Here is a 72,089-nt window from a genome sequence, read left to right on the forward strand (position 1 = left end):
TCTGTTCATACCACATCACTCTTCTTCTTCTTCTGTTCATACCACATCACTCTTCTTCTTCTGTTCATACAACATCACTCTTCTTCTTCTTCTGTTCATACCACATCACTCTTCTTCTTCTTCTGTTCATACCACATCACTCTTCTTCTTCTTCTGTTCATACCACATCACTCTTCTTCTTCTTCTGTTCATACCACATCACTCTTCTTCTTCTTCTTCTGTTCATACCACATCACTCTTCTTCTTCTTCCTCTGTTCATACCACATCACTCTTCTTCTTCTTCTTCTGTTCATACCACATCACTCTTCTTCTTCTGTTCATACATCACTCTTCTTCTTCTTCTGTTCATACAACACACTTTTGCATCAACAGTTTATTTTCAGCTCAGAATAAAGGACATTGGACATACTCAATAGTGAGACACTACTTTCACATTTGCGTTTCAGCCTTATTGAGTATTTGATAGTCATATCTAGCAGTGGCGGCTGGCCAATAGAGGGCGCTAGGGCGCCGCCCCCACCTTCCAACGCGGCCCCACTTCCTAGTTGCTACTTGTAAAATATTTTTTTATGTTTATTCATAAAATGCGGCTGATATTCTGTCGGCGCCTATCAGCATTCATTAAAAATCCTCCAATACAATAAACATTTTATCTGTGTGTGTGTAAAATTCACTGTGAAAATACATAGGGGAGGAGTCGGGGCGCCGGCCGAATGGCAGTCTATGGCAGTCCAAATACTTTTGGCTTACACGTTCCGGTTCTCACTTTTGTTGCCAGCTGTTTAGACATTAACAGCTGTGTACTGAGTAATTTTCAAAGGACAATAAATCTATACTGTTATTCAAGCAGCACACTGACTATTTTAAGTTATATCAAAGTTTCAGTAGGATAATGTTATCCCCTGAAAGGATATAACAGAATATTTGCACAAATCTAAAGGGTGTACTCACTTTTGATATACACTGTAGTTCAGGATGATAACAAACAGTTCAGTATGACAGAGACAACTAATAGAAAGACACCTGTATGATTATAGAGTTTACATGTTCAAGGAAATATTGTATGATAATAGAAAGGTACACTTTAATTTAATTAAAGAAGTAACAAAGAACACATTTATTATCACAATTGCATTGTGTTCCATGTCTTTCTCCATTGAATAAATAATGCCTAGTTGAATGGCTAAACAAGACAACTGTCTGGACAGTACTGCTAGAATTATTCACCTTACCGCTGCACAGATAGACAAAGGGTATAAGTCCATTCTGTTAACATTAGGTCTACTCTGCTAACAAAGACTATTCCAGTTGATTTGTCAGTTGTTGTGCATTATATTTTTGTTGTGTTTGCAGTTTGCCCTTTAATAAGTTATATATAAAAATAATTAAGTTATATATATATTCTCATGCTAAAATCGACTGTAAATCCAGATTTTAAAGTTGATATTCTTCCCCGTGGAGCATGCCCCCATAACCTGTGCCCCACCCAACATTTTTATCACCAGCTGCCACTGATATCTAGTATTTAATTTCTCTCTCTCCCTGTCTCTCTCTCTCTCTCTCTCTCTCTCTCTCTCTCTCTCTCTCTCTCTCTCTCTCTCTCTCTCTCTCTCTCTCTCCCTGTCTCTCTCTCTCTGCCTGTCTGTCTGCAGCATCAAAGACTGTAAGTGGCAGGAGAAGAATATCCTGGTGATGGATGACGTGGTCATCGCCCCTCCCTACCAGGTGGACAACTGCAAAGGCAAAGAGGGTAGTGCTTTAAGTCACGTACGCAAAATAGTAAGTATGGGCCAAATATCATGAGAATTCTTTAGATAACTTGAGAAAATCTAAACGATTTTGTCATCTAATGTCTTAATCACCACTGGGCACTGACTGAAGCAATCGCACCACCATACGTGATTGATATAACCAAATGGAATGATGATGATTTGCGATTTAAGAATGAAATACTGTTAGAGCAAGTCAGATTGTTTCGAAAAGACCTTTTTAAACATGAAATGGGATGTATTTCCAAAAGAAAGATGTGGTTATTTGTTTTCTTTGTGTCCCTCTGCTCTCATCCTCCTCTTCTCATCCTCCTCTCCTCTCATCCTCTCATCCTCTCCTCTCCTCCTCTCATCCTCCTCTCCCCTCATCCTCCTCCTCTCATCCTCATCCTCCTCTCCTCCTCTCCTCTCATCCTCCCCCTCCTCTCCTCCTCATCTCCTCTCATCCTTCTCTTACAGGTGGAGAAACACTTTCGAGACGTGGAGAGCCAGAAGCCAGTGCCCCGGCCACAAGCACAGCAAACACAGAAAGACTCGTCTTTATCATCATGAGCCAACAGTTCAGTCTGGCTGGGGGGTGGGGTGGGCGTGGGGGGGGGCGGCCGGGTAGGGAAGGGCGGGGCAGGGGAGGGGGGTGGGCACGGCACAGCGGCAGAAGCAGTTTTGGTTTAGTTTCTCTTCCTAACCCCCTCCCTCTTTTCCCCCCCCCCACCACCACCACTCATCGTTACACCAAGGCCACCAACGTCCCCCTACCTGCCCCCCCCCATCCACCCACCTGTCCCGCTATTAAAAGTTGTCCATGGTTTTTACCTAGACTGAGGGTGGGGGTGGGGGGGTGATATCTAGCTCATTTTAAAGATAATCTAAAGTTAAAAGAAATTATCAATTTCCTTCCCCCACCATACAGTACTCCTTTTTTTTTTTCTTGACCTTCCACGTTTTCCTTTCTTTTTCCTTTCTCCATCCTCCTTCCTCCTCCCTTCTTTTTTTCCTGAAACCAAGGCTTGCTCCTCACTCTCCCAGTTCAAGAAAAGTCACTTCTTTCTTTTTCTTTCTTTTATTTTTTGGGGGGGATGGTAATCTATTTTCTACTATAGTCATTTGTCCTATATTTAAAAAACGAATAGGAATTTATGATATGAGATGAGAAACTATCTTTATTTTTAATTTTTTTCCTCAAAAAAAAAAAAGAAACTGATACTGTTTTGACAAGAACACTTAATTGTAACAGCTTTCTTGAAAGCGTATGGTTATCTTTTTATGAACCTCTGACTGGTAGGATCCTAGTTGATCCATGGGACTCCGCCTCACAGGAATGCTACCTCCTCATTACAAGGCTCTTTCAGTCATCCCTTTTTGGCCATAGTGTTTTTGGCATAGTATGTTCAAATCTTCCCTGTTTTGTTTTTTTTGCAGTCTGCTTTTTACCCATAAGCTCTTGCTGCTTGCTCCCACTTTTGAGAAAAAGGTGCTTTTTATTACTTTTTATTTTTTTTATTTTTTTTAGTCTGACTACGCCTAGCGACCTACAGCTAGGCTGCCGTACCAAATACATCATCATATGAGATATGGATGGGTAGAGTGTGGGCTGTTCTTTCTTCCTCTCTCTCCCTTCTCCTTTCATCCCTCTCTCCCTCCTCCTTCCATCCCTCTCTCCCTCCTCCTTCCTTCCATACCTCTCCCTCCTCCTCCTTCCATCCCTCTCCCTCCCTCCTTCCATCCCCATCTCCCCTCATGGTCCTTGATTGTATGATACTATGGCTGAGTTCCAACACATGCCCTAGCAGACCAGTCAGTGTGACGCTAGTGTGGCTGTTGCGGCAGAACCTGTACCTCTTCCACGATGGGACCACTTCTTATGAAATCCAGCTTTCTTTTCGCCTTCTTTTCCAACGTCTTTTTTCTTTTCATTTCATCCTTCACCCTCTCCTCCTGATGTTGCCTCTCTCTGGCATTTCTGATTGTCCCTCTCTCTCTCTCTCTCTCCCTGACTCAATGCATTCCTCCCCAACTCCCCCCCCCCCCCCCCCCTGTTTGAACAATACAATAAATTAACTAACGTTGGCCCAACCATTCTGACTATGGCGTGCCCCAGATGAACCGCCAGATGTGCGCGCGCGACACACCGTGAACGATCAACCTATCGAATCTCAGTTCTGTATGGGAGAGGCTTTGTATTCACTTTTTTGGAAGAAATAATAATAAAAAAAAAAGAATTGTACTACTCCAGATGATCTCGCCACGTTTGGAGCCTGGGATCGGAGGAGCAGGGAGGTTGCCCCCGGCAACGCCGCCATCCCAGACTTACCAACAAGTGCAGCCTGATAGGAGGCTCGGCCTGTCAGGCGCAGATTGGAACAGGCCGGGCGGCCATCTTGGTCAGTTGTTCACCACCCCCGTGGTCTCGGGGTGTTTCGACCAAGGCTGCCGCCGTAAACTAGGTTTCCTTCCCAGTATTTTATTTTTTATTTTTAAATAGTAACATGGAAATAAAAAAAGAGAAAAACCAAAACGTTGTCTTGTGTTTTTGTCTTGTCGCTTTTTTTCCCTGTCAAAGATTGACGTTTCTTGTGCAAGTCCACTACTCTTTCATTTGGGCTGCCCCTCTCTACTCAAGGATATGACTTCAGCCATATGAAATGGGAGTCATGTGATGTTTATAAATCAAATCAAACTTTTGTTTTTCATGAAGCACATTTCATACATGGATACAGTACAATGTGCTTCACTGTGAAGAGATGAGATGAAACGTATTAGGATAAAGTATAGCAGCCCTGGGAGTAAACAGATCAAGTGAGGCCTGGCAGGCTGCTTCAGTGCCGGGGGTAGAACTCTTCCTGTGCTGGTCTTAAAAAGCCTTAAAGTCTAAAATCCAGCAAACCAATTCATAAGGCCTAAAAAGGCCCCACATTTCAGTTATTCGGTCTAAAAATTAGATCCTGCAAGGAAATCAGTCCGACCACATATATTTACGCGGAAATTAATCAAGCTGGAACCAAAAAAAGCCAATTCGCTTCCTTTTTTGTCTGTATGACAGTGACATCCCTAATTTCATCACCTCTTTAAAAAAGTCTTAAATTTGACTTGTTGAAACTTGTAGGAACCCTGATAACTACTAAAAGCTGCCTCTCTGTGCCCCTTGGTGCTGGGCTTTGGAACAGTTGAAAGGCCGGTGCCAGAGAACCTGAGGAATGGCGTAAAAGCATGTCTGTCATGTATTGACCACGAAAAGACATGTATACCAATAAAATCTTTCAAATCTACTCTAAAACTAACAGATAACTAGGGCAGAGACTTCAAAGCTGGTGTGATGTGTTCTCTTGCTGTGTTTTGGTCAGAACTTTGTCAGTTGCTGTGTTCCGTATGGTTTGCAGTTGACCATTGGAGAGCAATGTAAGGTTTATTGATGCTACACTGCGAGTTACAGGCAATGTATTGGGGTAAACGTTTGATTGGCAGTTACGTCATAACAGTGCTTCCATGTGTTGAAGTGACCCCTGCCTATCACTGACTCACCTGTGTGAGATAATAGACTCGTCTTTTCACACCGTGTACTTTGCTGCTATAACTCTTGTCGTCAGCAGAGGGCGCTAGAAACACACCTTACCTTCCGATCTCCATAGGAATAAAATAAGTGTCATCTTTACCTCGGAAGGTAAAGGTCGTGAGTTTGTATTGCTGTCTAAATTTGATCTGTGATATTGTGGAAATGGAAACATAGCACACACGCAGTCATGAGTCATGACTGCTTTTGTTTTACTTTTTATGTATCTAACTATTCTTGTTCTCTCCCTTAAATGCAGTGTCGTTGAGTTAGTGATAAAAGCGCTATGCAAAAATAAATGCATTATTATTATTATAACCTCTCGGATATGCATGCCCAGTCACAATGACCCGAGGTAAGGCAGCTGAATCATTCATGTTTCATGAGACGTGAGCGAGAACCTCCATTGTCCAGTCAGAGAGGTTCTCCTAAACAGACATCTAACCCAAACCTCCTCAGCATGGCATTGTATGGTGCCTACTGCCTACTGCCTGCACTATGTATCTATTATTCACACAGTGGTTCCAATATCAGACAGACCCCCCAGGGAGCAGCTCGGTGGTCCGTGCATTCGCTGCCGAAGTTGCCAGAGCAGGGGAACCGTGGAATTGGTGGTTTCGGGAAAATGATCAAATTCGATGGAATTGAGGGGGGAATGCTTTCGGATGTCGTAATAATATGTCAGTCTCTGTAAAACAGTAAGTGTCATGCCAAGTTGGTTGTTTCTTAACTGTGGAGCGGGGGTCGTGTGCGTAAAATAAATGGCTATTTTCAAAGCCTTACATATTCACGTACATATTCATGGCAACGGTTCAGTGCTTATTATGTAACATAAAAAAGGCATTCTGGGATTGTTACATCCATTCTTTACTAAATTAATTATAAATATCTACATCTACGAGAAGAATTTAATTTCTAAAAGCCTCGTGATATCAGTTGAACTGTCTTACCCCCATCCGAATCCAAAAACATAAGATTGTTTCACTACATTGTTTGTAAACAATGTAATTGTAAACAAACACTGTATGATGAAGCTATATCTTTTAATCCCATGGAAATTCAGCGATTGCATCCAACCTGTCAATCAAATCCACGCGTGGATCAGCTCCCCCAATGGCTGGGGACATCAGTTTCGCGGATCAATTTGCTTCAGATTTTGCGGCTAATGAATTGCAACAGAACAAATCGTATTGTTGGATGAGAACAGCTGTGAGCTCGAGATTGATGGATTACAGTGGTGGTCAGAGAGTGGTACATGAGAATGTCTCACACAGCCGATGTCAGTCTGTCAGTCTGCTCTGCATAGGAGAGACACGAGGACGTGGTTTGTGTTTATTGTTGCTTACTACAGCGCCGGAAAGATGATCCACTTATGTTATTCCTATGGAGATCGGAAGGTAGGGTGATTATTAATATTAACTGAATGTAGCTGAGTGATAAATACACTTTTGTTTAGATAAAGTGCCGTGAAATCTAAGCATAAATCCTTCCTAATTACGCACGCACCATATTGTACAGAATCTGCGCGCGCGAAGGTTGTGGACTTTCTCTCACTTTCAAAATAGATTGATTTTCCAGATTTGTTTAATTGAACTAGAAATATATATCTATATTTTGTTGTTATCACAATGATACCTAAACATAAATAAAGGTTGCAGAAATGAGCTGTCGCCTGTTACTCAAGCTACAAGTGTTAAAGGGGTATTGCACTCAAAATACAATTTGACCCAATAGCTTACCCACTTTTGGATTTTGTTCTCGTGATTCATCAACACATATGACAGTTCTTGACTGTCCTATTTCTGCTATCCAACCTCATGCTCATACATCTTTTGTTATTATTTAACTCATTAATTATTTTCTTTAGATATCTGTGGACGCAGAAATCGGACGAAATCCTATAATGCATGGACTGGAATGAGGAATGGTGTCATTGCTACCTCCACTCTGCCCACATCTGGAAGCTGCTGAACCCAGGAGCTGGTGAGGCTGAGAGTGACCTCTAGTGACCTCTAGTGACCTCTCTAGTGACCTCGTCGCCTAACGTCCTCAAGCCCCGCACAGGGACGTCTCTCTGGTCTCGCCTCGTTGACAAGGAAAGGAAAGGTCGTTGGACATCAGCTCGAGGCTCTGCAGTCACGCTTATGTGAACTTCACAGAACGGACCAGTTGACACGGAACACAGAACGGACCAGTTGACACGGAACACAGAACGGTCCAGTTTATACGTGCAGTTATTTGATAAGACAACGCTAGTTCCCCCGCCAGGTTAAGTGTCACCTCTCCACCCCTCACCTCCACCCACCTCTCCACCCCACCCCTCAACCCACCTCTCCACCTCTCACCTCCCCTCAACCCACCTCTCCTGCCCTGCCCTCACCTCTCCCCATCTCCCCTCCCCCTCCCCTCCCCTCCATCCCCCCACCCCCCCCCCCCCCCACCCCTCCCCTCCGCCCCCCCCACCATGCTCCTCCTGGCTGGCCTCCTCCTCCTCCTGCAGCTCGTCCTCTCCGCCCCGGGCCACGGTCCCGCGCCATGCCCCCCCCGCTGCCTGTGCTACGACCACTCGGACCTGGTGGACTGCCGGGCCCGGGGGTTCCTGCAGGTGCCCCAGGGTCTCCCCCACGGTACCGGGCTGTTGGACCTGGGAGGGAACGTCCTGACGACGGTGCGACGCCACGCCTTCGCGGGCCTCTGGTCGCTGCGCGTTCTGGTGCTGTCCGACAGCGCCATACAACACCTGCGGCCACAGGTAACCAACTGGCGACACATACAGTACGATGATGTATGTTTGTTATTTATTAACTTCATACATCTCTGTCTTCTTCTTTTATTTTGTATACTACTTTGCTACTTGTGTTTTATTTCAATTCTGTTATCTTATATTTTATTTATTTTATTTTTTGAGTTTTAATAAGCGAATGCTGTTCACTAGTTATTCCTATGTTGATTGATTTTTGTTATGTTTGACTGTCTGTCTTTTTATGTGGACCCCAGGACCCACTATGGTGATGACTAATAATAATAATAATAACTTTTTATTTGTATAGCACTTTTCCTGCAAACGTTGCAGCTAATGGGGATCCGTTTAAATTAACAAATACGACAGGGACAATAGCCTACAACCAAAACAAACATCTCTGGAACTTGAGGTTACATTTACATTTAGCCATAAATCTAATGTAAATATGGGTTCAAATCCATATTATAATAAGTAAGTGAGTCATCTATCCATCAGTCACCGCAATAGAAGTAATCTCTGCTCAACCCATCAATCTAAGCTTTGTTAGCACCATGCTAGATTATCAGGGTTAGCACCATGCCAGGTTAGCAGGGTTAGCACCACGCCAGGTTAGCAGGGTTAGCACCATGCCAGGTTAGCAGGGTTAGCACCACGCTAGGTTAGCAGGGTTAGCACCATGCCAGGTTAGCAGGGTTAGCACCAGGCTCTACCAGCTGAGCCACAGAGGACCGTGTTTTACATATCCATTGATGAAATGGGTTCTTGTGATAATAACCACACAGTGCTGTCAATCTGACACTTACTGAATATGTGTCAGTTAAAAACATGTTCCTCTCCTCCCCCCTCCTCACCCCCCTACCTCCACCCCCCTCCTCACCCCCCCTACCTCCACCCCCCTCCTCACCCCCCCTACCTCCACCCCCCTCCTCACCCCCCTACCTCCTCACCTCCCTACCTCCACCCCCCTCCTCACCCCCCCTCCCTACACCTCACCCCTTCCTCCTTCCTCCCCCAGGCCTTGGTCTCTCTGACCTACCTGGAGAAGTTGGATCTGAGTGGTAACGTCCTGCGGCGGCTGCCCCCAGACTTCTCCTCCGGCCTGTCCTCGCTGAGGGAGCTCCGCCTGGACCACAACCGCCTGGAGCTGCTGGAGGTGAGGGGGGGGTCAGAGGTCAGAGGTTAGAGGTCACTCTGGGGGGTCACTGTATAGCTGCTGGAGGTGAGGGGGGGTCAGAGGTCACACTGGGGGGTCACTGTATAGCCGCTGGAGGTGAGGGGAGGACAGAGGTTAGAGGTCACTCTGGGGGGGGTCACTGTATAGCTGCTGGAGGTGAGGGGGGGTCAGAGGTCACACTGGGGGGTCACTGTATAGCTGCTGGAGGTGAGGGGAGGACAGAGGTTAGAGGTCACTCTGGGGGGGGTCACTGTATAGCTGCTGGAGGTGAGGGGGGGTCAGAGGTCACACTGGGGGGTCACTGTATAGCTGCTGGAGGTGAGGGGAGGACAGAGGTTAGAGGTCACTCTGGGGGGTCACTGTATGGCTACTGGAGGTGAGGGGGGGTCAGAGGTCACACTGGGGGTCACTGTAGCAGTGTTTCTAGGGCGTTCGCTTTCTATTTACTGATGTGTGTGTTTTGTAATCAGGGCTCCCTTGAAAAAGCGACCTTGGTCTTTTTTACTTGATTATTTCATCAGGGATTAATTAATTGAAATAATGGACCCAGTATTTACTTAGTAATTAATAATAAAAAAAACATTGAGCTAAAACGATTAATTACATTTAATTCATCTTTTGAGCTTTTACGGTTCATGCAGGGTGCATTCCAATAGTCTGCACTACTGTAGCGTACTGTTAAGAATGTGTGTGGCCAACGCATTGCTTCCATCAGGGTAGATGATTGGAAGTCAACACATACACACGTTTTAATTCTGATTTGATTTAAATTTTCATTGTCCTTTTTATTTTGTTTATGCTTTCTTTGCTATTTACTATTTGTGTTGCTCTGTTTAAATGCATTTGGAGCCAAAGTTAGCATTGTTTCTTTCGTATTGTAAACTCTCTTTGGAGCTCTCCTCCTGACAATCTAATGGCTGTTCAGACTCTTTATCATCTGGCCTACCCTTCCTCCTTGACTTTGATTGCTGCTTTTATTATATGGATATACACTCACAGGACACTTTATTAGGAACACTATACTAAGGGTGAATCCCAATTCACCACTCCGGCTCAGTTTTCACCCCTTCGGCTCCATTTTGCGCGTTCACGTGTAGCCGTAGTGGCATCCTAATTCATTACTCATTTAGGGTTAGGGGGAGGGTTAGGGTTTTCCATGGCTCCATTTGGAGAAAATATTGACCCCCGTTCCATTCGGAGCCATGAGACTCCCTTCCGGCATGCATTGCGAATCATCTACAGAAATGTTATTTTCGCTCTCGTAATACGGAAGCGAGCCTGAAATGTAATTTACTTTTTCTGTAATTACTTGTAATTAAAGACTTGAAAAATTATGATAACCATCGTATTATCTTAGTGTAATGTCATTTCAATGCATTATAGACCTTTTCTTTACAACAAGCATAACAAAAAAAGATCGCTATTATGCCGCTATTGTGCCTATAAAGGAGCGCCCCATGGAAGCGTCAAGCACAGCCTTCCCATAAGGAGCGCGATTCACATCGAGATGTACATTCCTGTTTAGAAATAAAAGATTACCTGTGGCGTTTGACAGCGGATGATGATAAACATATTTAATGTGAAGTTATCTATCTAATGTTAGGCTGATGTGTGCATGATAGACGCGCATGACCTATTTCCATGTTTTATTTACAGCTATGGCACGTATTAAACCAAAACAACCCGCAATCCTATCCGAGCAGTTGTTATTATGTAATATTGTTGATGGGTTATATAATTTAATGTTATTTCAATGCATTATAGACCTTTTCTTTATAACAAGCATAACAAAAGAAATCGCTGTTATGCCGAGGTGCTGTGCCTATGCTTAACATAGAAAGTTCCACAGGACAGCGGGCAGGACACCAGAGCCAGCAGGACACCAGAGCACTCATATCTGCGCGTTTGTCACAGGCTGACAGTCACCGTGTTCCTCTGCCCCGACGTCAGTTCCATGGAAGTGTCAAGCACAGCGCGATTTCCATTTCAGAGATGTACAATCATGTTTATTTAGAAATAAATTATTACCTGTGGTGTTTGACAGCATGATAGGCGCGAATTCCCCTCCCTTGGTGGTATATGACGCTATAGTTGTTATTATACCAAAACAACCGGCAATCTAATCCGAGCAATTGTTATTATGTACTATTATCGATGGATGTGCCATTTTTGATGGAGGGCAGTGAGCGGGAGACTCATCAAGGACATGTAGTTAACTAATGCAGTGGACAGCGGCTGTTTCTCCAGCGTTCCTGTCACATCGGATTTCGTGACGTCATAAAATTAAATCTGTAAGTCATGCATTTTTCCATGTTTCCCTTTGATGGCATATGACGCCGTAAATGTAACTAAAGTTCAGCCTCGAACACTGTTGTCCTATATCAGTGCAGACTGGCAGGGTAGGAGCACATGTTTCATACAGGTTAGAGCTTATTCTGTCATGGTCTGATAATGAAGCATTGTTCTTTTTTATTTGATGACTTGTTTGATCGATTGATAAGTTGTGAATGAATCGCGAGCCTCAATGCTTTTCTACGATACTACGTGTAATGACATAGAATAATAAGACACTTGAGTCTGGGACTGGGTTCAACAAAGGTATAACCAGTTTACTTCGGTTCTCTCGACACCTGTCAGTCACCTACTGGTATATCACGAACTCTCTCTAAGGCGCATGCGCCGTCCTGACTATGAATTAACCCATTCATTACACTACGGATGACGTATTAGTCGTGAAGGGTTGTCCCATTTCTTAGGGGAACCACTACGGCTTGTGGCTCTGTTCGGAGGCCTTGGCTCCAAAGCGAGTGACTCCAAAACGAGCCGAAGTGGTAGAAAAGAGAATCGGGATTGGGCCTAATACTGGGTAGGGCTTCCTTTTATTAGGAACACAATACTAATACTGGGTAGGGCTTCCTTTTATTAGGAACACGATACTAATACTGGGTAGGGTCTCCTTTTATTAGGAACACAATACTAATACTGGGTAGGGCCTCCCTTTATTAGGAACACAATACTAATACTGGGTAGGGCCTCCTTTTATTAGGAACACAATACTAATACTGGGTAGGGCTTCCTTTTATTAGGAACACTACTAATACTGGGTAGGGTCTCCTTTTATTAGGAACACAATAGTAATACTGGGTAGGGCCTCCCTTTATTAGGAACACGATACTAATACTGGGTAGGGCTTCCCTTTATTAGGAACACGATACTAATACTGCGTAGGGCCTCCCTTTGCTCTCAAAACATGACATAATTGCATCACACAATTCCTGCAGATTTTTCTGCAATTCCTGCTCTTTCAAGCTGTGAATCTCCCGTTGTACCACATTCCAAAGGTATTCTATTGGATTCAGAGCCGGTGACTGGGAAGGCCACCAAAGAACACTGAACTCATTGTCACGTTCAAACCAGTTTGAGACGACTTCTGCTTTGTGACACGGTGCATTCTTGTTGTGGTATCCTAAGGTTTGGACCCAGTTGCAGAGCAGAACAAAGGAGGCAGTCGGCGTTGTAGAATCAAAAATAAAGTCACTCTTTTGTCAGGCATACAAAACAACCCAACTGTAATGTGGGATGAAGGGAAGCACATGGTCAGCAACTCAAACAGGCTGTGGCATTCAAGCGATGATTGATTGGTATTAACGGGCCCAAAGTGTGCCAAGAAAACATTCCCCATTACACCACCGAATGAGTGAGAAGGTGTACAGGGGTTCCTAATAAAGTGTGTTTTTGCTTTATTTTTTAAATTATATATATATATATTTTTACACATTTCTATTTTATGCACTTAGTTCGAGATTATTCTTGTATAATTCAAAGTTATTTTTAAATGTATTAAATTGTCGTGGGCTGGGGTGGTCCAGTGGTCTAGCACCACGGTCTACAGCGCACACATATGCCCATGTCAGCATGGGTTCGAATCTGGCCCATGCCCTGCGGACATGCCCTCTCTTCCTTACTTTCCTGTCTGTCTTCACTGTATCTGTCCAATAAAATGTAAACATATGAGTGGGATTGCCCCACTGCCCCCAGAAAAAATAACAACAACAACAACAACAAAAAGAAACTAGAGAAACCTTTCTCTAGTTGTAGTTGGAGGCCTCAGAGAGGGGGGGCAGCACTAACGGGCAGGGCAGGTTCTGTGTCCTAGGGGTCCGTGCGTTTTAGCCCCCGTTGGGAGGACGGTGGGGGCATGACAACAAAAAAAGATGATTGTTATTATCGCAGGTGTCCAGCCTGGAGAGCCTGGAGACCCTGGAGAAGCTGGACCTCAGCCACAACCGCCTCACGTCCCTGCAGCCCGGAGGCTTCCGCGGCCTGTCCCGCCTGCGCCACCTCGACCTGCGGTCCAACCAGCTGCAGGCGCTCCGCCAGGGCTCCCTGGCCACGCTGGCCGGCCTGCAGGTCCTCCACCTGGGCCACAACAACATCAGCCGCCTGGACGCGGAGGCCCTGGCCCCCCTCCTCAGCCTCTCCCTGCTGGGCCTGGAGGCCAACCGGCTGCAGCGCCTCCGGTTCCAGACCTTCCTGAGCCTGCGCACGTCCTCCACGCACCTGCAGCTGTCCCACAACCCCTGGAGCTGCGACTGCGACCTCCACCGCGTCTTCGGCAAGGTGCTGAGCGTCAGGCACCTCCACGTGGACGACTACGCCAACGTGACGTGCGGCGGGCCGCCGCAGCTGGCCGGGGCCTCGCTGGCCTGGGTGGACGGCCAGCTGTGCGTGGCGGAGACGGTCACCGTGCTGGTCATCGCCCTGACGGTGCTGGTGGCCGTCATGGCCGCCGTGGCCATGGCCGAACACACCCGCAAGAAGAACCAGGAAGGCCACAGGAAGACCTGGGACACCGAGCCGCGGACGCAGACGTAGAGGCAGCTGCAGGGGCGGTGACTGTTTTTAACGGAGGGGACGGGGACGGGGACGGGGACGGGTTCAGAGTGTCTCAAACTGTCGTTCAGAGAGTCTTCAGAGTCTCAAACTGTCGCAGGGGCGGTGACTGTTTTTAGCGGAGGTGAGGGGGGGGGGGGGGTGGGGTGGGGTTCAGAGAGTCTCGAACTGTTGTTTGTTGTGTGTGTAACATTGACATTAATAATTAAAGGTAATTATCTAGATTTATATGTATTCATAGATATGTTTGTTTATAGAGTTCATATTTACACTGTACTGAACGTTCCGGCGTCATTGTTTCCTTTGTTTTCTTTGGTTTCACGCCTGCCTATGGTCAACATCAGCTTTAGCCAGCGGCAGATTAATCACACAGATTATGTAAAGCGCATTGCGTCGCATCTTGTGAGAAATGCGCTATACAAATAAAACTTGATTTGATTTGATTACCGCTGGCTTTCAATCTGACTAAAGTGTGGTGGTGTTAGGAGTGACAGCTGAGTGACAGTTCTCAGATTAGAGATTAGGGTTAGGGTCACTACACCACTATTGACTATGCCCCCAGTTGGATCGATGGGAGATCAATCAACCACTAGCAAACTCCACTTGTGATTTACTAGATGCCCTGCTTAAACAAAAAAATCTATTGGGGCTGTTCTGCTTGATCCAGGCCTATTGCTGTAGACTGAAGACCCATCTCTTCAGGTTACATCTTGACTGTCCCTCCTAAAGGTATAGATGATTCACTTACTTTAGACAAATGTATTTGTTATAAATCGTTTTGGATAAAGCCGTCTTCTAAATGTCAGAAATGTTAATGTGATGTAAATGTAGATGCCCTGAATGAAAAGAGCAATACAAATAAAAAGAGAGAGAGAGAGAGAGAGAGAGAGAGAGAGAGAGAGAGAGAGAGAGAGAGGGAGAGAGAGAGAGAGAGAGAGAGAGAGAGAGAGAGGGGGAGAGAGAGAGAGAGGGAGAGAGAGAGAGAGAGAGAGAGGGAGAGAGAGAGAGAGAGAGAGAGAGAGGGGGAGAGAGAGAGAGAGGGAGAGAGAGAGAGAGAGAGAGAGAGAGAGAGGGAGAGAGAGAGAGAGAGGGAGAGAGAGAGAGAGAGAGAGAGAGAGAGAGGGGGAGAGAGAGAGAGAGAGAGGGGGGCTGCTGTGTCAAACACTCAACACTCTTGACTGTATTGTGGATGTATGTTTGTATTTATGTGTGCGCTATTTTAACAATTACAGAATAAAGTAATCTAAACTGTCACCCTGTGGATTCTCTCAGATTGAAGGGTTAGGGTTAGATAGGCCTTTAAAGCAAATTATTTCACTGAATGTAATTCCCATGGTCTTTGGTTAACCTATGGTTTATATGATATCAAACACTGTAAACTTGCACCTGATGTTGTGAAATGGTGGAAGGGCACTCCTGCCCTCTGCTGGTGAGACAACAACCCTGCAGGTTGACCACCAGCGAAAAAGAGTTTCAGTCTGCTGTTGCTTGATCCCAACAGTTCCCCCTCCGTTGCTTCAGAGTATCTGGGCAAAGGAGAAGTGCTCACTAACACAGATTTAAACAAATTTGTGAACACAATTTGAGAGTGTTCATAGAAAAAGTCTTTGGTGTTTGATTTCAACTCGTGAAGAAATGGAGCAAAAACAAAAGTGTTTATATTTTAATATTTTTTTCAGTGTATTTTCAGTGATTTTTTTTTTTTTTTAACCAGGCAGGGCCAATAAGAACACATTCTTATTCACAATGGCGGCCTGGCATGTGCCGGCCGGTTACAGACTAGGGTGAAAGTCCTATGAGAGGGGTGAGGTCGAGTTCTCATTTGTTTATTATTGTTTATTTTTTGTCAGCTTGGTCTCAAACCAAGATAAGGCTACCGTGGAAACTCACCACGGTTGGACCTCACCAGACCTGTTCTCCCTGTCGTACTACACACTGTGCAAACTCAAACCACAACCATTTCATAATCCAGTTCCTACAGTGGCTTTTTCTAACACCCGATCCACTATAACATTCCAAAATAACATGTAGGGGCTTATAGATGAGGATGAGGACTTTGTTTGACGGGATGATAATGTTGTAGTCTGTTCACTGAGTGGGAGGGGAAGACGTGAAGAAATTCATTGTGGTAGTTTCAAGCTTCTAGCTTCAAGTTTTACATTTATTGTTACATCCCATTATACAAATATAAGAGAGTCAAATTAGGCTTCAGTTCCTCGACATTGCAGCAACAAGAAAAATAAAGAAGGTAGTTCTAAAGACAAGTAAAGCAATATGGCAAGATAAATAACGTGGCAATAGTTATAAGACAAGTGAGACAATTGGACAAGAGACAAATGAGGAACACAAGTAGTAAAACATTTTACAAATAATAGAATGAGCATGAGTAATGCACTCGTGTAGGAGGTAGTATTGCACTTGTGTAAGAGGCAGTATTGAGTAAAGTGACTGTGTGCTTATGGACAGGTGGTCTGTGTACATAGGGTGTGCTTGGGGATAAATAGTGATAGTCCTCAGTAGGCTTGTTTATGAGCCTGATCGCCTGGGGGGAAGTAGCTGGTAGTAGTTGGTCAGCCTCTGAGCCCCTGAGGCTATGAATGAGGCTTCGTCTTTTGGACGTCGTCAGTTCGAACAGACTGCGGTTGTGGTGGGGTGGCTGGGGGTCTTTGATGATCCTCTGGGCTTTGCTGACACATCGCGTGTTGTATATATCCTGGATGGAGGGAAGCTCACATCCACTGATGCCCTCGTCTGTTCCGCACCACCCTCTGCAGCGCTTTGGCGGTTGAGGGCAGTGCAGTTGCCGTGCCAGGCAGTGATACGCCCAGTCGAGATGCTCTCAGTTGTGCCTCTGTAGAAGGGCCCGCAGGGTCTTGGACCCCATGCCAGACATTTTCAGCTGCCTGAGGTGAAAGAGGCACTGCTCTTCCCAGGTGAGGTCGTCTGTCATGTGGACGCCGAGGAACTTAAAACTGCTGACCCTCTCTACGGCGGGACCCGTTGATGGTGAAGGGGTCCTTGTTCCCGCTGTTTCTTCCTGAAGTCCACCACCAGCTCCTTGGTCTTGTCAGTGTTGAGAGAGAGGCTATACTGAGCCAGGCGGTCGACCTCTCTCCTGTAAAGCCGTCTCATCGCCGGTCGGTGATCAGGCTAATCGCAAAGGGTCCAGAGTCCAGGGTCCTGGGTGGGTGCGTGGTAGCATTCTGCAGATCAGGGCCTTGACATGCTTTTCAAAGCATTTGCTCACCATGGGAGTGAGAGCGACAGGGCACCAGTCATCTAGGCATGATACCTTAAGCTTATTTTTTTCGGGCACAAGAACAATGATGGATGACTTGAAGCAGGAGGGGACTATTCCTGTGCAGTAGCATATGCGGGATGAGATCCATGTGTGGGTGGTGAGTGTCTCTGCTTATCTTACTTCCCTGTTTACTACGTAATACGTACTAACACTACTTCCTTGTTCTTATCAGGACAGAGTGACTATATTATATAAACACATGGGGGCATCTGGCATTGATGCGTTAATGATGAAACAATACAGCCGTTGTTTCCTGAAGAAGATAACTTATAAATACCTCGCAAAGTTATCTCTACTGGTAAAACGTGTTTTACTCCATGTAGTTGTCAACAAACACTGTATAGCTTAAAAAGATACGCTTAAAACTATTATTTGATCTTTTTGGCAGTCAGTCCGTTGTCGCTCTGTCTATGAATTTGAGAGTGGTTACTATCCAGGCCCATCCCTCAGCTATTTAACAAAACAAGTGATGGGGAGAGTGGCTCTTGGTTGTTGTTTGAATCCCTGATTGTTCAGGTCTGGCTATGCAAAGCCACTCGTAATAGGATACACGCAATGCACAATTTGGTTATTCAAATAATGGCTTTGAGAGCACTATGCCTGTTTGAGAAGCTACTGTGTTGGCCTACACTGCTCAAATGGTTTTTGGAAGCAATTTAATTCATTAATTTGTTTTCTAGACACTCAATCATGTCAATATATTCAGAGGCCACGTTAGTGCATGGTAAGAGTATGTTGGTTATTACCTATTGTTCAGGCTGTTTCCCAAAACCTTCGTTAATAACGGTGCACCTGAGTAGCACCTCAGACCACTATGGGTTACTTAGCAATGTCCATCGTAAGGACTTTAGATAAAAGCGTTTGCTAAATGACTTAAATGTAAATGTAAAAGGTGTAACGTTGCCCTCCTTTAAGTCAGGACACGCACAACACGCACAACAGGTCCGCACAACAGGCACAACAGGCACAACACGCACAACAGGTCCGTCAAATATAGACTTCATAAGTTTATTCACCTCCCTGGAATCTTTGATACCAATTTGCAGATGTCTTTGCAACAATTTACTAATCAATAAGCTAACAAATATATTAGAAGGCTAAATATTGACACTATAGCTTTTACAAGAATGTGTAAATCAATGGTAACCGTTATTGTGTTGAGATGCAGCGCCATAGGCAAATAATATATCAAAGAGCTGGGGGGTATTCCATCAACGTCACTAAAGGAAAATCCAGGTTTAAGTAACTCTCGCGAGACCTGTCAAAATAAGGCTGGATTTTTAATTTAAAAATATCTCGCGGGTTATATCAAAATAAACCCAGATTGTCCTTTAGCAATGTTGATGGAATACCCCCCTGCTCTAGTGTCAACATTGTCTAGGCCTATAACTCCCCATGTAAACATTAGAACAAAGCTGACCTAAGTGCAGTGGCGGACCCAGGCTGTTTGAAGGACAGGGGCGAAAAGAAAAAAAGGGCACCTACAGCACAACATGGGACCCCATCAGTGCACATGGTCAAGTTTAGACCGTTGGAAGGGCAGCCAATAGGGCACATCCTCTAATTTCGCCACTCAAAAGGGCACTTTCGTGCAACGTTTTTCAACTGTGGGGGGCACATGGTCAAATTTAGACCATTTGAGGGGCACCAATAGGGCACGCCCTCTAATTGTTGCCACTCAAAAGGGCATTTTTGCAACTCAAAAGGGCACTTAAGCGAGACGTTTTTCAACCGTGGAGGCACCAGGAGGGGCGGTCGCCCCCCCTGCCCCCCCTCTGAGTCCGCCAGTGCCTAAGTGCACTGTTTCAAACCGATCGATGATGATGTAATGTAGTCTACCTCTCTGCTCTTCCTATTCCAAAATCTGTCCAGGGAAACGAGGCCCTTATGAATAGTGAAGCCGTTAACACGTGCTCACACCAATAATTCTGCTGTTGTTGAGGAGGCGGTTTGGAACCACGCTCTGGTGGATGAGGTAGCCCTGGCCCGCGACTTCTAAGACCAGATCTCGCACCATGAGGATGACCTCTGTATAACGATTTACGTCCTCCATTGGTACGGTTCCCATAGTTAATACTCAGTTACAACGGCGGCCAACGTGGTGGAGCGAATCAATTTAAATTAAAATGTAAGGGTATTTATTGGCATGGGAAACAACATAGCCTACGTTAACATTGCCAAAGCAAGTGTGAAGATAAAAAACAAAACAAAAAAGAGAATGTAATATACGACTAGAATAAAGAAATTGTTAAACAGAGCTGTATATATAGTATACGGGTAAATAAAGATAAATAAAGATAACTTAAAATAAAAAGAAATAGAAAAGCGTGGACATTGCCGTTTCCAAAATATAAATATAAATATAAAAGAGAACTGTGTAAATATTATATAGCCGACAGAGATCAGCATGGTGCAAAGAGTGCAGATACTTTGGTCGTGTTCTATTGGACGTCCTTTTACTGTCACAACATCTCACAAATCCTGCTGCTGTGTTTGCACATTGCCGTACGTCACCCAGCAGATTGGAACAGTTTTTTTTGTTATTATAGTCATATTTTCAAAATATTGTTGGGTGTTTGTAATCTGTGGGACGTATGATGTCTTTGTAGAGTTGGCAGTTGGCATATCTAGCATCTAGCTGGCATATACAGACAGTGCATGTGTTGGCATATCTCTCATTGTTGGCATATCACTCCTAAGGGGAGTTCAAAGTACAGTCCAACAGGGACCGACAGACCAGGTCGCGGGTAGAGAAATATGAACGCTTTCCTAAAACAATCAAATTGTAACAATGTTGTCAAAGCTTAATATAGAGCTTAATATAATATATTATAGGCACGCACTGAGTGTTGTCGTCGGTTGCACACATGTTATACACACAATTAAAGATATTGTCATGTCATTTGACCAATATCATACCACCATAGCCTACTCAATAGATTAGAGAGACTATATGGCTTTCCCCGCCTCCTTCCCCGGCTAATAAACCTACTGGAAGAGCAACTTACTCAACGAGCTGGTGAACGGAGAGTACAAGCTGTGCCGACGCAGGTAAGATTCACCTTGATCTCAGGCTTATTTTGTTAATCAATAAATGTACTTATTTTGGGGGCTTTCGGCAATTTGTTTCAAAGTGCTTAACAACATGTTAACAAACTGGAGTGATTTAAAAAACAAACAAAACAAAACAACTACTGAAAAAGGTCACAATTACAGCAAAATCGAAAGATTATTTTTTATTATAACACCGGCTAGGCTATATAAATCACTAGCAGCAAATATGATTGAATCTGATGGCTTTAACTCAATGTTGTTAGGGTGTAAAGACCATATAGATCCATTACCCGCAGATTCGCGCACCTATCCTGTCCAAGTGAACCCACGGACGCGCGCTCTTGAAGTTGCCGGATTCGATCATAAAAGAGCTCATGCTTGTAGTAGACTATAATATATGAGTGATTCTTTGATTTATGTTAACGTAGGAATTTACCTTGCTTTATATAGAATTATTTAACATAATTACATTACATTTACATGTAGGCCTATAGCATTTAGTAGACGCTTTTATCTAAAGCGACTTACAACAAACATGTGTCAAGTAAGTGAATCATAGCCTATACATTAGTCATATCAAGAAATAATTAATTTATACTAGGGCCAGAGGAAATGTTTGAATTTACAGTAGAGAAAGTGTAGCCTACATGGGGGGTAGAGGGGATGAAGAGGTCTTAGGGTTAGGGTAAGGTGGTGTAGCCTGGAGATAGGTGACTCGCAGTGGGAAGCCCGTTCCACCTGCCAGCCAGGACAGTGACAAGCTGTGACCGAGTAGCGTTTTATCATTTACATTGTTGGGTATTTAGCAGACGCCTTTATCCAAAGCGATTTACAACAAATTAATTGTGTCTAACTGTCATCCATTAGACATTAGTCATCATAAGAAAAGTAATCTCTGCTCTGGCCCGGCGGCGATGCCCGTCTGTCAGCAGAGGTGGAAGAGCTTAGTGATCAGACAAGTCAACCCACATATTTGGGCGTGTTGGGAGTCATGGTGAGAGAGCAGGTTGTGTGCGGCAGGTGACTATTGTTAGACAAAATGGCATATCCTGTTTAGTTTATTACAACCCAAAAAAGGGAAATAAACAATAGGCTATAGCAAAGGAGGAAATTGTAAAGGACACATTACGTCCACGAGCAGACAGTTCCATTAAAGCCTAAACCGCGCTGATCGGCCCAGAATGGGAGGTTAGCCCACACTCTCTTAAAGCATTAGGTTACACAATAGACATAGACAATAATTAATGCATATAGCCTACTGACACGTCATCGGATTCAAGTAGCTACTGTAAAGTCACCCTGTATTGAAAAGGGCAATGCTTTGTTTGCCAAATGCACAGCAATGCCTACACATATATGGACTGTCTGGACTGTATTTGAATGTCAAATTAAATATTTCAGAAACACCCTATTTAAAACAACCTATTATAAAATGTTTGTAGATTTGTATTTAAGTAAAATATGTTTATATATATATATATATATTATTTCCTTCACAGTTGCTGAAATCCAACCAGTGCCCAGCCCACCCTACAGCCAAGAAGAAAATGTTTTTCTTCAAACACAGCAAAAGCAGGGCTGTAATGCTTCTGCTTTGCACCAGCACTATCATTGCGTTTGTTTATTTGAATGGTCAGACATCGTCCAACCCATTTTGGGGTCTTTATACATTTGTTCACGGCATGCTGGACGACGACAACAACAGCAACAACAACAACTGGAACAAGTCCTCCCACTCTACAGATACAATGACTGTCATACCAGGCTCCTCTGAAGTAATGACGTCCTCCCACTCCAATCGTCCTTGTAGCTGCCACAAATGTATGACTGAGCCAGAGAATGATCCCTGGTTTGTGAAGCGTCTCCAACAATCCCTTAGTCCATTTGTGACAAGAGCAAACAAGCAACTTCCTGGGAATACTGTAAAGTGGTGGAAGGTAAATGCTTTGTGTAACTTCCAACTTCACTGGAATTGTTTTAGTCATCGGTCATCAATCCACGTCATCAATCCATGCCCCAACCTTTTATGGGGCTCTGTAAGCAATAAAAGGCAGACCGCTCCACCTGTCACCCACAAAAAAGAAAGGAAAAATAATAATAATTCAAAAAAAATATTATGGGCTGGCTTATGAAAAGAAAACCTTTTAAAAGAGCCTAACATTTTCTTAAATATGGAATATTGGGAATTGCTCAAATGAGTAAGTTTCTGAGTAAAAACCAACATATTTGCTATGGGCCTACCTCCCAAGCAAAACAAAACAAAAACAAGTATACACTAACAAGTGTATACTAAACAGGGTGTCCCCCAAGAATGATGGTGAAGCACCCCTCTATAAAAGGAGGGTGATGGAATGAAGCCTGTGAAGGTTAGGTGTATTCATACATTGTTTTACTATAACACTCTGGTTGTCTCTGATTTACAGTGCTGTGTCCCTGCTGTGGCTGTGAGTGTCACATTTGTACGCCTAGATCCATCATTCACCCATGTTTCATCAGAATTGTCCCAGTGGTGTCAGCAGAAAAAGTGTGTGACATACGACCGGCCAGAGACCGAATCATAGTACCCTCTCCGATTTCATTGTTGGGGGACAACAAAATGTTGTGCTTGGGGCCCCTGCGCCTAGTCTGCTTATAGGAACAGTGGCTGTGCAGACGGTATTGGAGTATAAAGTTCAGTTTTAGGGTTTCTGCTCATGTATGGTTTGTCTGTCATCATCAGACGTTGCAGCATGATAGAGGAAACTTCACCAAAGCTGTGGAGGACCTGTTTCGGATCACCCCTGACAAGGAGCTGTACATGGATGCAGGACCTGACCGCTGTAGGACCTGTGCTGTGGTGGGGAACTCTGGGAATCTCAAGGGGTCCCACTACGGAGCCCACATTGACCTTAATGACGTCATCATAAGGTACTGATGTTGTGTTGTGCATTAGGAGCAGGGAAGACACCAGAACATACAGTAGTACCAGTCAAAAGTTTGGACACACTTCCCCAGAAGTACTCAGCAGGGGAGCATTGGGGGGTTGGGGGTTGTTGGGGGGTTGGGGGGCTGGGGGGCATTGCTATAAAATGTAAAATGTTACAAAATGTTTAAACGCAACTGACATTGATGTTTTATACAATGGGGGAAATAACTTCAGTATTATTAGTTAGTGGCATAAGCTGGTTTAGTGCTTTTTCTTACTGTGTTCAATACTTATTTTCTGTGTCATTCCCCTTTATTGCACATAACTGTTTTTATGGATCGGAGTGTTACAATTTCTTTAGCTGTGTAGTTTTATTGAGTTAATACCAATGTCTGGTGTAGATTTCATGTGAATAGCTTCAACGGAAATATGTTGAATTAAATGTGTTGAATACTTATTACCCCCACTGTATATTGTACTGTAACAGCAAAGTAATTTTCTGTGATTTGCTTAATGACGACTGTTGTTAAGAATCTGTAATAATGTTGAAAGACATTTCAAGTTTTACCACAACATCTTTTGCTTTCATGTTTTGACCTTCAGTCAAAATAGAGGGTAAAGTTCTCCCTATTCAATGTATCAACCAGAATTAACAAGGCACATACCAAAGGCTTTGAAGAGGATGTGGGGACCAGAACCACTCACCACATCATGTACCCAGAGAGTGCTGTGGACCTGGACAACACCACTCATCTGGTTTTGTTCCCTTTCAAGACTCTGGACCTCCAGTGGCTCCTCGGTGCCTTAACCACAGGCTCTCCTGTCAAGCGGTGAGTGACCATGGACTTCAAACTTTCTCTCACTAGTTCAGAAGTTCATTTACTGATAGCCTGAACCTGTTGACATGTTTTTATGATCTTTGAGTGCTCTTTTTAAACATTAGGGTTTTTGACACTAAAAGTCACAATTACACATTAAAAAAAACGACAACATCAAAATGATCAACCGAGGTATTTTTGTCTTATTCAACAGCACTTATGCAGCAATTAAATACAAAATCAAAGCCAACAAGGACTTGGTGAGTAAATTAGAAACAAGTGCATGGGTGTTATGGTTGTATCAATATGTTATGGTGTATTAATATGATATGTACAGTTATGAAATACCATATGTACAGTATGATATGTACAGAACAATATGAGTATCAATATGATATGTACAGATATGAAATACCATATGTACAGTATGATATGTACAGAACAATATGAGTATCAATATGATATGTACAGTTATGATATACCATATTTACAGTATGATATGTACAGAACAATATGAGTATCAATATGATATGTACAGTTATGATATACCATATTTACAGTATGATATGTACAGAACAAGGGCAATAGGTGAAACAAACAGTAATGTGCAAACAAGCACTGTGTAAAAGCTCCTTTGAAGTCGTGAGTGTGCGGCCAGTAGAGTAATGTAGGGAGGGTACACTGATACTGGGAGTCAATGTTCCTCTTGTTTTTAACGTTCATCTTTATTTAACTCCCAATAATAGCAATATCACGCTACCTACTCCCTGACAAAATACTAACTGGACAAAATATGTTCTCTAATGTAGGTCCATGACTCTCATGTTGTGCACATGACCACAGCCCTTTAGGATGTATAGGTTCTGTGACATAACAACACTGATTTAAGATAATTATGTAATTCATAATACATTCAGGTATTGGTCCTGCATCCTACTTTCATGAAATATGTTCATGAGATTTGGCTTGAAAAACATGGCCGATATCCATCCACTGGATTCATGGCTCTGATATCTGCCTTACACATATGTGATGAGGTAAGCCTTCCTTTCTATAACAATAATGTTCTGCCAGTAATATGTATGTATATGTACAGCTCAGCTCACTAAGGTAACTTGTATACAACCTGCACTGGGAATAGAACAATGACTAATTGTGACTGTCTAATGATGAGCATCATCCATAGAGATATATGACTAGAGAAGGCACCGGCCATCTTTCCCATTTATTACATTTGTGACAGCATGAGGGGTGCCATGTGGTCAACTAGGGTGGGACTTCCTATATGTTGGGAAGGCATCAGCCAATTGGATCAACACATGAACACATGGTCTTCTTCTTCAGTAGGTTTTATTATAGATTATAAATGGGTTTCAGGTGTAGGATGCCATCTAATGGTGACAATAAATCACTGACACCTGAGACACTGGAGCTGAGCTGAACAAACACACCAGAGCGGCAGTTGGCAGTGAATCACCAACCTTTGATTCATTCCCACTCAAATCACAGAACATTAATAATGTTCATTCATAATCACAGTTCATTCAGGGGAGTGCGCCCTCTAGTGTTTATATCTCTATGAAGTCATGACACAGTGCTAGCATGTTGGTGTTGCCCAGGTGAATTGAAATAGTGATCTATATGAAGCCCTTCTTTTTCCTTTTCAGGTGAATGTTTATGGATTTGGGGCAGACAGATTTGGAAACTGGAACCACTACTGGGATCCACTACCAAAAAAGGCCTTACCTATGGCTTCATCGCATAGTAGAAATCACGAACATTTTGTCATTTCGCAGCTCTTTGAAAAACAAAAAATCCAACTATTCAAAGGACTGACTAAGTAGTGACTAATCTGCTGTGCATAAATGGCTTGTTGCCCATCTTGATATGTCAAATAATGTAATCGATTTATACTATTTATAAGATACTACTCTTTTTTTTTAACGCTTCTGGGAAGTTAATGTATTTGGACAATCTCAAGGCTTGTATATGATAAACTGTATGTATATGAAGTGTAAATAAGTATTTGTTGCACTGAGCTGGCTTTTACCAAATGGCAAAATAAAACCACAATTACAGTAATTGAGAGCCAGTTGATATAAGGGTTACATTCAAGGAGGGTGTTGAACGTTGCAGATATAGACGTATCACGAGTAGAGACGTGTCGTGAGTAGAGCTGACATCATTCATGGAGGTCTTCTGTTCTACTTCTGTACTTCTGTTCTACATCATGTATTTCTTGTATCTGAACGTGGCTTTCCTCAGGTTTCCTTTAGCCAGTTCAATGAAAGGATCACCCATCCATCCCAAATTGATCCCTAGCCGCTAGGCACTTGTGGAGATCTGAGAGGGTTGGATTAGATGGTAAGGTCATAGTAAAGCCTGTTCATCCAACTTGGCCTAAGTGGAAGTTTTTCAATACAGACACCAGTGAGTAGCCTATGTACTGTATAACTAATTCCCATGTCCAAAAGTTCATAAGAGGAAGGGCTTGGTTTGGGATTGAGTGAGACATAACAACATCACTGGGCCTACTACAATTATTAATCTGTGGCCTTGTCTTGTCTGATGTACGCTAAACTTAAACTGTATTGCTGCACTATTAAACATTGCTATACATTCCTTGAATATGATACTACTTCTGTTGTTTTTCTTGTTTAGAATTATGTTGAAATTATTTGGGGATTTACAGAAGCATCTGCTAAATCTTTTGGGTATAGCGTAACGGTGTGTGTGAAACCTGACCTGCTTCTCTTTTCATAAAGAACGCATTCTAATAAACAAAGCTGAATATGTATCTGCAACAATCAACAACACAAGGCTGACAACTAGAAGCTATATGTGGATATATGATCATGTGTGCTGTCCTGGAACTGAATCAATAACAAAGTCAAAATATCCTTTGATCGGTAAATGTCATGAAAAAATATCCACAGTTTTACAACAGGGGCAATTCAAAGTGTGTTACATACATTATTTAAAAAAATACAGAAAGAGGAGTATAGTAAGAAAATTGAAATGGACAATGAATAAAAGCAAATATAAGAAGTACATAGATAAAACATTTAATAAGACAATAGTTAATGGATAAAATACATTAATAGAAGTGTTTGTGTCATCATAACTGCTGCAAAACGTGAAGTTTTTATTTTATTTTTTTGCTTAGATTTAAATACCACTACTACGTGGTACTGCTACAGTATCCATGGCAACCAGAGGTAAGAGAGGCCACGCCTTTGGTAGCGGAGGCCACGCCTCCCTCCATCTACGCTCGGCTCAGTCCGTTGAAACCTGAGTCCTGAACCGACCGCCGATGTCTCTGATTGGGTCATTGTGGCTTCGCCGGTAAAACCTCCCTACGACAACACGAGGTGGTACAGTTGTGTCTCTTCGCTGTCTCTCAGCTCCAAACTTAACCCACAAGTCATGGCCAAAGTAAACACGGGCTCTTCCAGTTGCAGAGCCATGGTAATGGCCGGTAAATACCTGTCAAATCCCTCACCACCGGTGCTGGCGCCCAGCATAGCTCAGCGGAGAATGCTCAAACTACAGCACCGCTTAGCGAGCTCGAATGCGGCCGGCCATGGAAGCAAAACCCCGGCTTTGGCCCAGCCGGAGTTCCCTCGGTCTTTCTCGTCCTCCGACCGTCACGTTTTGTCCAACCGCACACTGATCTATCGAGACGTGAAGGCCTTCCTCAATGAGATAGGCGGGGACCCCCGAGAGGCTCGGTACTGGTTGACCCAATTCCAGCGGGCCAATGTATCCCAATCGCCTGCGTTTGCGGTTCTGGAGGTGAGTGAGTGTCTGGTGATACAACAAGCACATGCTAACTTGATTAGCCCCAAAATGAACAAGTTCAAGTTGACGTTTCTATTTGTAAAAAAAAAAAGTGATGAAAGAAATGTACGTACATTAGTACATTTATGGTCATATCGCTTCCATCCATCATTTTGTCCAAAATTCGCCTAGAAAGTTTAGAACTTGAACTCTAAATGGAAGATAGTGTAGCTAGATAGATTGATCTACCGAGTCCCCAGCTGTTTCCCTGTTGCCCACTAGTTGGCATTTTGACATCGGTTATTTTTAGTCTTGACAGCTGATTTGGACATGTTCGTAGTTAAAAGGAAAGTGAATGGGTCATCATCATCATAATTATGTGAGTTTAGCCGAAAACGAATAAACATTTTATAACTAGCAGACTGACCTATTTTGAGATTGTGGCAATCTGGGATTGCTATATTCATTTTGGACATTTAGATGAAGAATGATGATTCATGAAGAATAGGCCTGTATCTTAAATGGCTCATGGGCTTAGTTTAAACAATGTCAAATGTCATTGTAAATAATTTAAGTATAGCTTCAAAACATTAAAGGCCCAATAAAATCAGTTTGATTTACATATTAAATTATTTCTGGGTAAATATTAAGCACCATATTGTTGACATGATTAATTACATTACTTTTACGGACTACAGGATTGACTGGACATTATGCTCGCATAAAAAAAAAAAAAAAAACTTAGCAACTCTACTAAAATAAGTTAGCAGACATGTCTTTTTTCTAGCTTACAAAATACAACGCTGTGCTACCTCAAACAAGATAACATAACTGATATAATTTTCTTACCTAATTTTCTTGTCTCTTACCTTCTGAACAGTTGTCGTGGATATAATTGATCGACACAGTCTTCTGCATTTTACCACAACATACTGAATGGCCCGTTTCATTTGCTCTTGGCTGTTGTCTGTACCTGCCTGGCGAAATGCAGTGTGTACATAACTTCACACCCATCGAAAACGGAGCATTTGAGCAGTGCCCTATATTTTTTTTTATAGAGAACTGGAAAACAACAAGTGTATCTGGTGAAGCCAAAATTCAAACCAAAACACTGGAAATGACAATTTTCACTTTAACACAACTCATGGATGGTTAGTCCTTGCATCCAAATCTCTGTCCATGAATTTAGCTACCAAAATAAGGCTTTGTTGTTATTTGAGTCCCTGATTGCCTATTTTTTGTCTGATTTGTCCTTGTGTTAGGTTGACAAGTCAGTGTTTGAGAGCCGTGAGATGGTGCAGAGTCTGGCTTTCGGGCTCTCTTTTCTGCAGCGGATGGACATGAAGCCAGTGGTGGTGATGGGGCTGTCGCGGTGTGAGGAGACCGGGTCTCCTTCCAACACCAGGGCCCATCTGGTGGAGCAGTGCCAGGCTCTGACAGAGGTTCTACAGCACCATTCTGCCAGTGTCATACCTTTCTTCAGCGCCGAGGCCTTACTGCTACAGCAGGACCCGCCCCAGGGGAGCAGGTACACACACACACACACACACACACACACACACACACACACACAGTACAATAATGGATCTCCCATACATATACTCTTTCTCTACTTACGTAGGCCTATATTCAATTATTCCTCCCTCCCTCCCACCCACCTTCCCTCCCTCCCACCCTCCCTTCCTTTCTTCCTCCCCTCCCTCCCCTCCCTCTCTCCCTCCCTCCCAGTGGTGGCTCGTCCATCTCTGTGGACTCAGGTCTGCTCCAGTGGAGCCTGGACAATGGCACCATCCCTCTGGTGTGTCCGGTAGGACGGGACGCCTCCGGCTGCTCGGTGGTCCTGGACTCTGTGGACGTGACGGCCGCCCTCTCAGGGGTCCTGCAGCCTCTCAAAGTCATGTTCCTCAACAGCAGAGGGGGGCTACGCAACCAGAACCACAAGGTGTGTGTGTGTGCGCAAGAGAGACGTGTGTGCGTGCGCCTGTGTGTGTGGGAGACGTGTGTGCGTGTGTGCGAGAGACACGTGTGTGTGTGTGTGTGGGGGGGGGGGGGGGGGTGTCTGTGTCGCTGCCTAGCGATTCTGTAATCACTGTTGTTACCTTGTTGAGTCTGGCTGTTTTATACCTCTGTCCCTCTCCTCCCCTCCTCTCCTCCTCCCCTCCTCTCCTCCTCCTCCTCCTCCTCCTCTCCTCCTCCTCCTACTCCTCCTCCTCCCAGGTCCTAGGGTCTGTATCCCTGCCTGGTGACCTGCCCGGCCTGTCTGAGGCTGAGTGGTTGAGCGTGGCAGAGCGTCGTCGTGTTTGCACCATCGCCCAGCTCCTCAACAAGCTGCCCAGCGAGTCCTCTGCTGTTATCACCTCCGCCAGCACACTCCTCACTGAGCTCTTCAGCCACAAGGGTGAGTAACGGACAGGCAGACAAAGGGCAGACAGACAGACAGGCAGGCAGGCAGGCAGGCAGGCAGGCAAGCAGACAGGGAGATCGGCGGGCAGGCAGGCAGGCAGGCAGGCAGGCGTGGGGTCCACCTCTCCTATTGGTATGCAGAGTTTGACTTCAGGGGTGGTTAACTAATGACAGATCATGTCTGCTAGTTGTTGCATCTTCCTCTCTCTTCTTGAACTACTCAGACAGTTTACACACCTGGTTTCACAGGTGTAAGCTACTGACAGTTTACACACCTGGTTTCAAGTTTAAACAAAAATCAATGATATGAAGTAGGGATGTCCCGATCCGATATTGATATCGCATATCGCCGCGATATTGGTCCTGAATGCTGGATCGCAGATCGCACCAGAAAAAAAATAGGCAGCGATCTGGGGCACGCGATCCAGCGTGTCACTCACGTGATGACAACAGTAGTCAGTGGTCACGGGCATGAGAGTTGGCTATTAGCTACCTGTGTGTAATGAGTCTGACAATGTCATGATGCTAGCTGGTGAAATCATAAACCATTTTTCGGTTGTTTACATAGTCTGAAACTACAGATGGTAAGCTTTCAAATGATGCGTCATACATTGAAATCGGAAAAAGATTCAAGACGACACGAGTATTTGAATGTTTGTTTGTATCAATGTTTTGCTCAAGAATGGTGACTGCTAAAAACGCTGCTAACAGCTAGCGGCTAATGTTTCGTTCTAAAACGAAAGTATGTTTACAAGCCAGGTATCACTTACCGGTAGCCTCTGGCAACAGTGAATCCAACCCACAGATTATAAGTATTTAGTGATCGTTAAACTGTTGTATATTATATCGAGTGGTACTTTAAAACTTCATTTGTAAGAGAAGATAAATAGAATAAAAACATGAAGGCACTAAAACTAGAAATCAGACAGTAACTCTTTTTTTTTTCTACAATGCTGAATGCTTCAGTTTAAATTGTTTTAACTTTAAACCAGTTGGTCACTGAGTACTGCAGAGTACTGTTTTTGTTGCTTGAATAAAGGCTGGCAGTCTTTAATAGCCAACTGTTGTTGTGGACTATATACTGGGGAAGTATTTGTTATTATTCAGGAGTAAAACAATAAATACAAATATCGGATTGATATCGGTATCGCAGATACCTGAAGCCCAGGTATCGGTATCGGTAGTGAAGAAATGGGATCGGGACATCCCTAATATGAAGGAAAGACACTGAGTTGCCCCCAGAAAATTCTGTGAATTATTTTGGACAGGATATGCGTTTACATTTACATTGAAATGTTTGGCATTTAGCAGACACCTTTATCCAAGTATCCAAATACAAATACATTTGACTATCCATCAGTCATAGCAAGAAAAAGTAATCTATGCTAGGGCCAGGGGCCATTGGTAGTCATAATGCTTGAAGCAGGAAGAATTATTATTATTATTATAATTGTTTTTAAATATATCTATAATTATTTACAGTAGAGAAACAGCATGTGCAGCATGAAGAAGAAGTGTTAACTCTGTCTGAAGTTTCTAGGCATTTAGGAATTCAGAAAACAATGATTTTGTATCACTTTTTTGATGTGTGTGTGTGTGTGTGTGTGTGTGTGTGTGTGTGTGTGTGTGTGTATGTATCAATAACAATGTGAAACCATCCCTGGGTCATGTGAGGGAAGGGTATTTTGAGAGGAGATTTTAACTTAGCACAGCAGATTCAGAAATAGACGTGCTGTAGAGTGGAGCCACAACTCGTGCAAGGCGTGCCTGTCTCTGGCTGTCACGTGAATGTTGCATTGATGTCAATGGGAAATGTGCATGATGATTCCAGTTTGGTACACAGATCCTGAGTTAGGATTCCAGCGTTGTCAGTTAATTACACTGCAGATCCACTGGCTGACCAGCAGAGGGCACCATCGCATGTCACTCTTTAAGGCAATGTTATCAGTCAATGCAAAGCTCAAGAGAGTAGGGGGAGGTTAGGTTTGGGGGGGGGGGGGATACGCTGATCCCAGATCAGTGCTTAGGGGCAGCTTACTTCACCCTTGAAGCTAAGAGGTGATCCTTAGTTAACCACTGAGGGGAAACTCACCTATAGTTCCTTGTTTCACGCCACATGAACACATTCAACATTCAAACCAGACATAACCACACTACAGCTCCTATTCTACAGGGTTCCCACGGGTCCTTGAAATCCTTGAAAGTTTGTGAATTTGAGAAAAAGAAATCAAAGTCTTAAAAGTTTTTGAAAATAGACATGGGTCATTGAAAGTGCTTGAATTCCCCTCTCTCTCTCTCTCTCTCTCTCTCTCTCTCTCTCTCTCTCTCTCTCTCTCTCTCTCTCTCTCTCTCTCTCTAAAAAAAATTATATATTAAAACATGTTTTACTTAGCTCGTCAACTAGTTCTGTCTCAAACTATGCCGTGTTGGCTCCTTGAATTTGAGGGAATTGAGTCTTGAAAGTCCTTGAAAGGTGCTTGAATTTGATGTTTCAGAAGGTGTGGGAACCCTGATTCTAGTGTTGCTTTGTGTGTCCTGTAATGGTAGAACTTGTGGTGGGGTGAATGACATGCTAGAGGCAGAATGGTTCAGAGAAGGAATGCTTTCAGGGCAGCTGGGTGGGGACAGGATTTATGTCAATTCTGAATATTGCGCATTGGCTGTGGAAAGAAATTATGAAGTGACACGATTCTTTGATAACACCTCAGATTCTGACCCACACGTTCCGCTCAGATCGGCGCAAAGCTGTGAGTGGGACAAGATTGGTTGCTGGGTTAAGAAATTTAACATGATTGACGATTGGCTTGATGACGAGATAAATCCGGGCACCCGGTACTCGCCCTCTACCAACATCAGACAGATCTATTTTCCCTGTGTATTCACAGGTGTGCATTCATTACATCTGACATGCAGTAATTTGTTGTCATGCACCTCAACGTGTTTCGCCGTGACATCTCTGTCTGACCCACGCCTGGCTGGTGTGCCTGCTAAATGATGGGCCAAGGACAAGTATGATATCGGTTTGATTCCTGTGTATAATCAGTATATCCTAAGTTGATTTGTTCCTGTACTAACGTCATAGACTAAGAGGTTAACAGTATGTTATCTGATCTAACTGCTCTAAGTTTGGATATTGTGTTCTGATTAAATCTTACCTTACTTCTCAGTACAGAATGTGCTAAATCTGCCACTTGACTAGATAGGGTGCCCATCTGCTAGTACTGCGAAAGATAAGGTACACACCAGCTCATTGTCTGTAAATCACGCCACCCTCGGAGGGGGGCCGGCTGACCTTGTGCGCCCAGTCCAAGTATAAGATGTTCGTGAGACAGAATTGAGGGCTTCTTGCCAGGACAGCTCTCATGACACTTCTGTTGTGTACTGTTGTTTAAGAAGTCAATACTTTGCAAACTATTTTGATTAAACCTTATTAACGAGTAAATACTGTGTACCATCTTGTTGGTTTCCTGTCTCACCTGAGGACCGTATGGTTAAATTTCCATTACAGTCCTCATCATGTCTCCATTTTCACCTTGTTCTAGGTTCCGGTACCATGTTCAAAACTGGAGACCCCATTCACAAGTGAGTACTTCTAACAAGTCTGACCCTGTGTACTGTGTCCAGAAACAACCTCAACCTCCTATTCCTTAGCCCCTACTGCCTAACCCCTAACCCCTAACCCCTTGGCCCTATACCCTAACCCCTTTTCCATATTCCTTAACCCCTAACCCCTACTCCCCCTAACCCATAGCCCTTACTCCCCAAACACTGCGTAGATACTGAGAGGAGATGAATGGAAGAAGGTAGAAAATATCCTGACAGCCCCTTTTTATTCACACAGAATTAGTAGCCTATCTGCTTCCCTGATCACATTTCACACCTAAAAGAGGCCTTTCAGTGTGGCCTGAAAAGTTATCAGAGACCTGAGCCCTTTTCATGCATAATCTTTTGGCATTTAGCAGACACCTTTATCCAAAGCAAATTAAAACAAATACGTTTATCTAAGTAAGTGAATCATCTATCCATCAGACATCATAAAAAAAGTAATCTGCTAGGACCAGGGGCCATTGGCAGTCACAATCCTACAAGAAGGAAGAATTACTTTTTGTTTTTATGTTTTTATTATGTTTTATGGCCGCCCCGCGTGCTTGGTCTGTTCCGCCGCTAGGGCACCTGCTTGGCTAGCCTGGTGCGGAGCTATTATGGTCTGTGCTTGCTTGGCTGGGCTGGGTGTGCTGGTGGTGGGTCGGGTCTATGGGACGGTGGGGGCTTCCCGGGGGGGGGGGGGTTGGGGTCCGCCGCTGTGTGCTGGTAGGCAAACTGGTAGTAGTCGCTCTGAGTAGAGGACTGCAAAAGAATTTTCCTGGCTACACAGTGTACAGGTTTTTACTTTTGCCTGCTTGCGGCTCTGTCATTATGTAAAGCGCGTTGAGTCGCATCTTGTGAGAAATGCGCTATACAAATAAAACTTGATTTGATTTATTTACAGTAGAGAAACTGTACAGGGGGATAGAGAGGATGAAGGTGGGCCCTAGGTGGTTCTGTAGCCTCTGGTTTTCCTTGTTGTGTGAGTTTGCAATGACTAACGTGTATCCATCCATCTATCGTTTCCTTTAAACTTTACTGCTGAAATTGTGAAACCTGATAGGGACTTGTTGATAGGGATAGTTGTTACTCACTCCAGGAGAAATATTGTGTCCTCCCTGTGGTGTCGGGATGCTGTAATGAGTGTGTAACAACTGTGTAAATATGTGACACTAGGCTAGTGATCAGGTTACAGGCACAGAGGATGCCTGTTTAACCTGATCTCTTGCCTCACATATTTACACAGTTGTATTTCATCACAGCATCCCGTTGTATTCAATAGCGAAGCATGTCAAACATCTGAACGAATAAGGACTTACAAGGTACACAGCATCATATCTCATTACAGCTCTTAGGCCGCTGTGTATCTAGTGTTATCTCAATACACGTCTATACACTTAATACACAGTGGCCTGTGTCATTACACGTCTGAACACTAAATACACAGTGCCATGTCTCATTACACGTCTGAACACTAGATACACAGTGGCTTGTACAGGGTATCCGCGGTGTCTTGAAAAGTATTAAAAGTTGATAAATCAATTTTGGGAAAATCAAGACCCTTAATAAGTATTAAAAAGTCTTATCATGATTTTATGAGGTCTTGAATTGTGTTGGTATTTTTCTGAATTAGACTCTGTCCAAAGAGTTTGAGTCCTAAAAACGTTTAGTAAAAGTTCGTGAATTTATTAGTTTAAAAACAAAAACAAAGATGAACCGGAAATTCTGTTGTATGATAGTGGTCTAGTCTATTGCAAACTCAAACTGTTAAGTTAAAGGTGTCACTGATGTAAACGGTTACAGCTCGAAGTGGCGGTGAGGTCTGGAAAAATATTGACAAGGTCTTTAAAAAGTCTTAGAAAGGTATTGAAATTAACCTCAAGATTCCTGTATATACCCTGTTGTACTTGTGGCTTGTAGTGGTCCTCTGTGGCTCAGTTGGTAGAGCATGGCGCTAACAACGCTTAGGTTGTGGGTTTGATTCCCACTGGGACCATATATACAGAAAAATGTATGCACTCTGCAATGTAAGTCGTTTTGGATAAAGGTGTCAGCTAAATGGCATATAGCATATAGTTGTACTGCCCTCTACAGGCCTAAACAAGGTGGTGTAGGAGTGTCCTCTCCACCTCACATGTGGTCTCTTATGTTGTGACCCCTATAACAGTCTGGACCACGAACATCAGGGAGCAGGGTTCCCACAGGTCCTTGAAATCCTTGAAAGTTTGTGAATTTGAGAAAAAGAAATCAAGGTCTTAATTTAAAAAAATAAATAGACATGGGTCATTGAAAGTGCTTGAATTCCCCTCTCTCTCTCTCTCTCTAAAAAAATAATAATATACAGTACAGTCCAAAAGTTTGGACACACCTTCTCATTCAATGCGTTTCCTTTATTTTCATGACTATTTGGTACATTGTAGATTCTCACTGAAGGCATCAAAACTATGAATGAACACATAGGAATTATGTATTTAACAATAAAGTGTGAAATAACTCTAAATATGTCTTATATTTTAGATTCCTCAAAGTAGCCACCCTTTGCTTTTTAAAAAATAATAATATAATATTAAATATAATATGTGTTAATAATAATATGTTATTATATATATCTATATATTTAATATTATTATTCTATATTTTATTAACAACACTTTTTTTATTTTATTAACAACAAAAAAGCAACGGGTGGCTACTTTGAGGAATCTAAAATCTAAGACATATTTAGAGTTATTTCACACTTTTTTGTTAAGTACATCATTCCACATGTGTTCATTCATAGTTTTGATGCCTTCAGTGAGAATCTACAAAGTAAATAGTCATGAAAATAAAGGAAACACATTGAATGAGAAGGTGTGTCCAAACTTTTGGCCTGTACTGTATATATAAAAAAATGTTTTACTTAGCTCATCAACTAGTTCTGTCTCAAACTATGCTGTGCTGGGTCCTTGAATTTGAGGGAATTGAGTCTTGAAAGTCCTTGAAAGGTGCTTGAACCCTGTTCCCGGTTCGATTCCGGCCCGCCGACATGTCCTGCATGTCATCCCTCCTCTCTCTCTCACCCATCCTTCCTGTCTTTACTGTATCTGTCAATAAAAGGAAAAATATGAGTGGGACTGCCCCCCCAGAAAAGAGAAAGAAACAGTACAGTCGACAAGAACAGTACATGTTCTTACTAGCTATAGGCTTCTCTGATATATCACTTCCAAAAGTGGCCTTTTTAAACAGGAACATAGCCCCGCCCCTCCCCTCTGGTGTTCTAGTTAGGGGGAATAGGAGACGTCTCCGTCTGACCTGGCCGTCTGGGAAACAACTAATGTTCCCTCATTCACTTGACAACCACCAGACAGCACACGCACCTGACCCCCCCCCCCCCCAAGAAGGATCTTCTTGTCGATAATGATGTTATGAATCAATCTATAGAGCAGGGTTGGCCAACCTGCGGCTCTTTGCCTGTCTGTGTGCGGCTTTTCAATCCATTCGTTAAAAGTGTGTGGCTCGCTCTCTGTGTCTCGATAGGCGTCGTTTTGGTAAGGCAATTTATGGCAATCGCCATACCTGGCTTAAAAAAACCTGGCTTTTCCCCCAGAAAATTACATCTGAAACACGTTTTTTATCAACACATCAGCCAGCCCTGGCGCCTCAGCCCACGCAAGACACCCAAGGTCGGTGCCCCTGGGAGTCAGATAAGGTCTGCTGAATGCCAGCCAGTCTGCCAGATGCAGAGGCCATCTTCTCTAAACATGACAGACAATAGCAGAACAGTGTGATCCTGTACTCTTTCTCTCTCGACGTAGGCGGTCACATTTTTCGCTCCCTCTCTACCCTCCCACCACCTTTGTCTTGTCTGCTTTCTGCCTCCGGAGTCTTTGCACTGTCTTTTCGAAACTACATAGAATTGATACGCTGGTCTCTCAACACAATTGACAACATTTTTTCAAGACACTCTGCGGTCACCGAGATTGTGGACCAGCCAGGAGGGAGCCATACACACACACAAACACGGACTTCCGTCAAGGACTCATACATACATGGACATGCCACCCCCCCCCACCCCATCCCCCCGCCTTCGCCCCCCCCCCCCCGAATAGATAGCAGATGTTCTACAGAGGGTGATGTAACCCCTCCCTCCCCTCCCTTCCCCCACCCCTCCCCTGCTGTTGTGTCTCGTTTCTTCCCCCCCCCCCCCCTTCTTGTAACCTTTGGCGCTATATAAATAAAGCTTTACTTACTTACTTACTTACTGACAGACAGATTCTATTGTAAGAAATACAACTAATACCACTAACAATAAGCATCCAAGAAACTGACAGTACAGCAGCTTTCAAGGCTAAGGTTGCAACAGGCAGCTGTTGAGCAACATTCCACTGTAAACCAAATAGAGGATTATAGGACAGGAGAAGCACTTGTATATTCCATGCTAAATGATATGCACGCAGTATGTCTTGGAAGTTTCTATGGACTTGTTTGTTGTTTTTGATGCGGTTCTTATGGCAATGGCTGCTGGTACGGCCGCTTCCCCTCGTGGACCTTTTTAACACCAAGGACAGCGACGGAAAACAAGTCCCAGACTTTATCGCTCTATCCCTGACAATTACAAGCAGGATCATTGCTTGGCCTATGTATTTGTATTTTTGTCAATAAATCAAATCAAATCAAAATCAAAACTATTCTAGTCCAAAAGCACAGTATGGGAGAACTTGGCGATGGTAAGCATAATAGGATCTGATTGCGCAATGCAGCACAGCTGTGGGAGGAGATGGTGTGTGTGCTCACTGCTCTGTAATGCGTGCATCACAACATCTACATTTGATAAGTAAGTAAGCTAGCTAAGTAAGTAATCTAGCTAACTATGATTGGAAATGAAGTAGTATCCAGTTGTGGAATTATATTGATCACTACTTTGGCTGATGTGATGTGGGTTAACTAGCCAACTCTTAGCGGAGTACTAAGTACCAAGTGAGAAACTACTCGCTGTGGTTGGTTGGTCACTTGTTCCACGTGAAAACGTCTTGCGTCAGACATACGTAACTCTTTACGTGCCGGACCAGGGAATGTTCAGGCTTCTGTTCACACGTAAGCCTTCCCCCTAAATTCCATGGAATTACACAAGGTCCTGACTAGGGATGCACGATATGCATTTTTTTCCTACCGATACCGATGTTTACCCGCTTCTCGTGGCCGATAACCGATATGAGAACCGATATGAGAACAGATATAATTTCACAGTTGATAACCTGTAGTTCATGCACACCTGAAGGTAAGAAAGGCTATGTAGTGAGCAAAGATTGATGATTTAATATTCCATAGTGATCTCACCAAATCTAACTTACATCACTATTGTTAACACAACAAAGAGAACACTTCTGACTCTTCAAATGTTCATTTATTATTTCCTCTAACAAACAGAATCTGTTATAGACAGTGCACAATGCTTTTTTTAGCCAAGATCTGGCCTCCTTTTATGAAAACAAAAAAGGCTCACCTAAGAGTAATTAGATCAAAAAAGTGTCAAAAATAAAGTGCATCTTGTCTATCCCTGTAAATTGAAAATGCATAAATAAAATATCAATAAATAAATAAATAAAGTGCATCAGTCAATACAAAAATAAAGACTTTTAAAGAACCAAAAGTTTTATAGAACTTTTACAGAAACTAGTGCCAAATGGCTGCTTAGTCTGCAGATAAACAGAATGACACAAGGCACATAGTAGGCTACACTAGTATGCTTAATAAAGCAACTGAAAAGGGCTGGGCTCTCGTATGCGAGTGGTGTAGCCCATATATGCATTGTGCGCATATTATGTGCATATACGACACGCGTGAAGCATTTCTGCGACACGCGTTTCTGTTAACTGTTTTCGTTCCCTCATCGCTGTATTCAATGCCAAAATCATATTCCTTCCATACAGCGTGCTTGCAATGCTGAATCTTAAGGTGACTTATGAGATTCGTTGTGTTGTAACTCATAGACCTTTGCCCTCCTCTCCGAACTTTTGTCGAACATGTGTTGCAAATTGCAAACGCTGCACGCACTATCTGCCTCAGAAACTCTGAAGAATGTCCGCACCGGGGAAGCCATGTTTCGCTCTCGTCTATACACTGCGTGGCTGTACGCAGGCGCAGCAGCATGAGCGCGTCAACCGGAACCAGAAATATTTCCGGCTTCATATTATCGGCTCTATATCGGCAAAAATGTAATAAAACCGATAAATATTTAATAACATTAATTTCCCATTATCGGGCCGATAAATATCGGTGCCAATAATATCGTGCATCCCTAGTCCTGACCAGGGTAATTGCCTGAGACAATTTCCCTGGTCAGTCGCGTTCACACATGCACCGTACCAGGTAAGTTCCATGGAATCTACTGGGAAGGCTCGTATGTGTGAAAGGGGTTTGTGATTCCACTCGCTGTGTTTGTTGAACAAAGCTGCTTGCTCATTTAAGCACCAAAAAAATCATTTTGGAAACTCCCCGAGACTTATATTCACTTGTTGTCATTAATGTCAAATCACATCAGGATAAGCTAGTATGAAGCTATTTTGCAGGCAGGCTGATTTACAAGCCGCCCAACTAGTGGTCGTTGTGTGTAAATAGCAGCTTTCCATTATAAAGAATATGGTCATTTGACCCCCGAGGCGGCTCTTATAATAGGTAAAAAAAAAGGCACGGCTGTTCTAGTGTTAAGACAGTTGTGATTGTCCCTCTTCATATCCAGGTACAGCACACTGGATGGCATTGACCTGGACCGCCTGCTGGCACTGATCAACAAGACCTTTGAGAAGGACTTGAGGGAGGACTACATTGACTCTCTCAAAGGACGTCTCCACTCCATCTACCTCTCTGAAGGGTAGGGTATCTCCCCCCCCCCCCTCCTTATTCTCTCCTGATGCGGCTTATTTTTTCCAACAAAATGTCCTACCTGACACTGTAATCATGTTTAGCTATATCTTTATAGTACCTTGTTGGGGTAGATTGTTCGAGGGGTTCTCTGTGGCTCAGTTGGTGTCAGAGGCCAGTAAGTAGGTGGTTAAATACCAGGGTACCCACGGGTCCTTGAAATCCTTGAAGGTTTGTGAATTTGAGTTTTTTTTTTTTTTATCAAGGTCTTAAAAGTTTTTGAAAATAGACATGGGTCATTGAAAGTGCTTGAATTCCCCTCTCTCTCTAAAAAAATGTATATATATATTCAAAAATGTTTTACTTATCTTGTCAACTAGTAAATAATAGTGATGCTCCGATCTGACCGGCGCCGATCGATATCGGCCGATATGGCCTTGATCGGTTTTGATCGGAGTTCTCAAAACGTCCGATCAAACACGGCCGATCAGTTTACATAGAGAAATGGCGTCGCCAGTCTGGCAATATTACACAGTGTCGGAAAGAGACAACAAATATTCAGTTTGTAATGTCTGCTCAAAAGAAATTCCTCGCGGAGGAACGCACGCAAGGTCTTTCAATACCACGAATATCATACGGCATTTGCTGCGTTCGTCGATTCGCTCAGAGAGCGCCGAAGCGCACACTGGGCTCGACGTCATAAAGGGACCGAGTGCTTTGATTGGACGAGAGGCGTTCCACGAGTGCTGGTCAGAGTTCCAGCGCGACTTCACGAGCGTAGTGTAGGTAGTGTTCAGCGACGTCATGTGACCCCGCGAGCAGGAAGTCACTAAGCTAGGCTAAGGCCCATAGCAACAACTATTAGCGCGTGAGTTTTAGGTCTTCCTCTGTGCACCTTGCACAAGTGTAGATAGCGAGCGACTTTTCAGCATAGCAGGACATATTTTAGATGAAGAGGAACAGGCTGAGTGCCAAAAACGCTGAGATGCTTGTATTTCTCAAGGCTAATCTGCCAGTGATGCTGCTTAATCAGAAGTAAGGTTTGAGTCTGAAATCTCCTTAGGTGCAATGTTTTGTTTTTTAGTTTTATTGATTATTGCTGACGTGCTGTCTTATCTCCTCCTAAATATGACTTGAAACTGACTGACTTGAAACAGTATTTTATATTTGTCTATAGCCTGTTTATGTTGCAGTTTAGTTTGGGTATGTTTATTGTTCCTCAGGAAAGCTACAGTATAAGCTCCAAGTTCTCTAAGAGCCCCTAGTTCCTCTCATTCGAGTGGAATGTTGCACATTTGATGTGACAGTGTACATTTTATTTATTATGATTTTTATTTTCACATTTTATTTGTTTTTCCTGAAGTAAGCTACAGGTGGTTGTGAATTCAATAAAACAGATGGTCGTCAATTCATGATACTTTCTCATCTCCTAATTTCATTTGAATACTTAATATACAATGTCAATGGTGTTAAGAATAATTAAAAACATAAATAATGCTACACAATAAATAGAATGCTTCAATTGCAATTTTCGACGCTGTGATCGGTGATATCGGATCGGCAGATCACTGATTCCAGTGATCGGTGATCGGCACCAAAAACCCTGATCGGAGCATCTCTAGTAAATAAGTCTCTGTATTGCTTAACTTTACTTAACTTTATATTTCACACAATATATTGTTTTGCTGTGCTGTGGTAGAGAAGGCAAGAGACCATCTAGTGTTCACACATTCAAGCCTCTCTTTTTAATTGTTGTCTGTGAGCGGATAGTTCCTATTATATAAATTCTCACCTAGATCTGTCTCAAACTAGGCCGTGTTGGGTCAAGGTGCTTGAATTTGATGTTTCAGAAGGTGTGGGAACCCCGAAATACTGTCAGATTACTCTTCCGGAGTGGGGTGTGGGGAGCAGCAGCTCATTTGCATTTAAGGCTCCACACACAGAAACAGCCCGTAGAGAACAGGACTGAAAAAGAAGGGTGTAGAGCAGGGGTCGGCAACCTATGGCACGCGTGCCAGCAGTGGCACGCGACAGCTTAAACAGTGGCACGCAAGCAATAAGTGCGAGAATGGGAGAATGTTTTTATTTTATTTTATGTTGGCCGCGTTCGTAAATTCGCGCACACTGGGATCAACGTCTAAATGGGACCAAGTAATTTGATTGGACTAGAGGCAGTCTCGGGGACGCTCCGGCGCTCTCAGGGCGAATTTACGAATGCAGCCCTAGTCTCTCATCCACTCCACGAGAGCCGTATTCTGGCGCAGAAGTAAAATTCTGAATTCGATTCGATACAAGTGTTACTGTTAAGCACACATAACAATATAATAATAATATATAATAAGAGTGGGGTTTTGTGTCCCAGAAAGACCGTGCTGTATGTGTCCTATGTCACGAAAATGTTGTTTGCCGAACTTCAAGTGTTAAACGGCATTATGAGACCAAACATCAGAAGTCGTTCAAGGATGAAACAGACAAGGCCGAATCAATAAGACGTGCTGTGTCAATATATGGGAAGCAGGCCAGCACCTTTAAAGCATTTGCCACTGCTAAAAATCACGCAACTGAAGCAAGCTTTCGCATTGCTCATTGCATTGCGAAACGTGGAAAGCCATTCACTGATGGAGAATATATTAAGGAGGCTTTCCTCTGTAGCTCAGATGTTTTGTTTGAAGGCTTATCAAACAAAGACACAATAAAATCAAGAATAAAAGACATCCCAGTGTCAGCCAGAAGTGTGGAACGAAGAATAGGAGAAATAGCAGAAAACGTGAAAGCGCAGCAGACCGCTGGTTTGAAAGATGCGACGGTGTTTAGCCTCGTAGATGTGAATGACATGCCATGTTACCACCCCCAGATAATGGAGTTGAGCAAAGGAAAACAGGGCCAGGGATCACATTGATTGTTAGGACTGTTTACATGGCTTTGCATACATACACTGCGTTCCAAATTATTATGCAAATTATATTTTTCTCAGATTTTCCTAAATAGTCGATGCAAATGACAATCAGTATAATTTTCAAGTCATCAACCGTTAGAGTATAATTCAAATTGTATTGAACAAACCTCCCAATGATGACAGTATTTTTTTTTAAAATAAAAAACTCAAAATGCACTGTTCCAAATTATTATGCACAACAGAGTTTCAAAACATTGTATAGGTTGTAAAGAACTAAAAATGGTAATTTGATGAATTTAGGGTTAGGAGGTCATATTAGGAGGTCATATTTACTGAAATCAAAAGCTATTTCAAACAAAAACATCTTAACAGGTCAAGTTACATGTTAACATAGGACCCCTTCTTTGATATCACCTTCACAATTCTTGCATCCATTGAACTTGTGAGTTTTTGGACAGTTTCTGCTTGAATTTCTTTGCAGGATGCCAGAATAGCCTCCCAGAGCTGCTGTTTTGCAATGGAATGGACTTTATTTGTCATTGCTACAGTACAGGTACCAAACAACGACATTTAGGATGGGTGGCTCCCCTGGTGTTAGGAAAGGATGATTTTTTTTATTTTTTTATTTTTAGAAAAAGCATAAAAGCATAAAATCACAATTTGATGTGAACTGCCTCCCACCCTCATATATATTTTGCTTGAGGATGCTCCAAAGGTTCTCAATAGGGTTGAGGTCAGGGGAAGATGGGGGCCACATCATGAGTTTCTCTCCTTTTATGCCTATAGCAGCCAATGACACAGAGGTATTCTTTGCAGCATGACAGTGGGCTCAGAAATACATGAAGACTAATTTCCAAACAGTCTTGTTTACTGATGAGTGCCGTGCAACCCTGGATGGTCCAGATGGATGGAGTAGTGGATGGTTGGTGGATGGCCACCATGTCCCAACAAGGCTGCGACGTGGCGAGGTGGCGAGGTGGCGGAGTCATGTTTTGGGCCGGAATCATGGGGAGAGAGCTGGTAGGCCCTTTTAAGGTCCCTGAAGGTGTGAAAATGACCTCGGCAAAGTATGTAGAGTTTCTGACTGACCACTTTCTTCCGTGGTACAAAAAGAAGAACCGTGCCTTCCGTAGCAAAATCATCTTCGTGCATGACAATGCACCATGTCATGCTGCAAAGAATACCTCTGTGTCATTGGCTGCTATAGGCATAAAAGGAGAGAAACTCATGGTGTGGCCCCCATCTTCCCCTGACCTCAACCCTATTGAGAACCTTTGGAGCATCCTCAAGCAAAATATATATGAGGGTGGGAGGCAGTTCACATCAAAACAGCAGCTCTGGGAGGCTATTCTGGCATCCTGCAAAGAAATTCAAGCAGAAACTGTCCAAAAACTCACAAGTTCAATTGATGCAAGAATTGTGAAGGTGATATCAAAGAAGGGGTCCTATGTTAACATGTAACTTGACCTGTTAAGATGTTTTTGTTTGAAATAGCTTTTGATTTCAGTAAATATGACCTCCTAATATGACCTCCTAACCCTAAATTCATCAAATTACCATTTTTAGTTCTTTACAACCTATAAAATGTTTTGAAACTCTGTTGTGCATAATAATTTGGAACAGTGCATTTTGAGTTTTTTATTTTAAAAAAAAATACTGTCATCATTGGGAGGTTTGTTCAATACAATTTGAATTATACTCTAACGGTTGATGACTTGAAAATTATACTGATTGTCATTTGCATCGACTATTTAGGAAAATCTGAGAAAAATATCATTTGCATAATAATTTGGAACGCAGTGTAGCTCTTTGCAACCCAAAAAAAAAGTTTGTTGTGGTTGGAATAAAAGAATAAAATGTAAGTAACAACCAAATAATTATATAAATATGAATTATAATTCATACAAGTAAGACCCTTGTATAATCACCATCCAGTTAGGCCTACTTATTAAAATGATAACCATGGGAGCGCAGTTAGCATTGCAACTTTGGTAAAAAATTGAGCGCTCCAATTTGCTTAAAGTTGTGCTACGCATCACAAAGTTTAGTTGTCTTAGATGTTATGTTGGTCATTTTGTTCAAGTTTCAGTTAGTTGACTGTTAGGCCTGTTTATTTAGCATACATGGCTTTGCATACATGGCTTTGCATACATAGCTCTTTGCTGAAAATTGTTGTTCATGTTGTGGAATAAAATTGCAGATCAGTTGGTCTGTTTGGTTTGGTTTGATGTCGAGTCATAATTAATGTTGATATTGTGGTTGGCACACTGACTAACAAGAACATTTTAAAATGGCACTTCATATCAAAAAGGTTGCCTACCCCTGGTGTAGAGGCATGCTACAATGCCTTTAGATAAAAATATGAGTGTTTTTTTCATAAAAAATCTTCAAATACATGTTTTGGGGACCCCCCAGAGACTTATATTCACTTGTTGTCATTAAATGTCAAATGACTGTGCTGTGCTGCTTCCCCTGCAGGTATAAAGCAGCGGCCATCATCACCAGGGAGCCGGTGAGCAGTGGCACGCCCTACCTGGACAAGTTTGTGGTGAGCAGCAGTAAGCAGGGCCAGGGCACCAGCCACATCCTCTGGGAGTGTATACGCCAGGACCTGGGGAAGCTCTTCTGGAGGTCCCGGGCCACCAACCGTATCAACCCCTGGTGAGTCTCTCCTACTGGGCTCCCCCAACACTCTGTTTAGCCTGCTGAGCTGAAGTCTGAGTGTATAACATGAGAAATGTTATACGTTGGGGAATGTAACATCAGACATGCAGAGCCACTCCCTATCTTCAGCTGTAGACTGAAGACCTCCATCTCTTCAGACTACACCGTAACTGTCCCTTCTGAGACGTCTACATCCCCTCTACCCCCCCTGTACGGTTTCTCTACTGTTAATATACAATAAAATACATTATTTTGTTCTTCTAGCATTATGACTGCCAATGACCCCTGGCCCGAGAACAGATTACTTTTTCCTGCTTTGGCTGTCGGATAGATGAATCACTTACTTAGTCAAATGTATTTGTTGTAAGTCTCTTTGGATAAAGGCGTCTGCTAAATGCCCAACAATGTAAAATGTAAATGAATGTAACATTTCTCTCTTTCTCACAAAAATAGGTCTTAAAAACTCACCATATCTCTTTGTCTTATACTTTCCTTTCTCTCGTTCTCTCTCTCCTCCGTCCCCCTGGCGTCCTCAGGTACTTTAAACACTGTGACGGCAGCTTTGTCAATGGCAGCTGGATCGTGTTCTGGTTCGGTCTGTCTGACATCAGAGAGTCCTACGAGCTGGTCGAGTACGCCAAGCGTGCGCCCGACTCCTTCCATGGCCTCGCCACGGGGGGAGCACCCGTCGTCACCCTGCAACCACCCCCAGGATCCTGAAAAAATGGTCTCTCCCAGTCCCTTAACCTCCAGCCTTCCAAGCTTGCAGGGTTCTAGAACATCAAGCAACACAAAGTGGTTCTACCCGTTGATATAAACTGCCTTGTGGAATGTGTGGTGTGCGGTATTACTTGAGGTTATGGGAACTTGCAGCACAGTATGTTGTTAGTTTGAAGTGCCAGAGTGTGTCTTGGATTAGGCGGTGGTGTAGGACCAACATGAGTATGTATGGGTATTAGGGTTGGGCGGTTTAAATCTTTTTATACCGTTAAACCACGGTTTACGGTTTAACCGCGGTTTACCGTGGGATTCAAAATCACCTTGTTATAGTAGGGCTTTGACGGAGCCACCAATTTCAAATGAAGAATTTGTAACAGCGGCTGGTGAAAGGTGAACCGAAGCCCTATCCTTTTCGCGAACCTGCTCGAACACTTTCCACGAGCAGTGCTGAAAAATGCGCAGTAAAGTAAAGTAAATAAATAAAAACAGCGCTAAAAATACTTTTGGTTCGTAATGAGGCTATGTATGGGAAACACTGCCAACACTAACCCGAGTACAAAGCGCAGAGCGTTCTGTGAATCGCGTATTCTTCTTCTGAGAAGCTGTCACTTGACACACGATTTTGATTGCGTCTAAATAGTATTTTCGGACGGATTATTTATTTTACAAATTACACTGTTTACAAAAAGTTCTGTCATCACTTTCAATAGTGTCTTCAACCACACAGGGGTCTGTCGGTATTAGATGACGAGACGATGACGTGGCTTCTGGAGGGGTGTCCAGAAATATAGCCCGGGTGAGCCCCTCAACCAGGTCTCGGGGTGGTAAAAGGGTAGCCCCTCGGCCCCGAGCCTGGTGGAGTGGAGAGGAAAAACAACTACCCATACGCCGAAGAAGAAGAACCACACAGACAGTGAGTGGTGCTCGACAAACACTATATACAGTGGGGGAAATTAGTATTTGATCAATTTATGACTTTTATATAATGTATTTTTCTGGATATTCTGTCTCTCACTGTTAAAATAAACCTAGCATTAAAATTATAGACCGTTCATTTCTTTGTCAGTGGGCAAATTTACATTATTTTTTTTATTTTTTTAAAAGTTTGAACGCACCTTTATTGTACACAGAGAGATAACCACCTGATCATACTATATCATACTAGTCGATCGAAACATTTGTTATATCGTTGCACTTGATGGCGTCAGGCAAAAGCAATAAGTCGGGTCTGCGCTCAGATGCAAAGAAACAAGACGACGGAATGAAGTCTAAAATGGACACTGACACTTTGGTTGAAGGTGAGGAACCTAATAGGAACCAGGACATCAAAGCTCCTACAAACAGAGAGAGACGGAGACAGAGGGAGATCTGTTTGATTGATCTTACAGACAGCAGGCTCTTTCCCTTGTCCTCGAACTTCACCTTGAACTTATAGCCACTCCCGACTGGATTGATGGCGATGAGAGTGCCTTTGTGCCAGGTCTTGGTGCGTTTCTTTCCCAGAATGCTCATGTCCATGCGGAGCTCGTCGTCTTTCAGGTTGGGGTTAGGCTGCGTGGGGGTGTTGGTGGGAGCCTGGCTGGACTGGTTGCGTTTCGGGTCTGGTAGTGTTAACAGGAAGTTTGTTGACGGTCTGAGACAACGTTTGCATATGATGGGAGGTCCTTTGGAGAGCAGCCGACGCGTCCTTGAACGGTTCTTGTTATTGGGCATCTCTGCTACTATGCCAGCATACAGCCACACTTGGTTCCCGTCCTTGTACTTAGCGACCACCCTGGCGCCCACGTACAGTCGCTCCAGAGTAGGGTGATAGTCAAACGCCACGTGGTTCCCGTGCTGTATAGACAACCTCAACCTCTCAACCTCATTTTCAATCAATTTCTTCAACTCATCGCGAGAAACACCCAACTCCACCTCCATACGATCAGTGGTGTCCATTCTGTCACTGTGTCACTCTCTCTTTTTTTTTTTTTTTTTTTGTTTATTGATCATTTTCCAAAACATAAAATAGTGGGTCATACAAATGCATGAGCAGCCAGAGAGGTAATCAAATGATACAGCATCCATATATACCCACAGACGCATACAACAACAACAGCAACAACAACAAAAGAGGATGTAAAAAATAAATGAAGTAAAATAAAATAAAGTAAAAAAGAAAAAAGAGAAACCACACCTAACAAACACACATCACATAGCTTGGAGGTCCAGATATTCAAATAAATTGTCTGTATACCCTAAAACAAATAAGCAGTAGCCTAATATATAGTATAGTGGTCAAGAGTCAGAAATATATGGGGCCCGTATAAATGGTTACACTAGTTAATCACACACATTCAACCTAACCCAGCTGTCCCAATTGAGTAATTTTGGGTAGGTCTACCAGATGGCCTACTCCTTATGGAGCATCTGGCAGGTGTAGGGCCCTAATATAGTTAAGGAAAGAACCCCATGTTTTATAAAATCTAAGTGTTGATCCCCCCCTGACACATCTTATTTTCTCCATTTTAATAAAGTATAAAATGTCCCTAAGCCACACACAGTGAGGTGGAGGATTGGTGGATTTCCACTGCAGTAAAATCAAACGTCTGGCCAGAAGCGTTGTAAAGGCGACCAGGCCAGCTTTATATGATGGTAGTGAGAGATTGGCAGGGAATTTTGTAAATTTGCCACTACCGGCAAATTTACAAAATTGGCACTGGATCAAATACTTATTTTCCCCACTGTATAACAATTTAGGACAGTTTTATGACGGTATTGAAAAATACCGTTGCTTTTTTCAAAAACTGTGGTTTACGCTATTATAGCAAAACCGCCCAACCCTACGTGTCTTTTTGACAGGTTATTTATTTGACATTACATTGTTTACAAAAAGTTCTGTCATCACTCTCATAGCATCTTCATCCACACAGACAGTGGTGCTAGACAAACCCTATTAAGATGTTTATTATATAGAACAATTTATGACGTTTTTATGACGGTATTGACAAATACCATTGCTATTTTCAAAAACTGTGGTTTACGGTGTAACCGTAACACCGCCCAACCCTAATGGGTATATTGGTGCTATGTGGTGGTGTGGTTTGACTGTGGCAGAAGGGTTGCAGTCATTTCTTTCTCGATTCATTCAACCCCTTCTTATGTATGTTATTTCACTACTGTGCCTGACATGACTTGGTGGTACAGCAGACTGTAACTAGTGCTGGATTTTACAAAGTGGTGAATGCCATGATTTTATAAAGTAGTGAATGCCATGTTACATTTACATTTTTGGCATTTAGCAGACGCCTTTATCCAAAGCGACTTACAACAAATGTGTGATGGTATTTTATTTCTTTTCCTAGCACTTTCTAGTGTCTTAAAGCAATTGCGACTTCACTTAATGTTTACATGCACATGTTAAGAATGATATACTTGAATCTCACAAGCATTTCAAATAGACTTTCTGAATGCTGGTTTTCTGTGTTTAGTTTTGAGGAAGGACCAGATGGTGGAATCATTGGGCATTTCCTCCTCCAACAACGTGTTGTTGTTTACGTACTTTGCTTCTCATTTTCATACTCCAGGTTCCCACAGTCAACAGAAGGAAGAGACAGAATGGTTGTACTGATTATTGAAGTACTACATAGCGTGTAAGCTTACTTCCTGATTAGTGTGCAGTGAAATCATTACCACATGGAAAGGAGAAACTAGTATGACATTTTTGCATACTGAAAATGCTTACTAAATAGGTTTTGCAACCGTTGCAGTATGATCATTTCGGGCACGGTCAAAATGGTAACTTATTTGTTCTTATTGAACTCGTTTACAACCCTACATTTCACTCTTCTGGAGATCCTAAGTGCATTGAAATGTAGCATAATTTAGTGGCCTTCCTCTAATGTGAAAGCTCCTTGCAAAAAGACTATAGAGCCTATCATATGAACCGACTAAGCTAAGTCAGAGCTGGTAGCAGCTAAGCAAAGTCTAGAGTGGTATATTAGAGTGACGCTAATGAAGGGTAACATTTTCTCTTGGCTAACGCAAACCTATGGAGCAAATTGCCAGGTGATTTTTGTTTTTCGGATGATTTGTATCCTCCAGTAATTTAATTGGTGCCACTCCTCAAATATACCACTCTTGAGCCACCTGGGGACTCAAAATATGAAATGACAGTTGATACATGACTGTTTGTTACCTCTCTTCAATTGTGTCCTCTAACAGAGGAGATACGATTCCAGTTTAGTTGGGAGTTGTATAGCATATTTTAACAATATTGTATGAAATGTTAATGTTAATATGTAACTTATGTGTATATATTTTATTTTTTTCCCACAAACTCTTTGTAACATAGTAATGAAATTATGTTTACTTGTTAATGCATTGGAAGTTAACATTTTTGATACAGTAGGTTAGATGCAGAAGAATATTTTCTGTATCTTTTAGTTGATCAGAGAAAATTTTAACTGCAACAATCGAACCAGAACTGCCTGGGTTAGAGAGTGGTTTAGTAGTTTATGGTTGTGGTTTAGTGCCTGATGGGAAAACAATGTTTTATAGGTGTGTTTGGAGGTATTATAAACTAACACTGCAATGCTTGCCTATAGGTTGTGCAGTGGTGACAGGTTGTCTTGGTGCTCAGGTGGACTTCAGTAAAGCTACTGATTCAGTGACCTTTAACCTTTGGAATTTAAACACATGTATTAACACATGTAGTTTTTGATACATTTGTATTTTGCCATGCATGAATTTATGCATGTTTTTTTATGAATGTTTTTTGAGTAAATAAAAGATCTCTTCCTCCAAAGATCCAATTGTGTAATCGTGCTAATGATATGCACAGAAACAGTATATATTTTTACCTTTTTGTGAAACACATTGCATTATTGTGTAGGAAATGTTCTATAAATAACAATTAATTAATTAATTAATTGATTGATTTAATTGATTGGATTGTATAGCGCTCCTTCTAACCCGTCTCCATCCTCCCATAGGCCACTGCTCTGAGAATGCTGAAAAGGTGAAAGCATCATGTTACTATTGACACACAATAATGGAAAAGCTCGTGATGGAGGCATTCCACTCCACAGCCTTGACTAAAAACACAAATTATATACCCTCACAGAGCACTTTATTAGCTCCAACATTTGCAGGAAAAGCGCTATACAAATAAAAGTTATTATTATTATTATTATTATTATTATTATTATTATTATTATTATTAGGAACACTATACTAATACTAGGTAGGGCCTCCCAAGATGTTGGAAACATTCCTTTGAGATCTGGTCCAACGGACCCAAAGTGTGCACAAAAGCATTCCCCACACCATTCCGCCACCTCCACCAGCTTGGACTGTTGACACAAGGCAGGTTGGCTCCATGGATTCATGCTGTTGCTGCCAAATTCTGACCCTACCATCTATGTGGCTTAGCAGAAATCGAGATTTGTCAGACCAGGCTATGTTTTTCCAGTCTTCAACTGTCCAGTTTTGGTGATGGTTCTGAATCTTTTTTTCAAGGTAATTTCAACATGGATACTGAAAATACAATGTTTGAAATGAATGAATAATCAATAAATGCGTTTACTACAATGTTGTCTGTGTGCTGCAAGAGTCACTATGAAATGTCCCCGAAGGATGCCTGCACAGGGATGCAAATTGCAGTAATCTTCAAACCCGTTTATTCATGTTAACTTCTGCAACTCATATGACTGACCCTTATTGTACAGTGCTTCGCTTTTCCCTCTTTAGTACAGCGGCTAAGCTCTCGTATTATGAGGAATTGTGCACTTTTTGAAGAAAGCATGACATTTCTACCATAGTTAGTACATACCATAAGGTTTATTTTCAGATGTGGAGGGAAGTCAGATTTGACCCCAGAGGCCCGGGAGAGGTCAAATTCAAGATGGCCGCCAGGCCACTGTGTCTAATGTTCAAACACGCTTAATTTTAGAACCAAACAGAGCAGAAAAACACTTTAGGTGTCCTTTCCAACTAAGTTAGGGATGCCCATTCATTTGGTGATACTTTTGAGATTGCCAGAATTCAAGAAAATGCAATTAGGTCAAAGTCAAGGTCAAATTACATTGAAATTACATGATTACATGAAACTTTGCTTCCATTTTGACACTTGCCGTGTAAATCAAATTTCCATTGACCGCCAGTCAAACTTCTCCACTTCTATCACCCAAAAAGGGGCGTGGACCTGACGGGAGAGCAAAGTACCCGGATGCGTTTGAATTGCATAGAGAGTTTGAATTTTGTCAGTTGTAAAGCGGATGTGTTTCCTAGAACATGTAAATGCAATTGCGTATCACATTATTGCATTACAATTTGAATATTGACTCAAATAACGCAGGCAAAAGTGGCAAATGAATATGCTATTTTGGGATTGCATAGTCATTTGCACATTAGAATGAACTTTTGAATTTTGTCAGCTACAAAGCAGCGCATGACTTTGAAAATTAAATGTCAAATGGCTTTGCATTATAATTTTAATATTGACAGCGAATGTGCACATCAGGTACATGAAAATGCAAATCATTAGAATTGCATTTGAATATTGTCTGAAAGAATGCATGCAAAAGTGGAACATGCAATTGCAATCTCATATTGCATTAGCATTTGAATTGAGTCTACTACAGTATATGCTTCCATAGCTACCGTCACCACTAAGGACTATGGGCTTGCCCTCCCCAATACGCACGGGATAGCTAGGATTCTCGAAAGATATCTTATGTGTTAATACAAATTGATCAGCGAGAACTGCCGCTTCCGAACACTCAGTTACTCTCTGCTCATTGATGTCCATTGCGATGCTGTCAGATAAACAATAAGCCTTAAATTCCTCAAGAAGAATGAGGTCTCGAATTTTCTTAAAACTGTCAATCTTCTCTGACGCACACCAAGGGTCAAATAACAACTCCTTCTCACGAGCAAATCCCACATAAGTGTGTGAGTTGTTCTTCCTGAATGTGCTGAACCTCTGTATGCCTCCGGCACCAATTATAAGCTCTAAGGATACCAGCTTTAACTTAGCTTAAACATTCTGTGCCTTTCCTGTAAGCGCACTCTGGAGAAGAAGTGTCCAGTGATCAGAGGTGTCAAGTAACGAAGTACAAATACTTTGTTACCTTACTTAAGTAGAAATTTTGGGTATCTATACTTTACTGGAGTAATTATTTTTCAGCCGACTTTTTACTTCTACTCCTTACATTTTCACGCAATTATCTGTACTTTCTACTCCTTACATTTTAAAAATAGCCTCGTTACTCCTATTGCATTTCAGCTTGTTTTCATTACAGCTTTTCATCGTTAAAAAAAACACACACAAAAAAAACCTATCCAGATAAGTCGCGCCATCCGGATAGAGTGAATTTGATTGTGGTTGGATGAGAAGTGTCACAGCTCCGCCCCTGGCTCATCAGACGTCGATCAGTGAACGATTAAGAGCGCCCCTGGCTCATCAGCCATCAATCAGTGGTGCCAGGTGTGGACGAATAAGACCGCGACTGGCTCCTACTTAAGCTCTGCTCCTGCTTCCAGTCATCGCCAGATCGTAACCACTTAATGGTTGGTTCATATGCTCGTTCCTGCTACTCTTGACGTTATCCGATACCCTAGCCTAACCCTATAATTCTTAATTAATTCTTAATCGTTCACTGATCGACGTCTGATGAGCCAGGGGCGCTCTTAATCGTTCACTGATCGACGTCTGATGAGCCAGGGGCGGAGCTGTGACAAGAAGTATAAACATTATACCATTCCGACACCCTATTGGTTTGTACGAGATGCATTCCATCTGCTGCACATGACACAAATCACACTCCAGCAAGGAAAGCAGATGTATGTAGCCAAAGATGTCCGTGACCGTGCCAGAGACTCAAAATAACAGCGAAATATCCCAACCAAGCACCAGCATCAACCAGTTTGATAGCCAGGAAGATCAGCCAACCCTTCTCCATCCCTGGCCGTACCTGGAAGAATTTTTTGAAATGGTTGGATGCAAAAACAACTCCTTTCGAATGCACTGCAAGCTCTGCGCACCCAAGTACCACGAGCTAATAATGGCCTTCAAAAACTCACCGTCTAATTTGAAAAAGCATATTGAGGTAAGCTGAAAGTTTGTTATTATCAGTCGACATTTTGTAGTAACCTAGTAACGTACTAATGGTACATTTGCAATGTTTGCTATGGCTAAGAACATGCCATGGTTTGCCTGCTAGCAGTAGGCTATGATTCAATGTTTCATTTGTAATCCTTCATGTGTTGAGGTCGGAGTTTTACCGTGTTTGTTGCTGTAAAGAGTTAATTATGTTCCCACGGGAGAAGAAATGTGCGCGGTGTGTGCCATTAACAATAATGTTACTTTTCAGTCATGCCAGCAGCTGCTTGTGGTCCTAAAACAGCTTTAAGTGGCAATATTCTGGTCTGCTCAACATAATTGCATAGACCAGTGAAACTGCTCCCTAACTTGTAGTCTGACCTCCATTCATGAACTTCCAGCGTGACATTTAATACAGCGGAAGTCCTAGATAGTCTCAGCTTGTGGTTTGAGAGAAATAATATGAATCTCAATCTGTGCCTGTGCATTCATTTTCTCCACAGAAGAAACACCCCACTCGTCTAGAGAGGTACACGCAACTTTCTTCAACAGCCCTCAAAAGGAAGTCATCCACTGAAGGTTCTTTGACCCCACCCTCCAAACAAACCAAGCTGTGGGAGGCTCGAAGAGTGTCCCAGGCAAGTGTGGATGAAGTAGTCCTCAAATTCATTGACCAAGGCTTGCACCCACCACACATTGTTCAGCAACAGGGCTTCATTGAGCTTGTGCAACATCTTCAGCCAAATACAAATGTCATGACGCGTAATACTGTTGTTAACAAAGTCACAAAGGCCTCTGTTGAAATGAAAAGAAAACCGAAAGCTGCCCTTAGTGAAATTGAGTTCATAGCAACAACAACAGACTGCTGGACGGCACACCGTCGCGGTTTCATTGGTGTCACTGCGCACTGGTTTAACCCCCAGACCATGCAGAGATCCTGTGCTGCCCTGGCATGCAAGCAACTTAAAGGGTCACATACCTTTTCTGCCCTGGCTGGTGCCCTAAATGATATTCACACAGAATTCAATGTCAGAGAGAAGATTGTTCGCACTACAACTGACAACGGATCAAACTTCCTGAAAGCCTTCAGAGTTTATGGGCAGACTGACGAGAACAACAATGCTGAACCTGTAGGAGAGGGTGATGGAGAAGAGGATGATTGTGGCCAAAATGATGATAACGATGAAGAAGAGGAAAGCCTTGAGGGTGTTGAATTTGTTGATGCCGGAGCCCTGTTGGAAGAAGATGACTACTTAGAATACCAGCTACCCAAGCACCATCGCTGCGCCTGCCACCTCCTCAATTTAGTGTCCACAGTTGATGCTTCAAAAGCAGAGGTCAACCCACTGTACAAGCGCGTGTCAAGGTCCACATTTGCCAAATGCTCTAGCCTGTGGAATAAAAGTTCAAGATCAACCACCGCATCTGAAGTAATTGAAGACCACTGCAAACTCCAACTCGTAAGGCCTGTTGCTACAATGTGGAATTCACTCTTCTCAGCCGTAGAAAGAATAGTGAGAATAACACGAGAACAAGGCGAGGGAGCCCTTGCAGCTGTCTGCAGTGAACTAGATACACCCAAGTAAGTGCTTGTTTTTCTGCCTTACAGTTAATGAAGTGATTAACAATAGATTAAGTCACAGTTTTATACTTGGAATACTGTAGAACACGTATGCACTATGCCAATATGCAGTCCCCATATTTACTATGAATGTGATTTGTAGCAACACAACTTCATTTCTAAAAGTCTCAGATGACAATATTTTTCCTTTTTAATGATCAGTTCCTCCAGTTGAAGGTGCTACATCAAGTAGACGTAATGTTCCATGTTGTGTTTTTCTCTTCTTCTTTGTACAGGTTTACTCCAGTGGAACTTGCATTTCTTGCAGAATATGCGAAGACAATGAGCCCAGTTGCAAAGGCACTGGATGTTCTTCAGGGAGAAACCAGTGTGCAGATGGGATGGTTGGTCCCCACCATAACTCTGCTAAGGACCAAGCTACAGCACCTTCAAGTCGCCTCCAAGTTCTGTGAGCCTTTGATTGCTGCACTTCTTTCAGGCCTTGAGAAACGCTTCGGAGAGATGCTTGCAGATCCAGAACTGATAGCCGCAGCCATTCTAGTTCCCAAATTTAAGACCTGTTGGACAAGTGACGAAAATGTCCTCAAACTTGGTAAGTGTCTCACTTCCGCTTAATATGTGTAATTTCTATGAAGACAGTGAAATTAGTTTGAAATTACATTTAATGACACACACACACAACACTATCCAATACACAGTTACAATACTGCCATATAGTCTAAATTGTCATGATTTTAGTTTTTTATTCCACAGGCCTTCACTATATCAGAAGCCACTTGGACTGTCAGGACGAGAAACACTTCAGTGAGGGCTCCCAATCGTCTGAGGAAGAGGACTTCTTTTCCTCCTTGAAGAAGACCGGCCCTCTTGAAACGTCCCAGCAGTTGGATGCGTACCTGGGGTGCCCAGGAGACACAGTAGAGGTACTGAAGACCTTCCCAGCTGTGTGCCAGCTATCACTCAAACTTAATACGGGACTCCCTGCCTCAGCAGCCTGTGAAAGACTGTTTAGTGTCGCAGGGCTGATCTTCAGGCCAAAAAGAGCATGCATTGGCTCAAAGAACTTTGAGAACCTGCTGCTTTTGCGGCTGAACAAAGCTTATTGGTAACTCTGATGCTGATGTAGATTGTGTGTATGTGTGTTTTTTCAGGAAATATTGAATCACTACTTTGTTATGGTTTGTATGGTTTTGCCCTCACAGTTCCAATAAAGGCTATTGACTTTTGACTTTTGACGTTTGACTTTTGACGTTTGACTTTTGACGTTTGACTTTTTGCACCATTACAATACTTAGGCAACTAGTCATCATATCTTCCGTGTTCACATGTTAATGCTCAGTAGTACACATATATGGTTCTTTAATGTATTTGCATTGTACTAAAATGTGTTCATTTTCAATGGGCATAAATGCGTCTGAAACAAGTGCATCCCAAATGTTTCAACATTAACATTTTAATAATAACATAATAGTCATTATGGCCTTTAGAAAAATGTTTTTGGGGGGGGAGGTGGGGTAGTGCACTATAGGCCCCTGTGGCGTGGCCTAAGCTTTTGTCCTTAATGGCATTTTTCCCCCCTTACATTACTTTTACTTTTATACTTTAAGTAGTTTTGAAACCAGTACTTTTATACTTTTACTTGAGTAAAAAGCTTGAGTTGATACTTCAACTTCTACAGAAGTCTTTTTAAACCATAGTATCTATACTTCTACTTGAGTAATGAATGTGAATACTTTTGACACCTCTGCCAGTGATCCTTAAGCCCAATTTATACTTCTGCGTCGAATTTAGGCGCGGCTACGCCGTAGCCTACGCAAGGGTTCTCCCAATTTATAGTTCTGTGTCGAATTTACTCGCGGCTACGCCGTAGCCTACGCAAGGGTTCTCCCAATTTATAGTTCTGCGTCGAATTTACGCGCGGCTACGCCGTAGCCTACGCAAGGGTTCTCACAATTTATAGTTCTGCGTCGAATTTACTCGCGGCTACGCCGTAGCCTACACAAGGGCTCTCCCAATTTATAGTTCTGTGTTGGTCGGTCTGCGTCGCGTTGGTCGGTGTACTCATAGCGGCATAATATAGTTTTTTTTGTTATGCTTGTTGTAAAGAAAATGTCTATAATGCATTGAAATGACATTAAACTAAGATAATACGATGGTTATCATAATTTTTCAAATCTTTAAGTAATTACAGAAAAGTAAATGACATTTCTGTCATGGCTTCCGCATTTACGAGAGAGTCGGAATGTGACGCTACCAAGCGGACCAATCACAGTTCTTATAACTTTACATTAAATATGTCTTATCATCATCCACTGTCAAACGCCACAGGTAATCATTTATTTCTAAATAAACAGGATTGTACATCTCGTAAATGTGAATCGCGCTCCTTATGGGAAGGCTGTGCTTGACACTTCCATGGGGCGCTCCGTTGGAACGGTGTACTCATAGCGGCATAATAGCGATTTTTTTTGTTATGCTTGTTGTAAATAAAAGTTCTATGATGCATTGAAATGACATTAAACTAAGATAATACGATGGTTATCATAATTTTCCAAATCTTTATTAATAAGTAATTACAGAAAAAGTAAATGACATTTCTGTCATGGCTTCCGCATTTTGGCCTACGAGAGAGTCGGAATCATGTCGGAATCATGTGCTACCAAGCGGACCAATCACAGTGCTTACGGTCTGCGTAGGCACTGCCGCGTAGTTACATTTTTGGAGAGGTGCGCGTCAACCTACGGCGTAGGCTGCGGGCCTACGCAAGCTAAGGCGTAGGCTACGCCGTAGATTTTATAATGTAGAAATTGGGCTTTAGGCCATTGAAGCGTGGCCGCCACATTCTCAAACATTGCAAAATATTTTTCAACATCCTTCTGTCAGGTTGGGGATCGCTCTACTGTTGAGCGACCCTTTGGCGCCCCCTTTGATGTGTATTGTTTCTCTGTCTGTCCTAATGTCTGTGATTGTTAACAGCTGTGAGTGATTGTCTTGGTCTATTTATATCCCCCTGTGTTTTCCCTCTGTGTCGGTTGTTCACTTTACGTTGCGTTGTGTGTGGTGCGTGTCCTCGTAGTCTTATCGCAGTCTTATCGCTCCTCGTCTGCCTAGGAGATAAGTACCTTATGACTATTGTAAGTAGTTTGCATTGCCATATTATATTGACGGCGTTTTGGGAGACAAAAGCCAACTCCCCTTTTGTTTTGTTGTTTTTGATTTGTATTATTATTTACGCATTCATCGGAGACTTGCTTTCTCCTCTTTTGTTTCATCCCTTACTGTGCGGTTTATTATTCATGTTGCTCAAATAAAGAGTACCTTTATTTTGAATCATATCCCTGCATCGATCTATTCTGTTCTGCTCTGCACCTGGGTCCAAATACATTGACTAACCGTAACACCTTCTCTGAGAACTGGGGAACAAGACGAATAAACTTGGTGACATCAAACTTAGCTTCATGTGGTTCTTGGGCGCTCATGCGACGCCTCCTCCATCTTCCTAATTTCAAGCTCATGCTGCGTTCACGTGCGCGCTCAGCCTCGCGGACACTCTCCGCCTTAAAATCCGACCTGGGTCGCGTTCAGAGGTGGTATTATATTGGATACATGTCTGATATGCCAAGTCGCGTTTGATGCGACTTTTACGTCACTCTAGCAGGGTTGCCAGATGGGATTGACAATTTACAGCCTAACCAGCCCATAACCGCTAAATCCAGTAGTCCATTCGGCGGTAACCCGCCCCATCTGGCAACCCTGCACTCTAGACGCAATTGCTCATATTATATCTTGCTCATATCTTTACCGGCTTCCGCTGCACAAAAAATTGAAAATGAAACCGGTTGTGACATGTTATCCTATATATTATATATCATATATCTAGATATACTTGCAGTATACAGAGTAGACCTGTATCCTACAAAGAGACTTACTGTAGATTTAGATTTAGTAATCTAAAAATGTATTAGGCCCATATACGTTCTTATATTATACATTTTTTATTTTTATTTTACTTGATCTTTTCAGTTTGTAAAGCGTCTTTGAGTGTCTAGAAAAGCGCTATATAAGTCTGTGTATTATTATTATTATTATTATTATTATTATTATTATCCATGGTTACTTCTGTAAACAGTGCGCTGCGCATGACATCCTGACGTCATTGTTATTGTCCTTCTGCGCATGCCGGTCTGTTCAGGGCCGTGGAATGTTCACACTAGTCAATGTACAGTAGGTCAAATATAGGTCACATTTTAAAAGTCATGTGAACTGCCCAAAAAAAATCGGATCTGTGTAAAAATTCGGAATTGAGCATCAAGACATTGAAGTATAAAATCCAAATGGGTGAGGAATAAAGTTGATGCTAAAAAGAAAGTTGGATTAAGACAATTTTGTTCAGATTAATCTGGGCTCGCTCAACTGTACTGTATAGGTCACTGCCGTGGTCAACCAGCAATTGAGCAAGGTACAAAGGAATGTTACTATCTTTATAGATGGCGGTCAACAAGTTGGCCATAAAACATCAGGCACACCTGGGTCTTGACTTGGCGCCAGGTAGAGTAGAATCCTTATCACCTTACTATGGGAACCAAGTCAGTTAAGATAAAGAGATGAGATGGATAAGAGATGCCGTAGTAAGAATGTCCTTAACAGACCAGACAGCAATGTCGCTGAAGGAAACTCCAGGCTTATTTTGATTAGATTAGATTTATTGTCCCCAGGCGGAAATTCATTTTCACACCACTGTACAGTATACATACATACATACATAAATGATGAATGAATGAATGAATGGTCTTTATTGTCATTGATATAGTACAGGTACCATACAACGAAATTTGGGAGGGGGGGCTCCCCTGGTGCTAGGAAAAAAATACTAAAAACAAGAAGGGAAAAGAGCTGGTTTACATAAATAAAGGCTATATACACTATCCACTATACTATACTAAACAAATAAAACACTGTGCTGTACTCTATGCTATGCTATAAATATCCTAACATTTCCTATCTCTGAACCTTATGTACCCGAGGGTTGTCATATTGCACATAGTATTATTGCACATTCATTTAAAGTGTCGCAGTTTGCAGGTTTGAAATGTTCACAGTTGTGTTTCAGTATTGCACTTGATTACAATCTAGTAGCTGCCATCAAATTGTCTAGATTGTCCAGGGCCTAGAACCTAGGTCTTTGCTGTGTTCAGGGCCTGAATGGCCCTGGGGTAGAAGCTGAGCTTCAGTCTATTTGTCCTTGCGGACATGGTCCTGAACCGCCTGCCCGAGGGCAGCCGAACAAAGTGTTCGTTCCCAGGGTGGGATGGGTCTCTGGAGATCTTGGAGGCCTTCCTGAGCCAGCGTGTGTTGTACAGCTCTTCCAGAGAGGGGAGGGGGGCGCCGATGATCTTCTGGGCCGATCTCACGACTCTCTGTAGCGCTTTCCTCTCTGCGGCTGTGCAGCTGGAGAACCACACGCAGATGCAGTAGGTGAGGATGCTCTCCACTGTGCAGCGGTAGAAGGTCACAAGCAGCTCCTGTTTGAGGTGGTATTTCCTGAGGACTCTCAGGAAGTAGAGCCGCTGTTGTGCCTTCTTGATGATGGCTGCTGTGTTGGTCTTCCAGGACAGGGCATCCTGTATGTGCACCCCCAGGAATCGGAGGGTTGAGACTCTCTCCACGCTCCCTCCATCAACGAGCAGGGGCTGGACCTCAGATTTTTTCCTCCTGAAGTCCACAATGATTTCCTGGGTCTTTGACTGGTTCAGCAGCAGGTTGTTAACCTTGCACAGCTTGCCCAGCTGCTCCACCTCCTCCCTGTACTCCGCCTCGTCCCCCCCCGAGATGCAGCCCACCACGGTGGTGTCGTCTGCAAACTTTATGATGGAGTTGCTGGGGTGGACGGGGGTGAAGTCGTAGGTGTAGAGGTTGTAGAGGATGGGGCTTAGCACGCAGCCCTGGGGGGACCCAGTGCTGAGTCTGAGGGCTGTGGAGGTGTGGGAGCCCACCCGCACCCTCTGGGGGCGGTCAGACAGGAAGTCCTTGATCCATGCACAGATGGAGTGTGATAGTCCCAGGTCTAGTAGTTTGGTCACTAGCCTGTCTGGAAGGATGGTGTTGAAGGCAGAGCTGAAGTCCACAAAGAGCAGTCTCGCGTAGCTGTTCCCCCTCTCCAGGTGGGATAGAGTGGAGTGGAGAGTCGTCGCGATGGCGTCCTCTGTGGACCTGTGGGCTCTGTAGGCGAACTGGTATGGATCCAGGTTGGGCGGGAGGCGTGTGACTATGTGGGCCCGGACCAGTTTCTCGAAGCACTTCATGATGATTGGTGTGAGTGCCACCGGGCGGTAGTCGTTTAGGCAGCTCACCGTGCTTTTCTTCAGGACTGGGATGATTGTTGAGGTTTTCAGGCAGGGTGGGATGGTGGCCTGGGACAGGGACTGGTTGAAGATGTTGGTGAAAACCCCGGCCAGCTGGTCGGCGCAGTCCCTCAGCACCCGTCCCAGGACGCCATCCGGCCCTGAGGCTTTTCTGGGGTCCACCGCCTTCAGCACGCGTCTCACTTCATGCTCTGTGAGGGTGAGGCTGCTGAGAGCTGGAGAGAGTGGTGTTTGTGTTGTGGTTACCTCTGTTCGCCCCTCGTCGAACCGGGCGTAGAAGGAGTTCAGCTTTTCCGCCAGCAGGGAGTCGTCCTCCGCGGCTGTGAGCCTGTTGGCTCTGAAGTTTGTCATGTGTTGAACCCCCTGCCACACCCGCCAGGAGTCGTTGCTCAGGAAGCATTCCTCAACACCGTATAACACAGACAACAACAGACAGTACTACACATGACAGTGACAGATACATAAGTACACACACTCAGTGCGGTCTATTATTTAAGGCAACAATGGCTGCGGGGATCAGGGTTATTGCTTATCAAAATAAACCTAGATTTTCCTTTAGTGACGTTGATGGAATACCCACCTGGTGAGGGTTTTAGACCAAAACAAACTCGTCACGGCATTCTCATGAAACGTGACAGAAGTCTCCATCAGTACCTGCATAAAGTCAGCAAGTACTAAGACAACAAAACATAGTTTTCAATCAAAGGTCATGATCGCACTAGTCCTGCAGGTCCATCTGCATAGTTGTAGTCAAACCTACAGTGTGGGTCTACTGCTCTGAGATGATCCCCTGGGGTTTAGTGAGATAGGGTGTAGTGAGAGCACAGCTTAATAATAGTTTACTGCCCTGCCCAGTAGGGTATGTTCTCATACTTCATTAATCCATGTTAGGGATGGGTCAATACCAGTGGTGTAGTCTAGTTTTTTCTAGTGGGTATACTGTGATTTTTCCCTCCCAGCCTCATATCGTTCATTTCGGAACGCCATGAAAATAAGTCTGCGCTCCCTGTCTAACGTTATATAATATATAATATTATATGTTATAAGGCTGATCTGTGCATGATAGTGCTGCATTTTGACATATTTCATGTCGCATCTCCCCCAGTTGATGGTACATGACGCTATAGTCAGTCCCAATGGTCCAAAAGTCAAGTGCTTCGTAACACAGACGGGGTGAATTTTACGAATGAAAGTGTGAAAGTTCTGTCACAAAACGCTGTTACGTATCCTCATACATTTTTAAATGGGTATGCGGAAATCCTTGGCCTTTCCTAGTGGGTATACGGCGTAGTCCTGCGTATCACGTAGACTACACCACTGGTCAATACCATGTGAGCATAGACCGTTTACTAGTGGATGTTGTTGGGTAAATATCAATGAGGATTCTGCATTCCTATTTTCATTGTGGAAAGTATGCATTTCATAAGTCAGTATACAATGTCAAATTATTTCATTAACTGAGTTCAAGTGGAATTGGATTAGTTCTCTATAGAATCATATCACTAATTCACCTAAGTACTAATTTGTCTATACCGTTCACCTTGTTATTTATGAGAATCCATTTCATAACGTCATTTCCTGAGAATTCGAAACAATCTATTTGTATGCTTTTATGGGAATCAGAGTAGAGTAAAGTTCTACTTTATTAGTGTATGAGGTGCTATTAGCTTTCAGCAGCAGATATTAGATAGTAAATCTAGTAAATTGCCCCTGTTGTATGAAATGTGCTATACAAATAAACTTGCCTTGCCTTGCCTTGCCTAAATCCAGCACAACAAACACAGAAACAATAGCAGAAACAATAATAATAATAATAATTCATTAAATGTATATAGCGCTTTTCCGAGGCTCAAAGACGCTGACAATATAGGGGATATGGGAAACACAAAAACAACAAGTAACATGGAACACAGAGTCAGCGAACGGGGAGGGGGGGGGGGGGGGGGGGGTGGTGGGGACAGGGGAGGTGGTTAGGGGTAGGGGGGGCTGTATGCATGTCAGGGGGGTGGCAGGGTTAGGGGAGATGGGTAGGGGTAGGGGAGGTTGTATGGGTGTCACGGGGGGGGGGGGGGGGGCGGGGGCGCCGGGATGGGGGGGTTTTAAGGTGGGAATTAAAAGTGAGAAGTGAGGGTGAGTCTCTGAGTGGTTGGGGGAGAGAGTTCCAGAGGCGGGGTGCAGCTCGTGAAAAGGCACGGTGACCGCCAAAGCCTTTGAGTTTTGAGGGTGGGACAGTGAGGGGAACAATGGATGAGGATCGGAGGGTACGGGTAGGGCGGTGGGGGAGAAGGAGGTCAGTCAGGTAATACAATACAATAAGCCAGAAAATACCACAGTGCCACGAATACCCATCACTCAAAACATGAAGGTTTAGATGGTGAGGAGGCAGAGGAACAAAGGGCAGAATGAGGAACAAAGATTTTATCAGGTGCATGAGATATGAGACATGAGATATGAGACATGAGATATGAGACATGAGATATGAGACATGAGATATGAGACATGAGATATGAGACATGAGATATGAGACATGAGATATGAGACATGAGATATGAGACATGAGATATGAGACATGAGATATGAGACATGAGATATGAGACATGAGATATGAGACATGAGATATGAGACATGAGATATGAGACATGAGATATGAGACATGAGATATGAGACATGAGATATGAGATATGAGATTTGACATAGTCTTGTTGCTGATGCAGACATCATTGAACATGTTATAGTATGGGTGGATAACAATTAAGCGATTATTATTATTTGTAAACTGTATGTTTTACAGGTCATGAAAATGTAAAAGATGATCTACTGTGTGTATTGTGTTCACTATACAGTGTTTCCTCATAATATGAGCCTACCCCTTTACAGGATAACCCTTTAGGGGTATAGCCTACCCCTTTACAGGATAACATTTGAAGAAAGAAAACCGGTCTGGTTTTGGACAGCACCCAAAGTACAAACGTAATGCTATCTTAGGGTGTCGGAGAACATGTCAACACACAACCACTCTACTCTACCAACTCTACGGTAACCAAAACTATGTGGACCTTCAAGACAATCTGTTACTGTCACATTTGTATGACAAACAAAACTGTCCTGATTGGGTACTGCTACCAAAGTTAAACACAAAATAAAATCAAAGTTCACATCATGAATGAATGAATGGACTTCATCATATCATAGTTATTTTCCAATTTGTTCAGAAACCTGTAGCAAACGCTTGGCAAACGCCTTATTCCAAAGCGATTTACAATCAATACAAAGGTCCATGCTTAGTTTAGATACATAACCAAATGCAGCGGGAGGTGCTCATCTCAGGAGTCAGCCACACAACTCAAGAGGAGCTGAAAACCCTTCTTTTGTATATTTAAGCGTTATGGAAGGAGAAGCCGTGGATATCGGCACAGCTAGCGGGTTCCAGTTCCATACGTTTTTTGTTTTTGTTTTTGTTTTTTACAACGGTTGCAACGGAATGCAAGAGGAACATGTTCATGAAATTAAAAGAATATTAACAGAATTCCACATGAAAATTAGGATGATCAAACAAGACCCGAGGACAGATGATACAAAATTAATAAATAACTTTGCTGGAACATTTCTTTCAACCTCAATACTTATCTAAAAAAATCTAAATGTCAAAACCTTTTTTCTTCTGGGTCTCGGTTGGGTTAGGCTTAAACAATTGTCAAACAAGCATCATTGTGTGACGTAAACCGGTTCAGCAGAGATGTCTGTACGATGACTGATGGAAGGCGTCTGCTAAATGCCAACAATATCAGTAGGCTGTAGAAATAGCACTTGATGTCATCAGCGCGATGCATCAGTGTCATGACATTTAATCTCAGTTTTCATCTGGTCAAATTTTTTCTTCGAGGCGACTACAGGTAAATACGCGCTTTAGTTAAATTAAGATATTTTATCATGGTTAATTGATATGATAATTGTGCGAATGAGTGTTTGTTTCAGGAGGATGTAGAGTTTGAAACGTCCCCTTAGGCTCTGTCTTACATTACTAGTAGTAATAGTAGGCTACTATTTGTTTGATTCAACATCGATTCATTTTATAGGTTCATTTCATAAACGTGTAGAAGCAAATAAATTAAAGACTAAGCAAAGCAAGTCGAATTAGAAAGCTAAATAGCTGAAAAAAAGAGAATGGTGTTTTGTGTTTATTTTGTCACCGTTTTCTAAAAGGTGTGTCTAAAAGGTTTGTAGATCGGTAGAAGGTGATAGAAGGTGTTTTCTGTAGCCTAAGGTTCATATTTTTGTACAAACAAAATAAAAAAAGAGTACTATTACTACTAATAATGTATTACGTTTATAAAGCGCTTTTATTATTTATCTTATTTTATACAAGAACAATCTCAAGGTATATACAATAAAAGATAAATAAAATGTGTTAAAAAAAATGGGGGGGGTTTTCATTAGTTGTCAGTAATAATCATCAAAATTAAAAGCAATAAACACTTGAAATATATCAGTCTATGTGGAATGAATGTATACATTATACAAGTTTCACTTTTTGAATGGAATTACTGCAATAAATCAACTTTTTGATGATATTCTAATTATATGACCAGCACCGCGTGTTACGAGTTAACCAGTTTCATAATGACTAATTACCATTAATGACACCGTGAATATTAATATGATATTATTCTTCCTATACTCTTTCTATAATTCTATATTAGACTACTACTTTTGCAATTATTATCGTCAATTATGTTATAACCTTGTTCATCACATTTAAACAAACATATATTATAACAGTGATTTTGTTATTTCCATGCATCTTTAGATCTCTCTATTCTGTATGAATATAATGATGTAATGTGCATTATTATTATTTATTCATCTGTAGGACGTTGCTTGATGCTTGCAGGTGACATCATTGATTGCATCTGTAATCTTACCTAATTCAAGACAAAAAGTGTGATTACTTTTGGTGTTAAATTGATGATAGCAAAAAAATAGACCAGTCAGGACTGGACTGTATTTGAATGTCAAATGTAGTATTTCATAAACACCTCTATTATAAAACCAGTCTTTGTTTTTCTTATGTAAATAAATCATGTATCATTATTTTATTCACAGTTGCTGAAAATCCCCTCAGATGAAAATCCAACCAGTGTCCGGCTACCCTACAGTAAAAATATATTTACAAAATGGGTTTCTTCAATGAAAGCCAAAGCAGGGTCCTCGTGCTTCTACTTTGCTCAAGCTCTATGACTGTGTTTTGTTTTTTGAATGGTCAGATATCAACCAACCCCTTTTGGGATTTTTATAAATATGCCCACGCCATACTGAACGAGACGTCCTCTGACGTCATTCCTTCTTGTGCCTGTCACACATGTATGACAGAGCCAGGGGATGATGCCTGGTTTGTGCAGCGTTTCAGACAATCTCTTTATCCATTTCTTACAAAAGCAAACATGGATGTCACTGGGAATACCGTCAGGTGGTGGAAGGTAAATACTTCCTGTGTTATTGAAGATTAATTACCCACAATTCAACTGTCAACATTTTCACCGTACCTAACCTTTTTACTTCACTTTAATTGTTTTCATTGGGTTATCAATACCAGCAGAACTTATATGAGGGGCGGATAGAATTGCAGTAAAAAGTTCTGTTTCAGGGTTTCTGCTCATGTATTGCTTGTCATCATCAGAGGATGCAGAAGGATAGAGGAGACTTCGGCAAAGCGGTGGAGGAGCTGTTTCAAGTCATCCCTGATGAGCTGCTGTACCTGGATGCAGGACCTGACCGCTGTAGGACCTGTGCTGTGGTGGGGAACTCTGGGAATCTCATGCGGTCCCACTATGGAGCCCACATTGACCTCAATGACGTCATCATAAGGTACTGATAGGTGTGCTGCATCAGTCTGTTTGCCAGGGAGATTAATTGAGTGACATCTTTGACTGAAACTTCGACAAGCATTTGCTTTTACAAGAGTAATGTTACAACATGTTTTACAAGAGTAATGTTACAACATGTTTTAAAAGCATCTAACATTGATGCTTTATATTGAAACAGAAAAGTAACTCAGAGTTTTTAATGACAACTTTTAAAAACGGGTAATAATGCTGAAAGACAAATCAGAAAATTATTTAAACTATTATTTAATTATTAATCGTTTAACATAGTGAAACATAAGACATTTGTTTATTGAAACATATGCTCTTACTAGAGTAATTGCTTAGTAATTATTATTATTGTTGTTGTTGTTGTTGTTGTTGTTGGTATTATTATTATTATTATTATGGAGGCAAGGAAATATCCGACAATCATATACTTTTTAACATAGTGATGCATAAGACATTTGCTTATTGACTCCAGAAATAAGCATATGCTGTTAATAGAGTAATTGCAATGTACAGTAACATGATGTTTAGATGGGATAGGGTTTGATGACAACTGGTTTTAAGAACCTGTAATAATGCTGAAAGACCAAAAAACCTTGTGGCTAGTTTACAACTACAATCTTTTGACTTAATGTGTTGACCTCCAGTCACAATATTTGCACACAATTCGCCCTATTCAATGTGTCACACAGAATTAACAATGGATCTACCAAAGGCTATGAAGAGGATGTGGGGACCAGAACCACTCACCACATCATGTACCCAGTGAGTGCTGTGGACCTGGACAACACCACTCATCTGGTTTTGTTCCCTTTCAAGACTTGGGATCTCCGCTGGCTCCGTAGTATCTTCACCCCGTGAGTGACGTCTTGTAACGTAGGCTTTCTTTGGCTAGTTTGGAAGTTCATATTTTGATAGTTTACAGTAAACAACATGTTTTATTCATATTTTAGAACTTTATCCCAGGTATTCTGACACTAAAATACAATGTACACATCTCGAAATACAATACGGCTGTGTTTCATTTTGGCACAAATATTCTGTATTTTTGCATTGTATTTATTGCTACATATGTATTGCATTTCGATGTGTGTATTGTATTTCATTCTGGCACGCTTCACCCTCCATAGACAACTAAGCTAAGGCCGTTTTTGTTGTATTCAACAGTTCAGATGTACAAAGCAAATCAAGGATCAAAGCCAACAAGGACCTGGTGAGTCAATAAGAAACATAAGCATGGAATTTATGTCAAACAAATGATGTTTATACAGTATTTCTCCTCTTAATTTATGGAGGTGGTAAATGCCCAAGATGGTTTATAGGTTGAGGTTGAAAGTTTATTTTGCAAATAGATATGATTGACAATACTTTAACCCAGGAGTGGGAACAGTTCTCCACTACCTTCTCCCTGACAGAATACCTTCTGGACTAAATCCAGTGCCCTGCGAAAGTAATGAATGAATGAATGGTCTTTATTGTCATTAATACAGTACAGGTACCATACAACGAAATTTAGGAGGGGGGGCTCCCCTGGTGCTTGGAAAAAGACTAAAAACAAGAGGGCCAAGGGTAAAATAAAAAGGGAAAAGAGCTGGTTTACATAAATAAAGGCTATGTACACTATCTACTATACTATACTACTATACTATACAATAAAACACTGTGCTGTACTCTATGCTATGCTATACATATCCTAACTTTTCCTATATCTGAACCTTATGTACACAAGGGTCATATTGCACATAGTATTGTTGCACATTCATTTAAAGTGTCGCAGTTAGCAGGTTTGAAATGTTCACAGTTGTATTTCAATATTGCACTTGTGTTTACAATCTAGTAGCTGCCATCAAGTTGTCTAGATTGTCCAGGGCCTAGAACCTAGGTCTTTGCTGTGTTCAGGGCCTGAATGGCCCTAGGGTAGAAGCTGAGCTTCAGTCTATTTGTCCGTGCGAACATGGTCCTGAACTGCCTGCCTGAGCGCAGCCGAACAAGGTGTTCGTTCCCAGGGTGGGATGGGTCCCTGGAGATCTTGGAGGCCTTCCTGAGGCAGCGTGTGTTGTACAGCTCTTCCAGAACTATATGAACTATAAGATGGCCGCGCACTTAGACGCTGCAGCTGGAGTGGCTTCTACACTGGTGTTTCTTTGTGTTTTTAAGTACATTTGTATGTACACTTTTATTTTAGTACTTATAGGGAATAGTTGTGTAAATAGTACCTACAGCAGGCTCGACTTATTAGAAGTCGGCACGCAAAACGACAAGATAGTTACAGCGGAGTTTCTGGAGCAAAACAGGATACACAAAGAGATCGCCCGTCTACCGGGAGAACCTTGGTACTCAGTTCCCTCCCTGAGGCGTAAACGCCGGCGGCGAGACCGTAGGAAACGACGGGGCCGCCGGGGAGGCCTGCTAGCAAGATTAAGACGTAGCCCAGACAAACCTGCTTTGCCAAGTATTTTCCTCTCCAACGTCAGGTCCCTGACGAACAAGATGGATGAACTGAGACTACAGGTTGCCAAAAACAACATCGTGGGGGATAGCTGTGTGATTATTCTGACCGAAATCTGGCTAAATGACACTATTGTGGACTCAGCTGTTAGCTTAGAGGGAAGGACCTTACATCGCGCTGACCGAACGGAGCTTAGCGGCAAGTCAAGAGGAGGTGGGATCATAATATCGACGAAGGATAGCTGGTGCTTAAACACGAAAACTGTAAGTAGCCACTGCTCCCCAGACCTGGAATACTTGACTGTTAAATGCCGACCCACATACCTCCCGAGGGAGTTTAACGCGGTGCTCATAACATGTGTGTACATAGCGCCTAGCGCAGACAGCAGCCTAGCATTGGCGCGACTATATGAAGTCATCAGTGGCCAACAAAGCACTGATCCACAGGCTATTCACATCATAGCGGGGGATTTCAATCATGTCGACCTGAAGGCAGTACTACCCAAGTTCTATCAGCATGTGAAATGTGCAACGAGAGGAGAAAAAACACTGGACAAGGTATACACCAACATCAAACGTGCTTACAAGGCTAGTCCGCTAGCTCATCTAGGCATGTCTGACCATGTGTCAATCCTCCTGATTGCTGCATAC

The 72,089-nt window shown here is 42.7% G+C and overlaps 3 protein-coding genes across 5 annotated transcripts in view; all 3 read left to right on the forward strand.

Annotated features, from left to right (window-relative positions):
- The window catches only part of lsm12a (LSM12 homolog a), a 13,579-nt gene extending 11,232 nt beyond the window's left edge, over positions 1-2,347 (forward strand). Inside the window, exons 4-5 of the mRNA XM_080523991.1 lie at positions 1,654-1,780; positions 2,230-2,347. Of these exons, the coding sequence (XP_080380117.1) occupies positions 1,654-1,780; positions 2,230-2,322 (220 nt within the window). The 3' untranslated portion in view covers positions 2,323-2,347. The remainder of the gene's footprint in view (positions 1-1,653; positions 1,781-2,229) is intronic.
- Positions 2,348-16,601: 14,254 nt separating this feature from the next.
- Positions 16,602-26,799, forward strand: LOC308149686 (CMP-N-acetylneuraminate-beta-galactosamide-alpha-2,3-sialyltransferase 1-like). 3 transcript variants are annotated; one of them, XM_080522582.1, is made up of 7 exons: positions 17,411-17,525; positions 21,982-22,419; positions 23,202-23,389; positions 24,035-24,217; positions 24,420-24,465; positions 25,123-25,242; positions 25,873-26,799. In XM_080522582.1, exons 1-7 carry the CDS (start codon positions 17,499-17,501, stop codon positions 26,047-26,049), a joined length of 1,179 nt encoding a protein of 392 aa, XP_080378708.1. In that variant the 5' UTR covers positions 17,411-17,498; the 3' UTR covers positions 26,050-26,799. The 3 variants fall into 3 exon arrangements, with proteins under 3 accessions (XP_080378710.1, XP_080378708.1, XP_080378709.1); XM_080522583.1 differs by lacking the exon at positions 17,411-17,525 and adding an exon at positions 19,955-20,479; XM_080522584.1 differs by lacking the exon at positions 21,982-22,419 and having other exon boundaries at positions 16,602-17,525.
- Positions 26,800-27,631: 832 nt separating this feature from the next.
- nags (N-acetylglutamate synthase) lies at positions 27,632-47,093 on the forward strand (the record flags this gene model as incomplete). Its single annotated transcript, XM_080524943.1, has 8 exons — positions 27,632-28,000; positions 29,248-29,513; positions 29,714-29,927; positions 30,203-30,383; positions 33,931-33,970; positions 40,692-40,823; positions 46,188-46,370; positions 46,910-47,093. The coding sequence occupies 8 exons, from the start codon at positions 27,632-27,634 to the stop codon at positions 47,091-47,093; spliced, it is 1,569 nt and encodes a 522-aa protein (XP_080381069.1).
- Positions 47,094-72,089: the final 24,996 nt, after the last annotated feature.

This window comes from Nansenia antarctica, assembly GCF_963989245.1.
Source record: "Nansenia antarctica genome assembly, chromosome: 2".
Taxonomy (NCBI): domain Eukaryota; kingdom Metazoa; phylum Chordata; class Actinopteri; order Argentiniformes; family Microstomatidae; genus Nansenia; species Nansenia antarctica.

Coding starts and splice junctions, on each gene's coding strand:
- LOC308149686 (XM_080522582.1), top strand. CDS start 17,499: ATGCGGGATGAGATCCATGTGTGGGTG. Junction 22,420..23,201: donor ATACTGTAAAGTGGTGGAAG/GTAAATGCTTTG, acceptor TGTCATCATCAG/ACGTTGCAGCATGATAGAGG. Junction 24,466..25,122: donor TCAAAGCCAACAAGGACTTG/GTGAGTAAATTA, acceptor TAATACATTCAG/GTATTGGTCCTGCATCCTAC.